This window comes from Nicotiana tabacum, chromosome 19, assembly GCF_000715075.1.
Source record: "Nicotiana tabacum cultivar K326 chromosome 19, ASM71507v2, whole genome shotgun sequence".
Lineage (NCBI taxonomy): Eukaryota > Viridiplantae > Streptophyta > Magnoliopsida > Solanales > Solanaceae > Nicotiana > Nicotiana tabacum.
In genome coordinates, this window is record NC_134098.1 from 128,533,296 (window position 1) to 128,604,808 (window position 71,513).

Below are 71,513 nucleotides of genomic sequence, written 5' to 3' on the forward strand. Positions count from 1 at the left end.
GGAATTTTCTAGCATTTAATACAAATAAAAATAAATAATAGATAATAGATAATACACTTCCATATAATACTTGAACTCCCTTCATATTCAATTTTTTTTTTTAAAAAACTTCATTGATTTTTAGTATAATATTTAAATATTACACTCAACTATTAGAATAAATAATTAAGTATTTTCCCTTCATCGATTTTATGTGTGATATTTTCAAATTACACTCCATAGTTAGAAAAAAATAACTAAGGAAATATTTACAAATTTAGAATTAGACAAAATTGAAGGATAATAATCTTGGGATAAAATATGGAATTATTCAATTTCATGTTTGGTTAATTTATTTTTTTTGGTATAAGAAATTTCTAGAATAGTCATACCACAATCTTAATTAGCTACTATTCTTATTCTACATTCAATGTGGGATAATATTTGAGAATTAGCTATCCCAGGTAAAATAATTAAATTACCAAAGTATTCTTCTCCAAAACGCTAATTCCAAAATCTTTTAAGAAGACCTAGGTTAAATTTAAAAATAAAATTTTATCCAAGTTTATATATGAAAAAATAAAACATATTTTTTATATTATACTCCATAATTTTGAATTCAATGAATCACATATTTATCAATTGAAAGTATATCCAATAAATATTTTTGCTACTATTTAATTGTCGTGTTATAATTTTCGCATTATCCCAATATAACTTTTTGCAAATTAAAAGACCCGTTAGGGTACATAAATTTATTTTTATAAAGGAGAAAATTGGCACTAAAAACAATTAGGCAATAGAAAAAATTTAGTTAAAGTATAATATTTAAAATCAAATTGGTAAAAATATGTACTTGAAACAATAAGGATAAGATAGCAGAAGATAATATTGTGTATTCTAAATGAATTTATCATTTATTTTTCTTCATTTTTTATTTATTCTAACAAATGACAACTTATCTATTGTAAAATATCAACTCAATATTAGTTATTTTTGGACTTTAAACTGTAGTTATCAATTTTCCTTGAGCTATAGAGACAACCTCTTCATTCCAAATTCCTTAAGAGATAAATCTTTTAATTCTCAATAGGTTTTATTTGACAAATCCTTACCAAATCTTGATAATAATATTTATGCATTACTTGCTTGTTTTTAGTATTAGGTCACAGAAATAACAATAAATTTCATAAGATATTCTCACAGAGATCTTTAGAAATAAGAGTAAAGCATTTACGAATTTTTATAAAGAAGGATTTTTTCTTTATTGAGTTAGCTAAATGGGATCAGCATTCATCATTTTCAAGAAATCTACTTTTTATTTTATAGCCCAAAGACAATTGAGAGATTTGATTCTACGATATTTGAATTACTTCAATAAGAAAATAAGATCACTGTTATCAATATAACTTTATTTAAAGTAGTTACAAGAAAAAAGAAAAAATAGCCCGCATGGACAAATTAATACCTTAAATTAGTGCAAGATAAATTTCAAATCCTACTAATCAATGATGTTAGGATCAAAGTTTGATTGTTTGGTTCAAATTAAAGTCTTATTCGCGTTCAAGTATTCAACGTTTGACGTCTATTCTCATGTGCACTTAAAATATATGCGCAGGAAATAACAATTAGTGCAATGTTAGTTGGAAGTTGGAACTCAGAAATACCATGTGAATTGAACGCCAAAGGCCATTTTGAAACTTCGCCCTACTGCTGCTTTTTGGTACAACTACTGGTCAAACTTGATAAAAGGCCAAAATGTTGATTAGTTCTGAACCTAAGTAGAAACTTCTCCATCCGATTTACGAATTTTTGACGAGGTCTCACCAACTTATTTCCTTTTCATTTTTTTCCGTATATCAAGCATGAAATGAGAATTTTTTTTATTATCTGACTGGTTTGAATCACAAACCACATTCAGAAGGAAACTGATGAGTGATACATTCGAAGCCTTTAGATCACATTGAATACCACGAAATAGAGAGTGATTAAAGAAGCATGCCAAGCCCCAAAACGAAGCGTCACAACTCACAAGCATGTTTACCCCTAAGAATTTGAACCAAATCAAAATTAATTCCATCCATCAAAAGAAACAGGAAAAAGAAAAAAGGAAGGCGGAGCAAAAATTAATTAGGGGTATAGTCGAATTTTTTTTAAAAAGGGTTATAAAATCAAGGAAGACGAGCACAAAATAATGTGAATGGCAAAATTTCACCAAATCAAAGAATAAGGAACAGACGGGACAAACAAATATACAACAAAACCGATCTAACACCTAAGATAACATTCCTATCAATGAACACGCAGCTTCGGGCTGCAGCATGCATAGTGCTTTAAAAGAATAGAAAGAGTAAAGAGATTCTATTCCACAATTATAAGAAATGTAATGCAAGGAACCGTACCGCTCATATGTAGAGAATCTGCATGAGGGGAGGTGAGAATACAAGAGCACGTCAAGAAAAATCAATCATCAAAAGTTCACCAGGAACACTTGGTTTCTTATTATCTAGTGCAGGAGGTTGACTCGTGGTTGAAGTCGATGGAACAATTTCACCTGTTGTGGTTGGTTCTACAACAGCTGACGTTGATAAGACCAAGGCCTGATTGTCTGAAGGTTTTTCATTCAATGCTGGTGCAGCAGGAACAACTGATTCAGCTGCAACAGAAGCATCTGAGTTTGATGCTCGGGTTGTACTTGATTCTGCAAAAGCGGCACCAGTTTCTGGAGCAGGTGCAGCACCAGTTTCTAGAGCAGGTGCAGCACCAGTTTCTGACGTAAGTGCCGCACCAGTTTCTGTCGCAGGTGCCGCACCAGTTTCTGTCGCAGGTGCAGCACCAGAGTCCGCCACAGGTGGATTACTTGATTCCGGTGTAGTTGAAGCCCCATTTTCTGATTTAGGAGGAACACCTGATTCTGATGTTGCAGTTGTATCACTTCCAGCAGGAACAGAAGCAATTGGTGCTGTCGTTTTAGATCCTTCTAAAAGTAGTGGTTTGCCAGGTTGTGGAAGGCCCTGTTTCCCCAAAAGAGGTTTGGCTTGACCGGGATTAGGACCATATAGAGATGCCATACCGGGTGGCAGTATTTCAATTGGTGGCTTCTTTGCAGCATCTGCCAAACTTGTGAGCTTAGGTCCCTCGAGAGAGGCCAGAAATGCAGCTGCTGCATCAGTTTTCGTTGATGGAGTGTGTTCCATCTCCTTCTGCAACGTTTTGTTCCATGCCTGGACCAAGGTTCTCAATGAAGGTCGCCCATGAGCCTGAAAATAATGAGACCATTAATAACAACTACTAAATCAATAGACTGAAATCCAACATTTAGAGAATGAAATTTTACATGTGCATGCAGTACAGCCTCAGCAAGCATCCCAGTTTCCTGCCATGCTTTCTCCATAAGTACATTGTCTCCCAAAAGTGAAGCTGCAAATGCAGCCTCCCGTCCCGCACCAACTGATATCAAATTGTTTACCAAGTTCTGCAAAAGATTTATCAGTTATTCTGAATCCTGACATGCAGCTGATTCGGCCGATCTCAAATTTCACAAAAAACCCATATCATGTTAGTAGAGTCGAGTAAAGGGGGATGACAAAATATACTAGAAGCAGAAAAAACTGAATGTATCCTTAGAGTTTGACTACTTCCTTTATTCCTTTAAACCCAGAGGCATGGGAAAATAATATAATGTAGAAATGTAAATCAATGGTTAATCCGAAGGTCAAATCAATTTAAATCTGATAACATAGATGGTCAATCCAGACTTGGGGAGGTTTATTATCAATGGCAAAGGTATAAAGGCAGCCAAGAGCCAGTTCGTAAAATTCTACGTATATGAGGATCTGAAACAAAAGCAGAAAAGAAGCAGGTGACATACTCCAAGTTGTGTCAACAAAACCAGTTGGAAACAAAAGCAGAAACAAAGCAAGTGACATACACTGAGTCGTGTTAACTCCCCATGATTTGCAAGCCGTAAAGCAACACCTCTTAATTCTTGACCTCGTAGAGCTCCCTTTATGGAACCAGCAGCTGCTAGTCTTTTAAGAGCTTCACGAGCAATATCAGCTTGTGCTGTAGCATCTGCAGCATCAATGAGATCCATAAACTCCTTGGCAAATTTAACGACTCCTTGAACAGCTTCAACAACATTTTCCTTCTTCTTTGTCATGTTCATAAGATCGTTCAGATCCAATCCAAGAGTTTCTTGCCCAATGTCTCTGCTGTTGCTCATTATTAGAAGGCACTGAAGTGCTCTTTTCAAATCATTGCTCTGCAGGGCCAGATCAAACTCCAACCTCTTGGATATTCCAGGTAAATGAAGTGCTTCAGTAGCATAACCCATCCCAAGCATAAATTGCGCTAGATCATCATGATGTTCTCGGCCAAGTCGACTGGCCCATTTTACTGCACTAACAGCATCTCCATAAGCTGCCAAACATCGGCAACGGATACCAGGATGGCTGAGGGATATTGCATGAGCGCACATATATCGATCAATTAGCCAAAGAACACCATCTCGAACACCTACAATTAGAAGAGGTCCAACTGGTCGTGTTTGCTCTGCGGGAAAACGAGTGACAGCAACTGCAACCCCACCACCACCAACTGCCACCTCATTAGTTTTACGAGCTTCCATCTCCTTGAGCACACTCGATGCATCACCATCAACTTTTGACTGTCTAGGCAATGACAGAAATGGAGGAATAGAGGGTGCATGCTGAAAAGAAGCCAACCGCACAACTTGTAACATTGGGGTTCTCAATGCTATCCTCTCTTGTGGATTTGTTTGTGGATTGTCGACTGCTATCAATGCTAATTCTCCATGTTCAGCAACAGCTCTTGCCTGTGCCTCTTTAAGTTTCATTTCCTCTTTTCTTCTTTTTGTTTCTATGTCAATAGGCGCAACCCCAGCATCCACAAAAACACACTCAACGGTAGTTGGTGTAGCAACAAATAACTGTCTTCGCTGCCAAACTGCCCCAGTCGCATAAGGAATTGCCACATCCCCCAAGTATCTAAACTGTGGACGCAAGGAACATATGACAATGTGCTGAGGATAAGCAAAAGCACAATACTCAACTGTTTGATCCCACGCGGTCCAATCTGGTTGAGGAAGAAGACCACCCACTGGTTGAAATGTTTCCCAGCTGTATAATTGGAAGTTCTGTGGTGCTGCTTCAGCTGCAGATTTTTGTGAACTGTCTTCCATAGTGCTAAATGAAGACACAGAACTACTTCCAAAGCCTGATAACGGCATAGATTGAATTGTTGAGATTGCTGTAGCAGCAGCAGGGCTAACCCTTCGAGAAGTTCGATAGGCCACACCAAGTAATGCCCCTCCATGCAAGCCAATAACTGGCTCACTTCGGCTTCCCACTGACTTCATTAATACATTTGATGTCCCGTCATCCAGCAATATACGAACTTGAACAGTAGCAGAAGAAGCAGCAGAAGCAGCAGCAGCTGCTGCCTGTGCTGCAGCTGCAGCAGCTTCCTTAGCTTTTCTAGATGAACCTTTTGGAATAATGGGAATTCTAGGAGGGAGTGCAGATTCCAACAAAGCAAACCTATCTCGACAAGTATCCCAAGCCAACAGCCTTGCGCTTCCAGAATCAACGACTGACCAATCGCTGACCTTGTAGATAGAGAAGTAAGGAATATCAGGCCATACGATTGCTAGATACCTGCAAAACATTACAGTTCACAAACTGTCCGGTACAACCGAAGAAAAGGCATAATAGAGATAATGGATGAGGCTTTTAACAATATGAGGCAATAAGACAAATCATGACAATGTTGAAGATACTAAATGCCGCCTGCTACACTAAGCCTGATATGGGGATTGAGTATCACTAGCGTCTGTGAATCACTTACTTCCCAGAACTGCTGACAGAAAGAACTGAGTATGAATCATGTGGAGCTGGAGTAGTAATATGCTTTTTGGTTTGTTTGACATGGAGTTGTTCAGGTATCTCTCCTCTAAACCTTCCTGTGTCACTCAAAGAGCCATTACTTCCGAGTGCTGGAGGAGTGGTGTTGGATAGCTGAAATTGCAACAGCTTCAATTCTCGTTCAACTACATAGACAGCAGTATGTTCGCGACTTCCTGTTGGTGTTGGCAGTGCTGCTACAGGAGGAAGAGACTTCTGATCAAATTCACACAGAATAATGCCAATATTGGTTCCAGTAGCTACAAGGTGTGGCTGTAAAGGGTGTGCAACCATAGAATAAACCTAAAAGACCAGAGAGAAAACATGAAAAAGATTAGTCAATTCATCTTCAAAAAGTCAAAAAAGTAGATGCCTCTCAATGTAGAATTTTAACCCTATACGATATGATAGAGTGCGTAAACAATCCTCAAAATTATCTAGCAGAAGAAACTAGTGGAAATTCTTCTTACAAAAAGGAAACTACTATAAAAATTACTTTCCCATTGCAATTGCCAGACTTGATACACGAAGGCTTTGCTTGTCTTAAAACACTAAACTCTTAAAGGTTATTCATTTTTCCAGCCATCATAATGTAGATTTAACATTTCAAATAATCAATCTTCCTAAACCTAAGAAGTTGCATAAGGAAAAATAGGTCGAATTTGAAAGACAAGATATACAGCAAGGAGAACATTAAAATAAACAACGTTATTTATCTAAAGTAGTTTCACCTTCAGCTTCTTGTGAGAAGCAAGTAATTGTGGAGGAACTAGTGCAGAAAGTTCACACAATGGCCTTGTAAGAGCAGAATAGGTAGGATGCTCGATTGCCCTGCAAAGTTGCAACAGAATATCACGTTCTGTCCGAAGAGGGAAAACTTTAAGCAGTGTTAATAATGTTCCAACCAAGGGAGGCATGTGAAGTAAGCCTACCATATATGGGAATCTTTGACACAGGTCAAGATATCGAGGTTGGGAGCCCGTGGATGGCACCACGACGCTACACTGTGACAAGCTAGTTTTGGAACAGGTTTTATTCGACGCAGTTCCTACAATTGGGTTGAAATTATTATTATCAGAATATATCCCCACGTAGTAAAGCTACAAATCAAAGAGATCTTGCACAATACCTTAAAGGAAACAGTGTCCCAGATTGCTAATGTTTTATCAGCACCAATAGTAATGAGCTGTGGTGCATTACCGATCACTCTAGAGAGCTCTATAGCAACAACCCCACCATCATGAGCCTATAAAATATAACATTGGAAGGTGAAGAAAAGCTTCAAGGATTTGATAGAAGCAGTTAAGGACTTGCAGTTCTATCAAATTTCATCTATCGGTGATTTTCCAGATGCATTCCATGGGCTTAATCGTTCTCATTTTTGCTTTTAGCAACGGCAAATGAAAATCTTACTAGTGTGAAATTAAGTTGTAATAGAAATTTAAAAGGAGATAAAACTGAAGGAATAAGAAGATACTTTTAAGCTGAGCTTAGGAACAAGCTCTCTCGAATCAAGAGCGTTGTCTGCACTCCAAAGTACAAGCAATCCATCACTACCACCAGAAACTAAAAGAGACTGCATACACATGATAGCAAAGAAAATGGCAATGAGATATCAAACAGAAAAAATATTAAAAGTATAACAGTTTCTGTCAGGTGAACCTAGTCAATTTTTTTAATGTAAATTATATAAGAACACAGAATTGTCACTTTCAGCAGTTCTGTTTAAAGTAAAAAATCTCCGAGTAAAATGTCCATGTTCTTCATTACAACAATTCATTTTCTTTTACGGAACTTCAATTTCTTTTTCTCAGTTTACATATTGAGAGGGAAAGACAAGGGACATTCAGATGGGGAATGGATGGACAACAAGCATATATACTTCTGTAATCCAGTTTCATTTAACAATGTATAAATACAAAGTGAACTAGGTACACAACCACGCAAGCGAAGAACCTCAGATAGATGTTTCCCTTTTTCCCCTTACTTCTCTCTAACAGAGAAACCGACATTGTCCTAACAAATTATATGCTTCATTTAAGATTTTTCTATCCAACAGTAAATGAATTGCTGAGGCAAGAAATACTTCAGAAGAACCTAAGTTCGCCTTCTATGGAATTGTGTGAACCACCACATCTAAAGTTTAAGTTGTTCCTTATCAAAAAAAAAGTTTAAACTGTTAGAGAGAGGACACCATTCTTTAAGTTGAAGTACAGCTACATTGTAGGTTGAAAATCCTCTTTAAGCTCTCTGTGTTTAATCATACAAACTGGAAAACATACTTTTCACAATCAAGATCTATTATTATTTTCTGAGGCTCTAACAAGCCTTCAAAATCTAAAAGAGAAGTGCTTCAAAATCTTTACTGGCTGATTCCTCTGCACACAGAAGATCAATTTCAAACAAATTGCAGGTTTAGCTTATACGAAAGCTGCAAAGATGCACCATATCTTGGCATAATATGGTACCATCTCTTTCTCGAAAAACACATCTCACCTTCTTCAAGAAGAGAGAAGAGGAAAATGTCAAGCACATCAAAAAAGGAAACCAGATTAACCCAAAATTTGCTGCTTCCAGGCAGCAGCACTAACCGCTTGGCCATAGATAATATTTCAAATATTTGAAGTAAGTTTTTTTTTTTTTAACAATCTGGTCCATTATTTCAACTTCAAACTTGAAATAGAGAATTTTAAGTTTGAAAAACACGTTCAACAGTATTTCAAGTTTCAACTCACAAACTTCAACTTTTTTTCAACTTCAAATTCAAATACTCTCTTTTTTCAAACTTTAACCAAGTCATGTTCATCGCCTTAGCCAAGCATAAATCAAGGAGAGATTTTTCAAACACAATCTATCTCTAGAATTATACATGGAGATACTAGGTTCTAGATCAAAATTTCAAGTCCACTACATAGTGTAAGGTGATAAAAGGGATCTAAGCATCCACTGGAAGCATAACAAGTACCTCGCCAGAAGCAGCCATGAAATTCATCAAACAAGAAATTGCTCCCTTATGACCTCCTGTGTATCTTCGTGCAAGCTGCAGAAGAAGTCTTATTCATCTACTCATTTTGACAATGAATGGAACAATATCAGAAAGACTTTCCATATATCCTAAAATGAGACCTTCCATGTTATCATTGAAAGAACTCTAATTACACCATCTGATCCTCCAAAAGCCACAAGAGGGCCATCAGCAGCAGTTGTTTTAGAGAGGAACACCATACTGCAAGTGATTCAAAAGAACAAGCAAATTAAGATAATCAGATATGATCTTTCAACTTTCCCTGACCCAGAAAACAACTTTTGTAAGCAAGAAGACCAAACACCAGTATGAAAAAGAAGTAAGTATCCATTTTAGCTCAAACCAAAAACCAATAAACTCTATCATTTATATAATTAGTCATCCTTTTTTAGCAATCTTGGCTCCTTAGCAATTCTAACATCTGGTCTGCCATTCAACTGGTGGGAATTCTACCATTTTCAACCAATTCAATGAACCCTTGACATCCAGCCACATATTATCAAATTTGAAGTCATTCTCGATTTATCCCACTCCGCATTTCAACAAAATTGGGCAATGATCTGAGATGGTTCTGGGAAGAACTCTCTGTTTCATGTACTTGAATGTTTCGTCCCAGTCATCGTTATTGACTCAATTCTTGAAGCTCTATTGCCAGAATTGTCTCTAAACCAAGTAAATTGGTCCCATGAAGAGGCAAATCAACTAAAGACAGGTCTGGTGTCATCTCCACAAACTCTTTTATGAATTTGGTAAATTTAACATTAAAAAATCTCTACCAATCACCTATGAACAATCCCAAAGCCCTCTTTACGTAGACGGCTCTTCCTATAGAATTTTCCGTCTTTCCTTGTACCAAGTCAATACACCCCATTAAAATCCAGTTTACATCATGTTCACCCCCCTCTGGTTGCACTGTGATTGTGTGATAAGTCATTGATATATGATTTAGTTATCTCCATTGTCATCTCGAAAGGTTCTTTCCAACTCACGATTTCGTAATCTCATTTAGCCTAAACAAAACGAAGTGTTGAAGACATATCTGCCTAATTCAACTTAGATCTTGTTAAACATAGTAATTTTTCTCACTTTCGGTTTCCCAACTGTTGTTGAGACTTTTCCTCACTTCAATATATAAAGTCTAGTGGAGAGGAACGAAAAGTGGCATCTCTAGCTGGTTGGCAATTTGGGGGTTTATTTAACTCTAGACAATTTAACAAAAAGAGGTATAGCAATCTGAAACAGGTGCTACTTATGCTTGACAAAGAATGAGAACATAGATCATCTGTTTTTGCATTGTCCTGTAACAAAGAACATGTGAGACACGTTTTTCTGCATTTTGGGAGTACACTGGTTACTACCAGTGAGGCTGAAGGAAGCATTTATTAGCTGGGGAAAATTGGGAAATCCATCAGAAATACATGGCAAGTGGTTCCATCTTGTTGCATTGGAGCATTTGGAAGGAAAGGAACCTGAGGTGTTTTGATGGAGTCTCAATTCCAATTCATGTATCGATGACAAGATGCTTATTGAATCCTTTTGTTTGGTGTAACCATTATAATGTAAATAATGCTCTAATGTTTTTGGATTTTGTAAGCTCACTTGAATTTTAGATAGGAGTGAAAGGAGTGTACAGGATCCCCCTGTTTTTGTATTGCTTTTGCATCGTCTGGATGCTGGTCCCAAAAATCTACTTTTTCCAGACTACAAAAGGAGTCTACTGGAGAGAAGGAATGAAGAGTGGTTGTTGTAATGAGTAAAAGCAGTCAGAAATAGCAAGCACACTTAGTGAAGTGTTGATTAAGTGGGACAAACATGAGATGCTCTAACTTGGGTGGTAGTTGGCAACGCTGATTCTATCAAATAGTGGCATAGAAAACTTAATTTCCTAGGGAAATGGTAGTCTTAAAAAATAGTGCAGCAAGATAGTTTAGCTTTTAGGTAGATTCAAAAAGATTTAATTCGTTAAGAACAAAAATAGTCCAAAAAATTAGAAAACACAAAAAAGATATTGACAGATTTAAGACTTGCCATAGAAGTGATTTGTTGTCAAGCTCCTGCTTTGGTACATCGCGGCCACGCATTGTCACCAAGTCTAAGAAGATAGCTTTGTTTTCACAACAAATAACAAGAAAATGGCGCCCTTTGGTTGATGCAGCAGGAGAAGTAAAAGTTGAAGTGACATGACCAGCAGCTGCTGGGGACTCAGCAGCAGAAGACTGATTACGCCAGAGTTGCCAAAAGCGTACATCATCATCGTAAAAGCTAACCTGCTTTACACTTGAGCCATGCACCAGAGTGGCATACTAAGATTCAACAAAGACACTAAAGAAACTGTAAAAATATGGAAGTCTAAGGTGAGGATCAATTACCTCCCACCTCGTATGGCTTCTGTAGGTTTCCCTCTAGGCTCTGCATACAACATTAACATCAATCTAAATTCCACCTAAATTTCAATTTAAGATGATACATATACCCGACTCCCAGTAGTCTGCGACTGAGGCATAGTAATAGATGTTGCTAATGTTACTGAAATGCCAATTTAACAATAATTAACATAAATTAATAAGCACGCAGACCTACCTGATTCACCCTCGGCAAGCTTCTCCAGTTTAGCACCAACCAAACGCCGCTCATCAACACCACCAGGTTTCAGTTCATAAATAATCTAGCAACACAATTTGCTATTATTTGTTAATCCAACAAACAGAAAGCATAATACCGAAATTTTTTGACGAAAAGACAAACCTGGCGGTGCTCCCAATTCCAAACGGAGACGTGATCGGATGCATCAGCGGTGACGAGCCAAGGATGCGTCGGATGCATATGAATCTTCACGATCTTGTCATTAGTCGGACGAAATGCCCTTAGGCGCAGCATTTTTATCAATACTTTATGAAAATGCAAGCAGCTAAGAAATGGATCCGATTATAAATACATGTATTTTTTGCTTTTTGGTGCTGCAAGGAACTAAATCGCGCTTTCTCTCTAAGTGTCTGTCTTCCCAATTTCAGATGGGATCTTTTCCGGCGGGTTCTGGTGGTTGCTGGAGTGTTTGGCCGGTTCAGTGAAAATGGTTAACTATGGGTTTAGAAAGGGCGGATTAAAAGGCGCCTTGGACCGGCGAGCGAGAAAGGAGATGAAGATGGACAGCGAGTGTTATTTTTGAAAAAGAAAAATCAACCGTTTAACTGTGCTCTCCGTAAAAAATTTGCATAAATAAATAAATAATAATCGGATTATTTAGTAGATGTATTCTTGGATAGATAGATTCATTAAATTTATAAAAAAAAAAGGATACACTGATTATAATAAAATATATATATTTGAATTTATAATAAACAAGTTTGGATAGTTTATAAGACCTCAAACGGGATAGAGAGGGATTGGTGGAACTCGAGTTCGTCTCAAAATAGAAAGAAGTGCAGAAATCCTAATATAGGTGTTCCAAAATAAACTTAAAAGAAAATAATAGAACCCGAAAAAGTCCCGCTCTCTTATAGAAGAGCTACAAAAGTGGAACTTCTATTTTCAATTTTAATTATGGTATTCTTAAAGAACTTTGAATTAAGAGAGATGTTGGGGTCATTATTTCACATGAATGTGATATAAAAATAATAGTGAAGTTATGATTGGTTCTAGGCTTATATTGACGCAAAATCCAACCAAGAGATTAGTAATTTCATATTTTATCAAAAGATTGTTATCACGGCTTTATAGGCAATTGCTCTTGTTGGCCCGATTATTATACGTTTTCTTGCATCTGATAATGTCTATATAGTGCTGATACTTATGATGTTATGCGCTCGCGTCCATCTCCCATATATATAGACACTAAAATAATATTTTCTAAGAATTCTTTTCTATGAAATTATTTCCCTTCGTATCAATCACATCGTAAATATTATTTGAATGTTCAGAACGTTTGAATAGTAGCTAACTTTTTAAGTTAATTATTTTACTTTTCTTCTAGTTGTTTGTAAATTTTGTTAGTATTACTCGATAAGTTTACCTTTTTGACTTATATTTCTATTGTTTTTGTAGTAGATCCTTTGCTTTGTTTTGAATATTTTTAGGAGCTTGGGTTAGCAAATCTCCTCGAATTTCCCTGGTTGCAGTCCTTTGATAAGGAAGTATTCCTTTAATTAACTGGGCTGTTGTAGGACATATAAAATATGTGTTATTTGCACATCATATCCTTTTACAATTTATAATTTAAGAAAATGATATTTTTACATCTCTTATGTATGAAATACAGATTTCTTATGTGTAAAAGTAAATCTCTCATGTGTAAAAAAAAAATAGGGTCATAAAACTAAAAACATATTTGTAACCCAATGATACGAACTCTTTGATTATGCTACCTTGTTTGAGGGTGTGAAGATGTAACGTTTAAAACATATGCATGTTTCTTTGGATTCTTTTTACAAACTATTTCACTATGTATACATATATATGTGAAAATAAATTGCCCAAATCTATTTACCCCTTCATTTTCACCCTTTGACTTCCCCTTCGTCTCTCATAAACGTTCCTAAAGGATAGCTTAGGCTAGACCATGATTAGTAAGTCTTGAAGCAAATGCTATCACTCACACATAGTACGAAATTAATGTTTCAGAGAATTTAAAAATAACATAGATCCTAAGATTTCTGAATAGGGTAATCTTTCGAACTGTTGCTGCTCCATAGGCAGGCAAGAGAAAACAAGGCGAACTGAAAGATCTTAGTAGCCAGAGAAAAAGAAAGCAAATGCCATTCTTATAGTAGCAGGAGGCGAAATGGGAGCTGCCTAAATCGTGAAAACGAGGTTGTGGGAGAGCAATAGAAGCGTCGTGCAGCTAGGTGAAGCGGTCCGAATGCTACACCTCAGATGGCGAAAGTCCAGTAGCAGAAAGCATCACTAACTTAGGTGGTCACTCTGGCCGCGTTCCTGTTGAAGAATGATCCGGCGACTCATACGCAGTGACTTGGTCAAGGAACCGTAGCGAAAGCAATTGTCTTCACATACAATTATTTGTCACTGCTCTATAAAGGTGTGCGAGTCTAAAGGGAACCCATCGACAAGAATTTTGTGTGATGCCAAATCTTGAGAATGTTTCAATCCAAAGATGTCAGTCTTTCTAAAATCTACCTTTACAAGATATAGCATCCCAAAGCTCCAAAAATGAGATGACGGGAGTAGTACCTTAAGCCTTTTGTTTTAAGCAAAACAAAGGTGTCATTTGGACAATATAATGTACTTTTGAAGTAATACGGCTAGTGGAAGTTATTTTTTGAGAGTATCCCAAAAATATCTAAATAACAAAAACATATTTCTGATGAGACTTTTCTCTTTAAATTTTCAAAGAAACTTAATTAATTAATCAAATACCAAGTCTTTTTTAATTGGAAAACTCTCACAAGCACAGTGATAGCGCTATGTAAACATTTGTTCTTTGCTTGCGCACCCTTACATACTTTTCCCTCTCTCACACTTATGCTTTGCCTTAGCTTCAGACATGGCAGCTGTTTCTCTACTTTTTCCTTTTATATATATACAATGAATGGTTCTGGAATTTGCAGATCAAGTGGGCATGCGTGTATTAATTAAGCTTTAGTAATTAATAAAAATGGCGGAAGAAGAGTCACGGTCGCTGGAGTATACACCGACATGGGTGATCGCCGTCGTCTGTTTCGTCATTGTTCTTATTTCCCTTATTGCCGAACGTGGCCTTCATCGTCTTGGAAAGGTATTGCTTTATTAATATATTTTTGGAAAGGTTTCGTCTTGTATTATTGTTTTAATGATATCATGTTGCATAACACAGTTCTTCCGGGACAAGAAACAAGATGCATTATTTGAGGCCCTGCAGAAATTAAAAGAAGGTTTGACACTTGCATTTTCGTTACAATATTTTGAGGAAATCCAGACTATCAATTCATAATTCCTCTTCTTTTTTTTGGTAAATTTTTGGCTGTTGAATTTTCCAGAATTGATGCTTTTGGGATTTATTTCCTTACTATTGACGGTGTTCCAAGGGCTAGTAAGCCAACTATGCATTCCTGAAAATATATCCATAATAATGCTTCCATGTACGCTGAAAGAATCTGGTACTTCTAATCATCTCACTGCAACAACTGGGCGACACCTTTTAGCCGGAGGTAACGGTGTAGACCATTGTAGCCGTCATAAGGTATATGTTGTTGCATTGCTAAAATAATTTCTTAGATAGTACTTTGCGCGATTCAAATTAAGTCAATTTGTATACATATATATAGAGTGCGATCCACATTAATTATTTTAAGTATCTTATTGATCTTTAATTTTGGTGTAGGGACAAGTTCCACTTTTATCGTTGGAGGCATTGCATCAACTGCACATTTTCATATTTGTGTTGGCACTCACACATGTGGTCTTTTGTGCCACGACCATGGCTCTTGGAGTTGCTAAGGTAGGTGTCCTTTAAATCTTTTTGAAAGAAAATTAGAACCTTCTTTAATTTCTTCTCAAATAATTTCTGGAAGGGAACATTTTGAGCAAATATCACATTGAAAGTAGAAAAAGGATATATTATGCAGCATAATAATTAATATTATTCAAAAGCTTATAAATTAGCTTATATTGTCTCATTAATATCATGACTTTACGTTAGTGTTGACCTTTTATTTACTTGTAATTTGTAACATTTTTCTTGCGTAATGTAAAATTTACCACTTAACACCTCCTTCTTTAAATAAAATAGATACAACGTCAATGGGGACATTGGGAGCACTCAATTCAAAGGGAACCAAGGCCACACCATGGTAAACTTTATGTTGGTTATTATTTGGTATTTGTTTATATTCCTTTTTCCAAATTTCGACAAGTCTACGATTTTTCTGAAGTCAATATAGGAATTTTAATAAATTATATTACCATGATATCTCCTCTATGTGTAGTGCATATTCTCCATCTTAAATCATTCATGGATAGAGCTGGTAGACGTTGGAGGAAATACACTGTCGTGAGTTGGACGGTAAGTTAATCGACCTGGCGTATTTGGAATGACTGAAAACATCTTTCAGAAATTGTTTTTCTTTGTTTTGAAAAATGATCAGTATTTGGTTGGTTGGAGAGTGAAGAATATTATATAGAAAATAAGCTATTAAATATTGATAATAATAATAATAATAATAATGTCAGAAACTGTTTTTCAGGAAAAAATGATTTATTATCTAAAAAATATTCCTTGAAACAGATATTCTTAAGAGAAAAATGTGGAACAGTAAGATATAAAACTTTTCTTTTATTTTTTTCTTGGTACGAGAATTAACATTTTTCATGTGTATATAAATAGGTGGCATTTTTCAAACAATTTTATGGTTCAGTAACCAAGTCAGACTATATTGTCTTGCGGTCTGCATTTATCAGAGTAAGCAGTAATTCTTTCCATTATCTTTCATTTATTATTCCTTTGTGTCAATTCTATGTTTTTATTGGAACTACAGTTTTTTAACTACAATACATTCGTTTATGTATATAGGAACATTGTCCAACCAACCTTAAATTTGATTTTCACAAATATATGATGCGGACACTAGAGCATGATTTCAAAAAGATTGTCGGAATCAGGTAAATTAGCATACATATACTAATTATAGCTAGGATAATAACTTGATTATTTAGATTCAATTATGTATAATCACGCTAAATGTTGGAAAATGATCTTGAACAGTTGGTACTTGTGGCTTTTTGTCGTTCTCTTTTTGTTAATGAACATTGCAGGTATTTTTCTATCCTAGTTTATGAATCTTAATTGTACTAATCTTGCTTTTTTATTTTCTTCCCATTTCTGGATTTATGTATTTCACTTTGAACAATGAAAGTCTCCTATTAATGTATGGTTCAAATTTGCAGGATGGCACACCTACTTTTGGCTATCATTTTTACCCCTGGTTGTAAGTGACTAATCTTTTCTTCCCCACCCCCTTTTTAATGCCAAGAACTCAAAAAGAAAAGAAAAGAATAAAAGAAGCCATTTTGGGTAAAACTTAAATCATATTCAATTTCAAACTTAGACTTTAAAGAAATATGCCACTGAATTACAAGTCCATTGAAATCTGACTTCTTTTGTTTTAAATGTGAAAAGCTGAGTGCTAATTAAAGTTTACTTCAAGTTATACAATTAACGATAAGATAATTATGATAAACAAGAGTATTGAGAGACTCCAAAAAGAGACACATGTCATATAATTATGGTTCAATCTCGAGCAAGTTGGGATGGATCCTCATTGTCAAGTTACTTTATTTAACAATACATATTATGACACGTGAAAAAATTTGTGCAGCTATTACTACTAGTGGGAACAAAATTGGAACACATAATAACAGAATTGGCTCAAGAAGTTGCAGAGAGGTCGTCAGTAGTGGATGAAACCACACCAGTTAGACCTTCTGATGAATTGTTTTGGTTTCACAGTCCAACTCTTGTCCTTTACCTCATTCACTTCATTTTGTTCCAAAACTCCTTTGAAATTGCATTCTTCGTCTGGATTTGGGTAAGTTCACTTCTTTTTCTAAGTTTAACTTCAATCACTTTTTTTCTTTTCTCACCCTAGTTGAGTGCTCTAATATGAAACCATGTTATTGACAATTCTCCAGTGCACTTATGGATTCAAATCATGTATCATGGAAGAGTTGGGTTTCATCATTCCAAGACTTGTTATTGGGTAAACCCCTCAGATCCCATAGTCTTTTTTTCATTTTCAAGAAACACTAGTTAGCTTTTGGCTAAAAAGTAACCATGTACATTTTGTTGTGTGTCAGGGTGATTGTTCAAGTTCTTTGCAGTTACAGTACTTTGCCCTTATATGCTCTTGTCACACAGGTAAAGAGTTCTACACCATGTCTCTAAGGATATATATATATAATTTACAATGATGACGAGGGTCTTCCGAAAACAGTCTCTCTATCTTTTTAAGATAGGGGTAAGGTCTGCATACACTCTACCCTCCTCAGACCCCACTAGTGGGATTACACTGGGTTTGTTGTTGTTACTGTTGATTCCTGAATAAGAATTGTGTGTGATTTATGCAAATTTGACATGCACACAGATGGGAAGCAGATTTAAGAAAGGAATATTTGATCAGCAAACAGAAGGGCTTCTCAGGGTCTGGGCAACAGGTGGTAGAGCTGGTTCATCAACCCAAAATAAAATGGCCATGGAAACATTAGAAAGCATCTGTGTTTCTAAGAGACCTGCAATTGAAGGCATCTCATCAACTGTTGAGCTTTCTTATCTAAACAATCATCACACAACTCCTTAATTATACAGTTATTAGCATTTCTGATTAACATAATAAGAATGAACAATTAATTATTCTTTTAAGAGTAAACGTGGTTGTCTTTGCGCTGAGAGAGAGGGAGAGATGTTCATGCTCCACAATCAAGTGTTGTCTTCATTTTCCAGGATCAATTAGTCAGGCATCAGCTCTAGTTACATAACACTTTTTTTTCTCAATAAGCATCTTTCGATTTCTAGATACAAATATGGAGGGATATATAAAACATGCCGCTCCAACTCAAATTATTTACACTAGTTCCCCAGACAGTTGAGGGTTAACATTCCTTACTACAAAGTTGAGCAAAAACTAGGATGCTTGGAGTTTTCAGTCGGGAGAGGTTCCATTTCTAACCTCCCAAGGTTAGAGGCAGAGCCTTCATTGTTTTCTTCTTCACTTTCAAGTTGACTCAGTGTCCTCTTGGCGTAGACTGTGAATGCCACTATAATGATAACTGCTATAATGAATGAAATAACATTATAGACAATCTCAACTCTAGTCAGGTGATGGTTCCCATATTGCACATCCGCAAATGTCCGCATTAGCCGACCACTGAATACAAATTGCAGGAAGACAACATAAGCAAATAAACATAGAAAAGAAGGGAGGGGTGCAGTGTGGGGTATTTACCTGTAGATATAAATGAAGGATTCGGGAATCATTCCTGCTATAGATCCACAAAAATAAGGCCAGAACCTCATCCTTGTCACTACCACTGCATAATTGAAGATTGTGTACGGAAATGGTGAAATCCTAAATACTGCAACCACACGGAATTGATGAAACCAACTCCCTTCTCCCACCAGTCTAATCATGGCTGCCTTCTGAGGCCATCTCTTTAACCATTGCTGCAGATGCAATCAACTAAACAGCATGAAGCACAATACAGGAAATTACTATTACCAGTCCACAAGACCAATGAACTAATAAACTAGACAAGACATGAAGGTATCTCACATGAATTCTATCTCGGAAAAGCAAACCAACGAAATATGGCAGGGTCATCCCAACTGTTGTTCCAGCCATTATAATAACAAATCCAAGACCATATCCAAAGATCATTCCAGCGAGCCACATTGATGGTCCAGAAGGAATTAGGAATACCGGAAACAGTGCCAAAGAAGCTACAAGTACGAGAGCAAGCACTGGACGGCCAAATGCAGTGGCTTCCCATTGTAGGATTGGAATTAGAATCTGTAAATTTAAGAATGCAATGATTAACAAGGAAACCTTATACATCTTCTACACTAAGAAACAGAAGAAGAAAAACAAAATATCTATTGCAAGAGTAATGCACTTATAAGCTACAGATAGAGTCCCGTGTCTAAGAATCTTGAGCTAAATCACACTATTTTCTACTTTGACAAATAACGAGAAAGGTGTTAGCTTTCTCCACCTCCATATTCATTATCAATATTTTTGGTGCAGCTCACAAAACGAATCAAATTAATAGGCAGATACCCGATTTAAAGGACTAAATAGCACATATTCATTAGTGCCTAGAAATACTATATGCACTGCAATGTAACATCTGTTAACATAACATGATCTAATCTCCCAGAATTTCAAGCCATCCATTGAATTTTAATCAACATAGGAAGACACACATATGCTTACAAGTCAAGCAAAAACCATGGCATTGTCTGACTGGACAAAAATTTAAGAAAGAAAGAGAGACTTTGAAGCATAAGCTACACATGCATGAAATACCAAAAATACCCTTGTACCAAACAATTTGTTTTACACTCAGTGAGCCTACAAGTCATGTCCATATCAAGTGGAATGTTAAAGTACCGAGTTTCTAAAGATGGAAATGCGTCAATCTTTTTGGATGGGAAAAAAATGAAAGAGCACCGACCAAACAGGAACATAGGGAGTATATAGATAATATGAGCTAAACAAAAATTAGGAGTACCTTCTGAAAAAGGAAGGGCGCTCCCCATTTTATGAAAACTAGTAGTATTATCACAGTGAAAATACAACCAACAATGGCCTTGATCCACCATACAATAGACTCTCTTCTGGACAGTGATTGGCATTGTGAAGTTTCAACTTCAGCTGTTCCTTCATTTCTTATAACAAGCCTCGCATACTCGCTGTCTTCCTTTACTTGACCCTCGCGGTTAGTGTGGGCTTTGTCTGAATCATCAGTTGACTCTGGCATCATTGTTCGACACCAGAAAGCTGTCAGATGAAAAGACAGATGAACAAATTCAAATATCTACTCATAGACACTGAAGATATTCTCATACTTATTCAGAATTCCGCGGGCCATATTGCATCGTAATGAAAGATAAAAAGGATGAAGAGGAAAAAAAGTTCCATTACTTATCAAGATAATCATATGAAATGGTAACTATTATTTAAAACCGCAATATGAGCATATTTGTTACTGAACTTGGTTCAGATTAGCCCAACTATACCAAACCTAGTCTGCTTTTTGCAATAAACCCCCAAAAAATGAACCACTAGCCAATAGCTGAAAATATAAACAACTCCATTCCACCAACAATCATGCATACATCTATACCTGACAAAAGAGACAGACACGTATCTCGACACAGAAAACAAAGGGAGTAGTATTCTTCTCCATAAAATCCATTAATGGAAATTATCCAGAAAAAGAATCCCCTAACAGAATTCACAGTAGCACCAAGATAGGAGCCATGTCCTAACAGCCTCAACCCCACTTTTGGGATAAGTTGTGCTCCTATTTCCTTAGAAGGCCAAGAATAAGTAGCAGCACCACGGACCAGACATTAAAAGTAGTTGAGGCAAAAATTTTGGTTTGACATTTCCCTTTCAAGCACCTTCAAGTTATGGTGTTACAGTTACACAGACCTGCTAAAATTTACTCAAGAAAGAACCTAGAGCGTACAGTTTCATCATTGGTCTTGCATAAGGTAAGCAATGAAACTGTGGAGTGTGGAGACCAAGTAATTTATAACACTGATTCCTCTTAACATAATGAGATTCAACTTTTGAGCCATCCACCCCCACTATCCTACCCCAATACATGCCAAAATAATGGAAAGAAGGAAATTGATAACACCAAACTTAGCTTATATCAAGTATCATTATAATTCAGACTTCTCAACAAATTAAAATGATGGATTCAAATGACTTGCTGAGTTGTAAAATTCCTTACCCAGAGTCTCTGTCCTGAAAAGGATCAATCTAGACAAAGCTAAAAATTCGGGACTCCAAATTCTGTATGCCTATAACCTAATAAAGGTACTAAAGAAGCATGATAAAGGTGATAACAATTTTCCTAGGAGGAAGAATATACACAACAGCCTATTTAAAAGCTATGACAGGTCAACAATTAAAAACTCTAAACCTCTCAGAATTTAGAGTCAATGGCTCCAAGATCCTGAAATTCCTCTGAGCAAAGGACCGAAGATATATTTTTAACAGATACACTGGACTACTAGTAGCTTCCAACTGGACATATCAACTTATTTCTCACATGCCAATTCTTAGGTAGCTCAATAACGTTCAAGTTAAAGCTTGCAGCTCAGATATTAGGAGCAAGACGTCATTTTGAACTGTCAGATTATGTTACACCATCTAGTAGAAAGTTCTCTTTGCAGCAAATCTTCGGGTAACAACAGCTTGCAACAGTCAAACTGTCTAAGTAATGTGTCTATAGTTTAAACAACTGATCCAACAAAGAATTTTACAGGCAGAAAATTAAAGTTAAAATTGCGACGGAACTCATTTTCAGTTTGACACGAGGTAATAAGCTAGTCAGCCAATGAGCTAGGGAATTTTCCATTGATATAATTGAATACTATGCTGTTAATGTCCAGCTACATGCTTCACTTACACCAAGTGAAGGAATTCCGTCAAGGGGGATTAGGGTATAGTTTACTTGATGAGTTTACGCACCTTTTACCATGTCGGTGAAGGTTCATATTGCCGTATTTTATTCTCCACCTCCCTCCTCCCTAACCCCCAATATGATAATAATTTAAAAAAATCAAAAAACAAAAGGAATTTCTTTTAGATATTAGTAGTTTTTGCATATGTAGTTCCAACAAAAACTAGTACCATTCTTGGTCCTGAGTACATAAAGAAGTAATACCACCAAAGGCATGCATGTAAGCGGAAAGATCGATCAACAAAGAAAAATTGGAAACAGAAGGCAAAACACAACAACATTTCTCCCATTTGAACAAGCTCAATGCTCATCAAATTGAACTCTAGAACTGAAACTACAAACAAATGATACTTCAAATTGCTGAACACTTAAACCAGGTGGGGTTTAAACTAAGGCTTAACACTTGAACAATATATAATTCCTGAGCTCCACTGTACTCATCAAAGTTCAAACAAAACATACCAAGAAAAAGAAATTTTCCAAAATAAAGCAATTTTTTTTTTTGTTGATAAATCTACAATAAGGAAAGTATATGAAACCCCACTTTCTATCTAAAGAATACATTGTAACCATAACCCACAAACAAAAAAATCATGCTTTTATAAGCTGCTGTTGTAGGTTTTATCATTGTTTTCTTATAATTTATAGTTCTAATTTTCACCATGTAAATGAGCAGAAACCAAAAGATCAAAGCTTTAGCAGTAGTCAGAAGATGATCAAAGTGAACCCATAACCACATAAAAACAGTAAAAGGGTTTTCAAGAAAAATTACCGGTGACCGGAAAAGAAGAAGTTTCCCGGCGAGTACCACTAATTAGAGAATATTCAGTGTAGTTGGTAATGTGTAAGGTGTAGTGCTTTCCCAGGCGCTTTCTTGGTTTTCTAATTTTGCTTTTTTCTTCTGCTGCTTTTCCTTTTTCGTCAATAAATTGGTTTCCTTTTATTTTATTTTTTTGAATATTGTCGTTCCGTGAAGAATTTCCCTAACTTGCCTTCGACTATTTTTCTTCCTTTTTTTCCTTCCTTTTATGGTTTTGTCAAGATTTTAAAATCTGAAATATTTTTCAAATAAAGGATGACGACTTATTCCTTGCTAATGAAGGTATTGATTTTATCTCTTAAAGTAAGTAGTGTAATTATAAGGATAATAAATAGTAGTAAAAAATTGAATTACATTTCGTGTTTTAAATATTTTGACAATTATGGATGGAAAGTGTGAGAATAATAGCCTATTTGGCCAAGCTTCTCCCCACACCAAAAGTATTTTTATCCTCAAAAAGCACTTTTTCTCAACTTGAGGTGTTTGGCCAAGTTTTTTTGGGAAAAAAAGTATTTTTGGGAAGAAATAGAAACAGTTTTAGAGAAGCAGAAAAAAGTAGCTTCTCCCCAGAAGCAGAAGTAGTTTTGACTATTCTTCTTACCAAAAATACTCTTAGCAAAATATGGTATATGTCAAAATAATCTTACTTATTTTAAACCTAATACTAATTAGAATTAGAGATTATATTATTGAACTTTCCTAATGTATAAATATTTCTTTTTATTTTTAGGATAGATTTCTAATATATGGTGACTTTTGAGATGAATGTTTTTATATTTGTTAAATAATTTTTTGATATAATTAAATTATCTTGAAAGAATTAAAGTACTTTTTAAATTTATTTTCATGTTTACTTAAATTAAAAAAAACTTAATTATTATCTTTAATAATAAATATTTGAAATTATTTATTTATTCATATAATATTAACTATTAAGTAAATCTAATCATGTCCTTATTCGTAATTTGATACTTAAAAGCAATTTTTGAAAAGCTTGGCAAAACACAAATTATTGTTCAAAAGTGTTTTTCAGATTGATTAGCCAAACACAAACGGCTTCTCTCCCAAAGTACTTTTTCGAAAAGCATTTTTTGAAAAAAGCACTTATCAAAATAAGCAGATTTTTTCAGCTTGGCTAAATAGGCTATAAGTATAGGGACAATGAAAAAAATAATGCAAGAAGTTCGATCTTCAAATAGCTTGGTACACAAGATAGTTTAGAATTAATTAATAGCTTAGAAACACGATCTAATTCAATCAAAATACATAAGAGTTTTAAAGGAATAGTAATAAGTAGTTTCTTTATGCTTGGGAACTGAGTTTGGAAGGAAAATGAGAACATAAAAGTGAATTAGAGAAGTTTCTTTTGGTTAACCAAACTTGATCATGTTGTGAATGCGACTTCCAAATTGATTGCTTGGTATTTTATTTTTGGGATAGTGCTTCTTTTTTGAATGGCATATAAATGGGCATATGCTATAGACAAATCAACTCAATTTTGCATCATTAGTGGCCTACACTTTTTTTTTGTCAATATAGGTTTGTTTATCCAAGAGTGTGGTCCAGTGGTCAATGAAATGGTTTGAGAACCTGAAATTTCTTCTTTGTTCAAGCCTTGATAGACAGGGATGGGCATAGTTTGAGCAAACCCGAAATCCAAACAAAAATTCGAATTTTTTGAATTTTTAGTTTGGATTTTCGGATTTCGGATTGGATTTTGAATTTAATTTTTAAAATTTTTGGATTTCGGATGGGATATTGGATTTGGTTCTTCGAATTTTTGGATATCCGAAAATTCGAAATTCTTATACTTTATATTTAGTCCATTATCCATATGTCAATAGTAATAAGTTCAATACCCTACCCATTAGATATTATCTCATATATTCAATATTAATTACTAAGTTACTATGAGAATACTTTCTATTTGGATATGGTTTTACTATTTCTACTTCTTATCGGTCGTATTAATGTCTCTATTATATTTTTTTGATAATAATTTCATTACTTTAATACGTTTTTTGGATGATTGCGGTGAGAATGAGGAACTTTTCAGACAATTTAATATGACTACTTCATTTGAATATTCATTTTTATAAAAAGAAGAAACATCTCAACTTATAAGCTCAAAATCGAAAATTCAAAATATCCAAACTGATTAATCTGAAACCGAACTTAAAAAATCTGATCCAATCCGAACTTATTTGGATTGGATTTGGATTGTCATTTCTTCAATCCGAAAACTGAAAATCTAAACCGAAATTTTTAAATGAAATCCGAACTGCACGAACGCCCACCCCTATTGATAGATAGGGAGCAAATAATCCGTGAAATTAGTTAAAATATGTGCAAGTTGACCTGGACACCACGGTTATAACAGAAATAGGTTAGTTCATGGATGGAGAAGTGACTCATAATTGAATTTGCCCAATTTCAGATAATTTTATATGGTAATTGCTATACCAAATTATATAGTAATAATAGATTTATGGCGTTGATCAAATAAAATAATCTTATTAGTAAAAATGCGACCAACTAGAATTAGTGTGTGCGTTCATATTAGTCTGGCATTTTAACTTTTAAGATTTGGCATCCATAGGAGCTAAGAGATTAAATATTTTTTCCCAAACTTATTTCATTTGGTCACTTTTTCCCAACCTTTTATAATACCTCATGTTTATCTTGACAGGGATTCTTACTTAATAAACCGTAATAAGTTAATTACTCCGCGGGGCAGAAAGTTTTGATAGATATTTAAATATGGTGTAAAAAGCTGCGAAGGGATTAAAGATTTCGTTCATTGACTTTGCATTGAATATACTTCTAGAAGTTGAATTATGCCACCATTAATGGACTTTTCCACAACTCACAAACATTCAAGCATAGTAAAATATTTGATCTTATACAAAATACAGGATAATGAAAGAGCTGTTGGGACTTGCACTTGAATTTTTTTCATTATTTTCAACAATCTGAAAACTCTAATGCTTAAAAGCAGGGCTGTTTGTGGTTCGGTTTGGATCGATTTTTAAACCAAATCAAGTAAGTCGATTTTTCAAATATTGAAATCAAACCAAATCAATTAAGTCGATTTTTTATCGATTCGGTTTATGTCAGATTTTAGATTTTTTCGGTTATTTATCAATTTTTTCTTAAATATACGAGACATACATTACCAAACACATATTCCGACGGCTACATTTTTAATGTAACACTGTCAAACCATAAAATTTTAGAAACTTTGTATAAAAATATAACATGTAGACTAAAAGTGCAAACGATTAATATGTACCATAAAATTTTAGAAACTTTGTATAAAAATATACATATAGTTAGGTGAAATAATAAATTATAAATAGCTACTTCTATAGTCAGTTTGATTCGATTTTTTTTCTGGTTACTTTTTGATTAAAACCAAAACCAAACCAAATTTGATCGGTTTTTAAAATTCAAAACCAAAACCAAACCAAACCAAAAAAGTATCAATTTTTTTGGTCGATTTGGTTTGGTTTTCGGTTTACTCCTACTTAAAAGATGCAAAACCGATTGAATGTTGTTTAACAAACGCAATTTGATCGCATATCTTTACTGTACCAAAGGAGACAACACAATGTTCCGGAGGACAGAATTTAAACCGCATAAATTTTGCTAGCTGGTGGAGCTAAGTAAACTAGGAAATAAATCATTATATAAAAAAGAAACTCAAGCACTTGAACAATACATTAGATCTTTCCAAGTTAAATCTACAAAATTACACCTGATACATTCATTGACTTGGCTATAAGTGGCCGATCAGCTGCCCCAAATTGGAATTTACATACCTACCCATGTTAGAGTTACAACAAGAAAAACATCCCCCATAACTCATTATCAACTAGGGGATATTCCAGATAAGAGTGCATACGCATTTTTTTCCTGTTATCCCATGGTTTAGGGGAGGGTTGGAAAGTGTTCTAGAGGTGGTGCCTTGTATTTCAAAACACACCTTCCAATGTGAACAGTACATTTCTGCAGATGGAGGAGCCGGGAGAGGTCAGTAGTACTTGGAAAACAAACTACTGTCTTCGATTTCTTAAAAAGTTTGTGTGCCACCCAAATCCAAAACTATAGACACCATCATCCTGCTTTTTTTGGGATAGCGATGGCTCCTTAATCCTGCCTAGTCTATGGAAGCCAACAGATTGGAGAACTGGCAGTAACGACTAGACTGCAGAAGACATCACATCATCTGAATCCACTTTAAGCTGAGGATAAGAAACAAAAGGGAAATTAATCGAAGCAGTGAAAGGAGATTCAATCTCAAAAAGCTAGTTTTAAGAGTAAAGCATACTTGATGTAGATGGTTCACTAGAGCACCCTGTAACAACTTTTTCAGCTTTTCACTTTGATCAACCATGTGGCCTAATTTGATAGATTGTTGAAGTTGACACCATAAACGCTCAATCAAAGAATATGGGAACCAAACTGCAAATGGCCTTTTACGACGAATAATATCAGCTGGTCTCTGCAGGTAATGGCAACAGATAGTGCTGTTAAGAAATGTGCACATAGCCAAGAATAAAATTGGTTGATCTTGCAATCAGTAAATAATGCATCAAACACTTGTGTTATACTTGTATCTGATTAAAAGGCTAATAGAGATGTCAAGAAATAAAACAGAAAACCAAAAACGGGCACCAAAAAACTGGACTACTTTGAAAAACATTGAATAGCTACTAAAGACCTGTAGGAATGAAGCATGATAGCAGAATAAATAATAAAATGATGTAAAGCACAAAAGAGTGCCATGACAAAGTTGTCGATACAGGCCACAAGTACACAAACATGATATCAGCTGGACAATAAGATTCAAAATGTCCTCCATATGGTACCAATAGGGTTTTTTCATTTTCATTTGGAGGTGAGGGATGGAGGTTTGTGATAAGTGTCCAAGACTTTTGTGATGATATAAGATTCATTGGCATCACACACCACAACTTATAGCCTGTTTGGCCAAGCTTTTTCAAAACCAAAAGCATCTTATTTTCAAAAAAAGTGCTTTTGTTTTTCAAAGTTGAAGTGTTTGGCCAAGCTTTTTCAAAACCAAAAGCATCTTATTTTCAAAAAAAGTGCTTTTGTTTTTCAAAGTTGAAGTGTTTGGCCAAGCTTTTCCAAAACCAAAAGCATCTTATTTTCAAAAAAAGTGCTTTTGTTTTTCAAAGTTGAAGTGTTTGGCCAAGCTTTTAAAAGAAAAGAAAAATGCTTTTGAGTAGAAGCAGAAGGAATTTTGGAGAAGCAGAAAAAAATAGCTTCTCTCCAAAAGCACTTTTTTGAAAAGCACTTTTGAGAAAAATACACTTAGAAGCAGTTTTTAAAAGCTTGGCCAAACACTAATTGCTGCTCAGAAGTGCTTTTCAAATTAATTAGCCAAATTTTGAGAAAAAGCACTTCTCAAATAAGCTGATTTTTGCAGCTTGGCCAAACAGGCTATTAGGCAATGGCCAGAGCAAATATGAAGTATCAGTATCCTTCTATTTCCATGCTAGCCTGCCACAGATGAAGATTTGTAGCAGCAAAAAAGTAAACAAGTATTAATTGAAGATGGGAAAAGTCTAGCACAAGCATGAACCTAACAGACAGGATAGCAGAGTAAGTTATGATGGGAGATAAGTTGGAAATTGCATAATGTAAATGGAACTGGCAGATTTCTTAGAGATCCTGGTTTACTTCATAGATCAAACAGAATGCAGATAATGTGAGAAGATAAGTACTATTAGGGAGTTGTATGATGGTCGAGATTGACTCGATATCATGAGATCGAGTCAATCTCGACCATCATACAACTCCCTAGTAAGTACTTATTTTCTAATATTATCTGCATTCGGTTTGATCTATGAAGTAAACCAGAATCTCCAAGAAATCAACCATATGAATCATTTCCCCAACACTTATCTATCGTGTTCTCGTTGTACTCGGACAAAACTTTGGATGTTGTCATTTACTCAGCAGCTTTTTCCTCCTACCTCAATTCACCATTTCTTCCTCCTGAAGTATGATAAAGGGAAGGGCATTCACAAGACTGCTTTGATTCTCATCATGATACATTCTTGTAGTAAGCGGGTGGTTGAGAAACAGGTATTATGCTCTCCTTCAAATATCCCATAAATAAAGGTAGGTCGGAATTGGTGAAAATTGGAAGGACTTTAGACTTTCGGAATAAGGGCAATTAAATAGAAATGGATTACTTGCTTCTCCAAAGGCCCCACGCGGTTAAGAAGCTTAAAGAGAAGCTACTGGGACTGTAAAGTTGCATCCTCAACTTTTGGACGCGATCGAAATCGCTGAGGTCAGTGAGGACTGCAGAGTCTACCCAAAGGTTCAAGCCCCCCTAAAGTTAGAAAGCTGGTTAGACTGCGACCATTCTCAAGAACCAAAAAGACTGAGCTTTTCACCTTTCCGCCAAACCAGAACGAGAGCCAATCGGGTCGATCAGAATGTCCTTCATCCCAGATAAAATCTGGTGTGGAGCCGGACAGAACAATCGATGTGAGGCCTAGGTCAAGGCAGGAAGTCTAACTTCAGAAATAGAATAAGCCCACTTAACTTAACATAAATGTAGCCACTGGAGCCATTCTAAAAAGGGAGAAATTACAACTACTTGGTGAAATAGGTTCTTTTAGAATCAATTTCAAACCATCTGCTAGAGGTTGTAACAATCCAAACGATCCCACTACATCATGACCCTTTGAAGATTGAGGAACGTAGTGTCGGACAATTATGCCATTCGGAAGAAAGCAAAAGAGACAGAGTCCAAACGCTTTCCATAATAGGTACACGACAAATGTCTGGATTATTTTTATAGTTGAAATGTCATAAAGTGCGACCCAAGATCCATGACACGAGAAGTATCAACATTAGGAGATCTACAGATCTGTACATGTTAAAACTTCAGTTAAATTTATCCACTAACTGCATTTGATAATTTGGATATTATGTACACAAGAATGCGGATAGACAATATACAGAATGGGTGGTTGAATAAAGCCCTAAGATGGGAACCCTATCTTATCCTCTGGACTGTACTACCGTATAAATAACAGAAACCATTAGGACAGAGAAGTCCTCTCAGAGAGATGATACCAGCACAATGTTCTTCACCGTCATCACTAAGTACAACAAATGTCCAAAAGTGCTACAGTTTTATATCGAACCTAAGCAGATGGCTTGACTGAAACAGTAGACAAATTTCCCAGAAGACAGAATAAAAACCCCTAACAGCAGCCATTGACATTCAAATGCTTTGGAATAAGGATGAGAACTTACCAGTGATGCAAAGGATTCAATGTACTCGAGAAGCAGATTAGTCGCTTCAGTATAACGACCATAATCAATATATAGTCGAAGCAAAGAAGCAGGATTTGACTCACTTCCCGCCATTCCCCAACCACTTTTTGCTGGCACACCCTATGTCAAACATAGAATGATAAAAAAAATATCACAACCTCGACTTGACATTGAAGAAATCTAGAAGATAACAACACATATTACATCAAATTACTGAGCAAATTAAAGCCAATTCCAAATCCTGCTGCTAAGAATGCATCAAAAGCAATAGTAACTGCAAAATTTTCTGCTACACAAAACTAACAACAGCGAGTCTTCTCCTTCTTAGTTTGCTGCCAACATAGCAAACTTAGGCATCGGAAAACAAGATGCCTTATTAAGTGCCTTCTTCCTTTTACTAAGTAATTGTAATAGGATATAACTGAATAAATTTTAGAAGAGCCTTTCTGTATTAACAGCTTCCCCAACTGCTTGGATCCATTAAGCCATAAGTGATACTTCCACCTCCTCATACTCCCAATCTTGAAAGTGTTGAAAGTGCTTTCTGAATGGAACATGTCAAGAAATTTCATGTTCTTTTACTCATATTCCCACTCGCGAAATTGTTTTCTGAATGACACATTCAATGAAATTTGATCTCTCTTTTAAGTACTTCATGCGCTGCTATATTTTTTCATTAAAATAGAAAACAGATGAGGAAAGTCATCTTTCAAGGTGGCCTCCCCACATTAAAAGCGCACACTTCTCGCTTAAAGCGCAGAAGCGAGGCGAGGCGACTGACCTGCGCTTTTTTGCCCTAAAGCGCGACTCACATGAATAAGCGTACGCTTTACCCTAAAAAGCGAGAAGCAAGGCGATAAAAAAAGCGCAGAAAAGCTCGCTTAAGCGAGGTCCAGCCATCTGCTAGGGTTTTTTTTTTAAAAACTTGCAAATACACTTACGCACAATACTTCCAGACATCTGCTTCTCTGCTGCAAGCGACGACTACACTGTTCGAGTAAGTTTCTCTTCTTCTCTTCTTCTTCAGTTCTTTCTTCTCTTCTCTTCCTTTTCTGATTTTCTCTGCTTGTTCACTGTTCGACTCCTTTTTCTCTTCTTCTTTCTATTTTTTTCAGTTTTTATTGCTCTGTTCTGCCCTAATTTATGCTCTGTTTTTCTGTGTACTCTGTTTTTTTTTTTTTCTGTTCTTCACTGTTCACTGGTTCGACTCCTCTACTCTGTTCTCTTCTTCTTTTTTATTTTTTTCAGAACTCATTTCTCTGTTCAGCCCTGTTTTCTAATTTATGCTTGTGCTCTGTTTTTTCCAAATTTCTGCTGTTATTCTCTGTTCATTGTTTAACTGTTCTGTTTTTTTTTTTGTTTTTTTTTTTTTTTGGTTGTTGATTGTAGTAAATTCAATCTTATTATTCAATGGCATCAAGCCAAAAAAGAGATCCAGCTTGTGATTTTGTTTTGTTTTGCATTTGCTTAATATGTTATGACTTTTTGAGGATTATTGACTATCTAGTTTTAGTATCTATTATTTATTTCTTGATTTAAGAATTGAAACATTTGCTTAATATGTTATTTTTATTGAGTTCTTGGTCATTTATCTATGCCTATTTAATTTTTTTTATTTATGTGTTAAATTGCGCTTCACATGAAAAAAGCGCGCGCTTCGCTTCGCGCTTCTCGCTTCGGTGAAGCGAGGCCTCCTCGCTTTTTTCCGCTTCTCGCTCTCCAAAACACTGACATCAAGCCAAAACTGTACAAGTTTTAACGTTCCTTATTGAGAAGCCAATGAACCTTGAGGAGTTAAACTTGATTCTTGATGATCCCTTTTTACAAAATCATCCCATACATAGCATCCATACAAAATCTTCCTTAATGAGTTTTCCTCCCACGCAAACCCTGATACCTCCTTTTGGAAAAGCTCAATTATAGGTACAAACCTTTGTATAACCAACTGTCTAGTTTGACCGGAGCAGTGATCTTTCTCAACTAATCAGATATTCTTTTTTTCCTCTATCCATCCCATCCCAAAGAAATCTCTCATTAATTTCTCTAGCTTATTAATGAAAATAATAGCAATAGTGGTAGGTCATTTTCTTGCTTTTGTGCCAGCTCATGATCTAAAAGATCGTGCATACACCCTAGTACATGTTCCTCGACGCTAAGGGCACCCCGAAGAGCGGAGGATTTCGTGATATTTCTGATTGGTTGTCTTGTATTTCTTTTTGAGAATGATAACATTTTATAAATATAAAACAACACAAAGTTTGTGCTGCTAAAAGTGACAGAATACATCCCCAAAAAAGTAAAATAATCCCCCCACTACAAAAAGCTTACAAGGATTCTATGATATCAAGTATGGAGTCACAATCATTTACAGGGCATTCTTTACACCAAAAAAGAAAGAGTACTAAACAGTTCATTTTGATTTTCTGAATGGAGTTGCTAACATTCTCAAAACATCTGGAGTTCCTCTCGTTCCAGACTGACCACCAAATGCAGGCTGGGATCTTCTGCCACCATTTCTTCTGTCTGACTCCACTTGTCACACCAGCCCAGCATCTCAAGAGGTCGGATGTATCTTTTGGCATGACCTAGTTCATTCTGACAATACTTAGAAACATGTGCCACAGTTGAGAGGTAACAACACAGTGAAGAAACAGGTGGGAGTTGTCTTCTGCTTCCCTTCCACAGAGATAGCATCTGGAGGTCAGTTGATATCCCCTTCTCTTAAGTTTTTCATCAGTCAAGCAAACTTTTCTGGCCACCAACCATACAAAGCACAGCACCTTTGTGGATGCATTTACCTTCCAAATTTGTTTCCAAGGCCAACTCCTATCAGAATGAGCGTTGCCCATTAGGCTTTTGTAAGCAGAGCTCACCGAGAAATATCTGGTTCTTGACCCCTTCCATACCAAAGAGTCCTCGCAATCTGAGAGGCCTTGCAGTTGGTCAATTTGGTTTATCAATGTAGCAACTCTATCCACTTCCCAATCATTCAGCAGTCTTCGAAAGTTTAAATTACAGCCCTGTTGTCCCCTTATTTCTTCCACCTTGGCATGAGGATTTGAAGCTAACAAATATAGATCAGGATATTGGTCTTTTAGAGGACCATGTCCTATCCAGTTGTCATCCCAAAAAGCAGCCTTCCTACCGTTTCCTAGCTTGACTTCAGTGTTCTAGAAGAAACTAGGCCACAGATTCCTAATTGCCTTCCAGTTACTAACCCCATAGGAGGAAGTAACTCTCTTAGTGCACCATTGGGAGTCTTGACCATATTTGGCTTCTATTACTTTTCTCCACAAAGCCTGTTGCTCATGGTTGTATCTCCAGAGCCACTTAAATAGTAAGCTTCTATTATGTAGTCTCAGATTTCTGATGCCCAAGCCATCATTAACTTTGCTTGAGATGACATTCTTCCACTTCACTAGGTGAAAAGCTTTTGTTTCCTTGTTACCTTGCCAGATAAAATTTCTTCTGATAGTATTCATTCTCTTTTCCACCTTAGCTGGTAAAGGGAACAGAGACATCACATATGTTGGTATAGAGTCTAACACACTGTTTACTAGCACCACTCTGCCACCAAGCGAAAGATATTGAGTTTTCCACTTGGCCAATCTCTTTTCACTTCTTTCAATTACCCTATCCCATATCTCCAATGCTTTATTTTTAGCCCCCAAAGTCATACCCAGGTAGGTAGTTGGCAGGCTGCCAATTTCACAAGCCAGAGTTCCGGCTAATATGTGCATATGAGGCACCACATTAATGGGGAAAAGCTGAATTTTCGTCCAATTGACATGGAGCCCAGAAATTGCTTCAAACACAATTAAGATCAGTCTGATGTGCCTCAGTTGATCAACCTTAGCGTCACACAAAATCAAAGCGTCATCTGCGTATAGCAAATGGGAAATATCCATCGCACAGTCAGGTTTGTTGGATACCTTGAATCCCTTAATCCAACCATTTGTCTTTGCCCTTTTTATCATACAATTTAGACCTTCCATGACTAAGATAAACAAAAAGGGGGAGAGAGGATCACCTTGCCTAAGGCCTCTCTTTAAGGGAAAGAAATCTTCAGGTGAGCCATTAATCAAAATAGAGAACCTGACAGAGCTAATGCAGAACAATATCCATTTCAGCCATTTGCTCCCAAATCCCATGTCCTTCGTTATTTTGATCAGAAAGTTCCAATTAACATGATCAAAAGCCTTCTCTAAATCAAGTTTAGATAGGATTCCAGGTTTTTGCCCCTTCTGTCTAGAATCCACACATTCATTTGCTATTAGAGCTGCATCTACAATTTGTCTTCCCTTGATAAATATCATTTGTTGTTCATCCACTAGCTTGATCATTACAGACTTGAGCCTTTCTGTTAACATCTTAGAAATAATTTTGTACACACTCCCAATTAGGCTGATAGGTTTGAAGTCCCTCAGTTCCTTGGCTCCTTTCTTCTTTGGAATTAGTGCAATGTAAGTTGCATTAATGCTTTTTTCAAAGAATTCCTTTGAATGAAAATTCTCAATAGTTTTCATGATGTCTTCCTTCACTACTGCCCAGCATTTCTGAAAGAATCCCATAGAGTAGCCATAAGGGCCTGGTGCCTTGTCAGAGGCACAAATTCTAAAAGCAGCCAGAACTTCCTCTTCCTCAAAAGGTCTTTGTAAACATATAGCCTCCGCAACAGTCAATTTTGGGCTTTCAAGATAGTTGAAATCTGGTCTCCATGTCTCAGTTTCAGTGTAGAGGCTGGTGTAATACTGCAGAATTTCATCTTTGATGACCTCAGGGTCAGAAACCTGCTCGCCATTAATCTCAAGTTTGTCCAAGTTGTTGGCTCTCTTATGTGAATTTGCCATTCTGTGGAAGAATCTTGTGTTCCTATCTCCCTCTTTTAGCCATAGTATTCTGGACCTTCGCCTCCAAGCAATCTCCTCAAACTTTGACATCTCCTCAAATTCCATCTCTAAGCTTGTCTTGAGAACAAGTTCATCTTCAATCAAGTTCCTCTGCTCCTATAACCTGTCTAGGTTTTGAACTTCATTCAAATTTTCTGTTTTCCGGTTCTCCAAACTACCATAGTTGTTAAGATTCCACTCTTTTAGTTTCCCTTTCAATATTTTTAGCTTAACTGCTAAAATGTAGTCTGGTGCACCTGTGACATCAAAAGAGCTTCACCACCCATTAATCATCTCAGAGAAACCTTGTACTTCCGGCAACCAGTTTTCGAATTTGAAGTAAGATTTTTTCTTCTCCCATTCTCCACATTGCAGCAGGACAGGTAGATGATCAGAGTCTAGCCTAGGCAATAAGGACCGCTTGATGTTGCTAAATTCTTCATCCCATTCAGTCGTTATCAAGAATCTATCTATTCTTGACGCTGCAATATGATTATTTCCTTTATACCATGTATAAATACCTCCTGCCAGTGGAAGATCAATCAGTTACATAAGTTGCCACCTGACCTATGGCCCAAATTCCCCTTACACACTTTTTGCGAACAAAAATTACTTTACACACGCAATATTTCTAAAGTGTCTAGTACACACCATTTTTTTCTTGACCAGCTTTTCAAAATATATGTAAGGTCACGCGCCAATAAGGTCGTGACACGTGTCCTAACTCAAGAAAAAAAAAATTACTAAATTTACACCAATTGATAATATTTAAAAGAAAACAAACAAAAAAGAAACAAAGCCCCCCCCTCACGTTTCTCATCTTCTTCTGACCCCCCATACCCGTCGACCTCCTCCTCTAAACTCCAACAGCCATGGCAAATTCCCACCAGAACAAAATATTAACATGAATCAAGCATCTTCATATCCATACTATTGAAGCACCCAAACTTATCAAATTTTGAAATTTCTATTTACCAAAATCAAAATCAAAATCTGCAACTTTAGATTCTATTTCAAGTTTAAAATGCACAAAAATGCTAGCTCTTTGCCGGAGGAAAAGAAAAAGTAAAAGATGATAGTACCTCCAATATAGTCAAACTTATTTGGCCCTTTATTCCGGTCACCCGCTCCTCTCATTATAAAGGGAAAAGAAAAAAGAAAAAGAAAAAACTTAGAAAACTTGATTGAACAGTACCTTGAGAAAAGAAAATGAAGGCTAGAGAGACATTTTTTGGTAAAAAGAAAAAGGATAAAAAGAAAAGAATTATGTAGGCCATCAGATCAACTTTATTAAATCTGAGCCGTTCGAATAAAGTTGCAGATGGCCATGTTGACAAAACACGTATAGATCTGACGCGCTCACTTTTATTTGTTAAACATGCGCGCCCCATCTGACAAAAGTAGTGTGTCTTAGACACTTTAGAAAGGTTGCGTATGTAAAGTAATTTTTGTTCGCAAAAAGTGTGTATAGGGGAATTTGGGCCATAGGTCAGGTGGCAACTTATGTATTTTGCCAAGATCAATCAGTTCCAGTTCCCCTATCAAGTCTGAGAACTCATGCATAGCACTATTGTATCTCCCCCTACTTCTCCTTTCTTGTGTGTATCTGGTGGTGTTAAAATCGCCACAAACCATCCATGGACCCTTGCAAATCCCCCTGAAAGCTACTAATTCCCACCAAAGATCTTGCCTTTCTTTTCTGCTATTTGATCCGTACACCCCTGTGATAAACCATGTAAAGTCTTGAAAAACAGAGGATAGTTCCAGTTCCCCTATCAAGTCTGAGAACTCATGCATAGCACTATTGTATCACCCCCTACTTCTCATTTCTTGTGTGTATCTGGTGGTGTTAAAATCACCACAAACCACCCATGGACCCTCGCAAATCCCCCTGAAAGCTGCTAATTCCCACCAAAGATCTTGCCTTTCTTTTCTGCTATTTGATCTGTACACCCCTGTGATAAACCATGTAAAGTCTTGAAAAACAGAGGATAGTTTGCAAGATATGCTCTGTGTCCCGTAACCTTCTACATAACCTTCCCAAACCCTTTTGTCCCTCAGTAGTAAAATCCCCCCACTTCTCCCGTTAGACTCTAGACAAGCCCAATCGATCCATCTTCTCCCCCATAATTGTTTAACTTCCCTCGTCGTGTCCCCTTCCAGCTTTGTCTCTTGTAAGCAATAGACATCAGCATTCCATTTATGAACAAGTGCTTTCACAACCCTTCTTTTTCTCCTCTTATTCAATCCCCTAACATTCCACGATATAATTTTGACCTTCATTGGATAACAGTGATGTTGTTTTCCCCCTGCTACTCGATCCACTCTCCTTGAACTTCATCCCAATTTCTACGTTCTTAACTTCTCTATTGATTTTTGGCTTTGGTGTATCACAGATTGTAAGTGCCTCCTCTCCTCTGTTCTGCAGTCTTCTTTTGTCAGTTTTCATAAATAGAGAGAGAGCCTCCCATTCGCAGCCTTGGAAATCAACCCCATATTGTTTGCTCATCTTGATAACATTCTTATGTACCCATAAGGATGTGTCTTCTTCTACCATCTGATTTTGTATGTCTAGAGGTATGACCTCTTCTCCCTCCCAACATTGTGTGCCATCATACAGTAGAGGCTGTTATTGATTTTGTACTTATACCAGTTGATTCTCCAAACATAATTCCTCTTCCTGGTTAGTAACATAATCATCGTGTTGTGTCTCATGCATAGAGCTCTGAATTTGGACAGGTGTTGATGAGTTTTCCCCCTTGGATACGTATTCAGCAGGCGTTACCTTTGAAGCCTTTGAAGTCATCGAACAGATTGATAAAGGCGATGAGTTCGCTTCAATTTCAAGACCCACTGGATCGTGTCTTAGTCCAGCTGGAGATGGGCCTTCGTCAGATGCATATAAAATGTTATCAAAACATTTTGGGTCTTCCACAGAAGCAAGTGAAATAATATCAAGACCTACTAGGCTATCAACTTCTTTTAAAATTTGGGCCCCTTGAGGGAGGCCCAATAGTTTGCTCTCCTTTTCCTTATTTCCTCCAAGCCCAGAAGTTTGCCCCACTTCAACAGATGGTGTGATACAGTTGTCCCTTTTTTGAATTATAGGAGACTTTTTGGCCTCCATGTGCTCTGCCCTGTCAGTCCCAGCTACAGCAGACCTAGGCTGGCCTTTTATGGTCTTTGTTCCATCAATATCATTCATCGATATCCGCTGGGTTTTAACTGCCACCGGATGTTCACTCCATAGTAGCAATTGGAAGATTAAGCCGTCGTTCTCCACCTCCACTTCCTTCTGATTAATTGTCGGTGGCCCTTTGACTTTGATACGAGCCCAACGGAGGTGGTTTTTTAGTTTTGTTTCCTGTTCTGTCTCAATCCAACCTCCGCATTTGTCACCAATGGCTTTCATGGTGTCAGCAGACCAGAGATGTAGAGGAAGGCCGAGTATTCTGACCCAAACCCAAGCAGGCTTAATTTCTGCTGGAACACAAGCCGTCGTTGGAGTCCACCATTTCAGATTCAATTTTGCTTTCCCCCATCTCCACGTGCCTTCTAATACTTGTTCCGCCATTCATCTGGTTGGAAACTCGAACAGGAACTGACATCCATTCAATTCGTATACCCCAATAGCATTGCTCCACTTGTTGCTGATCCATTTTCGGACTTCGTTTCTAGTGGGAATTTCATCAAGTTCCTTGGAGAATCTACCAACCACACCTGCTCAAGAGTTTATCATCCGAGATTTTTGTCCCCTGTATTTTAATAATGCCCTCCTCAGTTTGATTGATCATCTGGGCCCCATTCATTTTGGACCATTTGCATTCACGAGTTGTATGAGCATAGGTGTTATGTAATAAAGGCAACGGTGGATCTGTAATAACTGCTCTTCTATTCATGAAATTCTTTATTTTAATAGCTAGCTCTCCCCGTCCCACATTAAAGGCCTTTTCTAGGATAATAATGACTGATCGGTTAGTTCCATGCACTGCTATAAGGCTGATAAATCTGCCATATACGTTGTATTTTTGTGTGCAATAAAAGGTGGTGGTATTGTCTCTGATATTCCATCTGTTGTACGTGTTTCCCCTTCTCCTTGACGCTTTCTGCGGCACTTCACTAACCCATGAAAGTGCCTTCCCACTTAAGGTCATTCTTCTAAGCAGATGGTTTCTTCTCTCCACCCATTCAAACCAAGTTTCTTATGCTGTTTCATTCTCTGTGATGTCGTATGATGCTGTCTTGTATTTCTAATAAGTTGTTTATCAGTTGGCATGTTGAATCGTAAACATAATATGATGAGGGGTGGTCTACGGGCAGCTGCTCAATCAATTAGTTATGAAATACCATTAGCTTTATGTGTGTTATCAATATCTCTATGTGTGATTCGGTGAGACCTAAGATTTCTCCAAATTCTTTTCTTTCTAGAAACTAAGGTAAAAAGATTTGATTGGCCCGAACCAAGGAATCCAGAGATATGCAAAACGGCTTTTGTTCTCTCCTTGATCAGAGATTTCTAGGCAGAGATTTTTTTTTTTTTTTTGGGGGGGGGGGGGGGGGGGGTATAAATATGGTCATAAAGTAAGCGCGAATGCTCAACAGTGGTGGCCTTAACCAGAACCACTCTCCTCGAACTTTTAGTAGATCAGCTCTCAAACTTCTTATATTCTACTTTGTAAATATGGTGCCCAGCTTTTCCTTAATGCTGATAAATATACTGTTACCATTCTCAAAAAAAATCTTCTAATTCCTTGAATTTACCACAAAGAGAAAATCCAAAATATTTTGCAAGGTCAATAATTTTACATCCTCCAGATGATAGGGCTGAAGTAGACATCAACAAAGAAAAGAACGGAATAAGCATTTCACACTCTATGCAGAGACTAGACGGTATGAGCAACTCTTGTCTGACATATTTTTTGTTTTATCTTGATAAATAATTTTTGTGTAATTCTTTTCCATGACACTTATACAACCTTGAATATTTGGGCTTAGGCCCTCAATTAATTAAATGATGGTGTAGTTACCTTGAACATTTGAACCAACCAAAGAGGCAACTCAATTTGAGGATCAGCAGCAAGAAGAGTATCAGCAACAACAACAGGCAATTTAGCATGAAACTTTTTGTATTTTTCCTGCATTGACGTTATGGAGATAAAAATTGAAAGAACGGTATATTTGCTTTAAACAGTTAAAATTAGTTATGAAAGAAGGAAGATACGGACAAGATAGAGCTCAAGTGTCTCCCACTGGCTACTGCCTTTAGATTCATGTGCAGCTGGACCAACATTAGGCGATTCATGGACAACAATCTCATCCTGCGATGAAGTCAAAAGAAGACTGTGCATCCTCTGACCATTCCTGAGTAATAGGTATCACAAATTTAATGGTAGAAACATGCTAAGAAAAACAGCTTGCATCGAGGGGAATGAGAAATGATGCATATAAAAAGCAGAATCAAGAATATCTTACCCAACTGATGGGGCTTGCAGTCCTTTTGGGCAGCATTTCAATGACATAGCTGCAAAAACTCTTTCAAGTTCCCTGAGAGACAGCACAAGAATTGCAAGTCAAGAAACCTAGGAATCACGGAGGCTTACTAATTTCCCTTGGAGCTACCCAAAACAACATACCTCTTCAAAGCTGACCCTTTCCAAAATTTAAGAATTAATGTAAAAGCCATATCATACAAGTTTGATTCAACCAAAAGGTCAATTACATCCGTTGGGGGTGCCTCAATTCCTGAAAGAAGAAAAGCATTTGTTAAAGGAAAGTAGAAGGAGCAAAGGGAAACTTAATTTTTGAATCTCATTGAGTTGAGACCTTCCATTTCACATAAGCTGAAGAGTGACACAATCTTCTTTGTTCGAAGCACAATTCTAAGGAAAGTTTTCAATTCGATATATGTTATCCAAAATGACATAATAGCCAGTAGCAAACAAATGAAAATACCAAGGTGTAAACCAGAGAGTATCTCAAAACCCAGAATTTCAAATTTGAAAATATTGAGTTAAGCACAAACACAGCTAATTTAGAACTTAGAAACAAGGGAAAGGCATGTTAACTTAGCATCAAACTTACTCGCAAAAGTCCACTTGACATTTGCCAATGATAGCAAATACTCAGCTGACGTTAGAATGAACTCATTCTCAAGTTTTTCAACATCTAAGTATGACCTTTGCCTTTGAGACTGAGCACCAGTACCAGGAGCTGGAAAAGGAGAAAATGGATGTGACATAACCAAACAAAAGAATGTAGTGATAGTTTAAAAAAGAAAATGATTTTGAAAAAATCAAATAAATCTTGAAGTATAATTTACACTGTTCTTCCACGGTTATCCTAGCCTTTTTACTTGGATACATATTAGAACAAGTTTCCTCAAGTGGAGCATCAATCCAAGCATATGCAGGATGAACCAGCTGCAGAGCATTGATAGCAGCAGAAAGCCCATTTAGCCTCTCCTGCAGAATAAAAGATCGCCGTTGGGGATCTCTCAATGCACCGTGGATTCTTAATTGTGCTGAATACAAGTAAATATAGCTCGCTGCTCTCCGCCAACTATGTCTCTGCATTGCAAATGCGTAGAGCAACTTGAATGGGTTTGGCTTGGCTGAAACATCTGAACGCTCAGCCTACAATTTTTCAGATTTAACGTGAGCCTTGTGAAGCTGCAAACCGTGTACTGTATTAAATCATTTATAGTTCATGAAATGATTACAAACCTTCCAAGCAAGTTCTCGCTCCACCTTCTCAGACAAGCCAATAAATGGTAGCTGGCCATCGCAAAGAATCTGGATGAAAGGAAAAGTGAAGACAGCAAGCATAAGTTATCCAGTAACTATTTACAGGGTAAATGGAAAGAATGTAGTGAAAACACATATAGAAAGTAGGGAAGACAACAGGTAAAACAGAATGGTCATATAAGGCTGCAACAGGAAAGAAAAAAGACCAAGGATACAGAACCTTCACAGCTCCTCGTTCATATAGAACAATTATAAAACGCCTCAGACAAATGGTTTTGCTTTCTTCGTCTGGATTTGAAATGATTGCGCAATATGCATCATAGTAATAGTTGAGATCTAACGTGAACTTGAAGACATTAGCCCAAAGTCTTCCCTTGACAGCAGTCGCTGATTCATCAAGAATACCAGATCCAAGAGCTTCGTCAACTTGCTCAAGTGCAGCAAGAGCAAACTGGCAGGCAGCCTCCCTCATGTTATGTTGTTCAAATATTTGCATTGCCCATTGATAGTAATGAAGCTTCCAAGCAGCAGGTGAGACATGTTGAGCTAGGATACATAACAGTATGAAGTAAGATGACGTCCTTTTAGTTAAAGAATCAAAGATACTGAGGAAAATGAGTGAGAGCTTTCTTCTAGAATTACAAGAAGCTTCAGCGGAAAAACATACAGAAACCAAGGTGTATCCATCCTGCTTCATTTGGCAAGCTTTGCAAAGCGTTGGCAGCTCCTCCTACAGACGCAGCTCTGCAAGCATAAGCATAACCAGTATGTTCACAAAAGAACCACTTCAACAAAAAATATTATAAGTACCATTTCAAGAATATTTACAACACAGGAAGTCAAGAACATGAGACTTTATACAGAAGTCATGGCAATCCAAATTGAAATAAGGCTCTAATTTTACTGTGTGACTGTGTGTCATTTCTTTTATTTTTTGCTTCTTCAACTTTTGGAACAAGATAAGGAACAACAAAGATGAAGAATTATTACCAAGAACCGTGAATCCAGCCACAATAAAGGAAGATGTCCGAGTGAAAAGTATATGGTTAACTATATCATTTCACAACCAGTACCTATGCTGCTACCATCGAGACGTGGACTTGAAGTTCCTTTTATTCAAACCTACAGAAGCTAGTAGACATAAAAAATATGTCCAATAAAAAGAGGAACCTAGTTAAGACTTCTTTTTATCCTTTTTGTCTGACAAGACCTGTGGAGGCTACTATAACGAATAAAAGTCTAGACTCTCGCTGTTAGACCATACTATCTATTTCCTATCTGTTCTTTTCTCAATCAAAATGCTCTCCAACAGTTTTTACAGTGATGCATCAAAGCAACTTTAATGTCTCTAACAATCTCAAATCTGTTGGGACATATTTTACCAAGCAGCAACAAGCCTCAATACAGTTACTGTCAGTATCAAAGTTACCATTTGAGATGCTGCAATCTCCTTCTGATTTTATCTCACTCTCATGCCTCAACCTTCGGTCTTCTATTTTCATTTCAATTTGCTATGTGCCCACAAATTTCTCCTATTTCAGTCACAAAAGATCACTTTTTGATCCTCGATATACCAGTTCTTTCCAGACTAAACACTAAATCTGACCTGCAGCTGTAAATATCTTCTTGGAGATATCCAGTTCATAGCTGTGACTGTAAAAGTAACAAGATACTTCGCATTAAAGCCTACACATACCGAAAAAAACACCGAACTGCTTCAGAAATTTTTCTTTCTTTCATTGTTCCATGCAAGCCACGTTGGCTTTGTGCAATAAAGCAACAACCAAGAAGATGCAACAGAGTGGACCACTCCCCACCATCGCTCTGAAGACTTTGGAAGATCTTCTCCTTGCGCGAATACGTATCCACCAAACCGAGTACATACTGGATGAAAGAACAAATTGTTTCAGTAAGATCTTAAGAATTATTTTGGGGAGCATAAAATGAAAATGACAGCAACCTACCTCAACAGCATCATATTGCCCATGTCTAAGTAACACTAGAGCAAGGCCAACCGAATGACTGAAGAAAACAGACGGTTCTGCTCCTGTTCTCCCCCATATTATCCAGCTAGCAAATTCTTGTACTGAACTACTTAGACTGCTGGGATCAGGAAGATGTCTGAAAGATGGACTGCTATGACCTCCAAGTAACAGAATGAAGGCCAATGTGAATTCAGATTTACCAAGTTTCTCATTCCATGATCTCCGATCAACATTGCCATCTGACAACATAGATAAACATACAAAACCATAGCAATCAATCTAGAAGTGTCAAAAAAGTTACCTCTAATCCACAATTACAGAAAGGGAATCTGAAAAACACAAAGAAAAAAGAAGAAAAAGCAAAACTCGAAACCTCCATCACTTGCATCCCTAGTTTTCGACTTACAATAATTATACATATTGCAAAAGAATAAGCAGCACCAGTCACAAATATTACTCGAAAAAATAGAAATTAATGACACGCTTTATTTATATTGTAACACTGACTAGATTTCTTTCCGTTCTACCCATTCGATTCCAAGATAAGAAGCTAATACTAAAATAATAAGTGAAGCAATCCCAATTTAGTTGCAACAACCTTCCCACTGAAGGCCTCTGATACAACTAGGGAGAACCACACCCCCAAAAGCTAGCTATTAAGATGGGAGATCCCAAGGCTATATAAACCCCACCTCAGCACTTTGTAGTACCGATGTGGGACTCAAATCTCATTCCTTGCAATAGACCATAACAAACCACCACGCTCCACATCCGTCGTCCTTGACGGTTGTGCGCTAGACATTTCTCGCCCTGGGCGAACACTGCATACCGGCGTCACAATCCAAGGCATGGTGGGCACGGAGGGTGGCTCTGATACCATTGATACAACATAGGGAGAACCACACCCCAACAGCTAGTTATTAAGGTGGGAGAGCCCAAGGCTATATAAACCCCACATCAACACTTTGTAGTACCGATGTGGGACTCAAGTCCTATTCCTTGCAATAGACCATAACAAACCACCACGCTTCTGCTGCGCATAGCCGTCGAGGACGACGAATGCGGAGCGTGGTGGTTTGTTATGGTCTATTGCAAGGAATGGGACTAGAGTCCCACATCGGTACTACAAAGTGCTGATGTGGGGTTTATATAGCCTTTCACTCTCCCACCTTAATAACTAGCTTTTGGGGTGTGGTTCTCCCCTAGGTTGTATCAGTCTCCCTCTAGTTTTTGCAATGCTCCTCAAGATGTTACACCCTTACTGTAAAGCTCTTTTTTGCAATTTTAGACAGTGTCCACTAGTGATTAATACCCGCACCGCTTTTCAGTCAGAAGATGGTCCTTCAAATTTCCGTTATGACTACCAGAGCCACAGAAGAGATCATAAAAGTTTAATTGAGTCTGCTTAGATACATCAACTGACATGCAATAAGCAGCCGACCTAGGATAGTCCATAATAGCTCTTCATCACAATAGAGTGGTACATACCAAGCTGTAAAGATGAAAGTTGACTGCTGAAGTCTTCAAGAAGAGGAGATTCAGATGGTGTGGTACTGAAGAAATGGATGATATGCCACTCAGTAAGAACCTCTTGGATCATTGGAACTAACTCAATTTTAACTCTTGAAACCTCATCCTCTGACATGCCAATCTGCAAGAAGAGAACATTTGAGATCCTGATAGTCAAAGACAAATTGCACCAAAATCCTATTTGATACTAAAAGCTTCCAACAGCTTTCATAAACTTAGTTTTTGGCTAAATACATAAGCAGCCCCTTAAACTTGTCCGTTTTTTTCCATTTAGACACTTGAACTAAGCTTTGTTCCTATTGAACACCTAAACTCAAGTCTAAATGTTCCTATCAGACACGTTTGGCACAATCTCATGGCACAATCTCAAAAACAGCTTAGGAGCATGCTGTCAAACTCCTCCTACATGGCAAAATAGAAGAATAAGAATGTGACACGTGAAAAAAAAATTCCGGATCTCCCATCCTCCCCCTTTTCTCTCCTTCTTACCCCCGGTCCCCTGCTCTTCTTCTTGTGATCCTTATCAGTGATCACTTTTACCATATTGAATTAGGTAATGAAAATTTTGTGGAGATGACCCCAAATTACAGTGATAAGATATTGGGTAATGGAAATTTTTTGGAGATTTCTCCGACACATTGTTTCTTGTTTTCATTACTTCTCTCTCCTATCCCTTACTTCTATTTTTCTTTGTCTTCCATTTCCATACCGAAAGTTACTTTCTAAGTTTTGATTTTGATCAGATAACAAAAATAGAGCAAAAAGAAAGAAAATTGGTTCATATCAGTTCTTCAAGAATTATGTGAACTAGGTACGGTATTTATCCACAAGCTTTCATCTTTGTTGAGTTCCCAACTCTAAGAATAAGAATGCGGTGTGACAACCGAGTCTAATGAATTTGTTGAATGTTGGATTTTCTGTATTGCCAGAGATAAGGAATCTGAGCTTTCAGTTGACGGTATCACCAACCGCCAACATCGAGAATTGTGATGGAGGTATCACAGTTGGTGTTGGGAATTGCTCCGATGGTGAATGTGAACTTGGGAAAGAAATCACTGGACGGTGACAATTGTTCAGAAGTTGCAATTAAGATAAATGATGGATGTTCCAGCGTGAACATAAAAATTCTAAGCTTAATTGTTAAGGATTTGACACCAAAACAATAGAAAAACTCAGAGAAGGAAATGATGAATGAAAGAGTGTTTTATATTTTGTTTTTGTGGCTCTACAGTCGTTCCTTTTTCTCCCTACTAGATGGGAGAGCAAGGGTGGCGGAAGATGGTGAGAGGGAACGAGAGTGAGGAAGAAGGAGAGCAAAATATTTTGTTAAAAGATATTGGCTTGACGCGCTCAAAATGATTGTTGCACACATACTTTGCCATGTCAGCAAGATATGTCTAATTGGCACACTTTGACTCGAGTTCAGGGGTTCAATAGGAACAAAGCTTAGTTTAAGTGTCTAAATAAAAAAATCCGGACAAATTTAAGGGGCCACTTATGTATTTGGCCTTTTTTTTTCAACTTCTCATTAAAGAAAACAAGAATTTCAGTATAAACACAAAAATGATGTTGTTGAATTGTTATCTTCTTTGCGGAAATAGTGTAATCTGGCAGATTATTATCTAACATAGAAAATAATTCATCCAGTTCATTATTTTTTAAGCTAAAAACACAGATATATGGAGCTTCAAAGACCACAATTAATTCCGTCTAATTATTACTTAAGACTCCTAAAGGTATTTTTAAATCATTACTTTATGTAGTGACTTTCATATGCGGATTGCAACGGTTTCCGCAAACATTAATTGTTCCATGATTATAGTGATCAGTAGTATCTAGTGTTATAAGAAGAAATATACATTATGCTTGCACAAAAAGGCAATAAAGCAAACATCACAGTATACTTGTACATATGAGCATCCCATATTTACTACTGTATGAGCTAAGAATTGAGAAATCCAGTGCATTTTCAGTACTTCTATCAGATTGAAATCATACCAAGTCTCATGAGGGATCTTTATCCACACAAAAAAAAAACTATACATCACCACTTCTTTTATAAGCCCATTAACTTCCTAAAGGTTGCCTTGTTCCTTCTAACTTCTTTTCTTTGTTTTGCTTTTCCTCACTTAACTGAATCAGACTTTAAGAGATGAAAAAAATGAGAGGAAAAAATGAGAAAGATAAAGCCTTATGCTACTTTGGTACAAAGATTCCTCTGAGGGCACACTTCAGACTTCTTCGTTTTCTTCTTTTTTAAAATCTGTTTCGGGACAAATCTTCTTCCACTACTTCTGTCTCTCTACTTCTCTAGATATTGTTTTTCCTGTTTCTTTTCCTCAAGGTAACTCCTCCTTGGTAGTAGCCAACCTCTTTTGTTGCTACTTCTGCCTTTGGACTTCTCTTTTACACTATCTTGCGTTAAATGATACTCCATCCGTTTCAATTTAAGTGATGTAGGTTGACTCGGAACGGAGTTTTAAAAAAAAAGACTTTTGAAACTTATGGTCACTTAGCTTAAAGGGTAAAAGCTTTGCGGGATCATAACATGCGTGTGGCTATAAAATCTTCTCATTAAGGGTAAAATGGGAACTTTAATGTTTAATTATTCCCAAATATAGAAATGTGTCATTCTTTTTGGAATGGACTAATAAGGAATGTCACATAAGTTGAAACAGAGGGAGTACTTTTTTCCTTTCCTTCTACACCCTCAACTATGTTTTTAGTTTCGATTTTTATCTACAGACCGATTGTTCGTACAAAAAAGAATGACTATTGGAATTGAAGCTTATTATCAGTAGCAAAATTGCTAAAGCAATTGAATATGAGATTGAATAATGCAATTAATTCTTTAAAGAGCTGATTAATTGATATTATCATAATAATATAAGGGTTAAAAAGGGAAATCTCTATCTTAAAAGGGTTTGAGGGCTCTAGATCACTTGCTCCAAACATTTAAGTCATATTCACTGATATGACCTTTTATTCAACGGGAGCAAAGACAACAACAACAACAACCCAGTATAATCCCACTAGTGGGGTCTGGGGAGGGTAGTGTGTACGCAGACCTTACCCCTACCTTGGGGTAGAGAAGCTGTTTCCGATAGACCCTCGGCTCTCTCCCTCCAAGAATTCCCCACCTTGCTCTTGGGGTGACTCGAACTCACAACCTCTTGGTTGGAAGTGGAGGGTGCTCACCACTAGAGCAACCCACTCTTGTCAATTTTAAGACAAAGAACTATTCTAAAATTTACTTCATAAGGATATCTGCAACTTGTCCACTACACAGAATAGCAATAGCCAAAGTTAAAATAGACAGGTAGTCAACAACACCATGCACGCCCCAACTATCGGAAAGATACGTTAGCATTCAAGAAAATGGTATTGAAACAGTAGTTTTTGATATTTCAATATTTAATGTACTGCAAAACCAAGACAATAGAAAATGGAGCATAGAACAAGAAGTAACAACAATTCTAGGATATTATTAACTTGTACCACACAGCCAATTCTGGATATTGATGATCTCTGATAACAAAAGTAACACACACCTGACTGCTACTGTTAACCATGTAGCTTAGAAGCAAATGCACGTCCAATGCAGATTCAAACATCACTTTAGCAACCTGAGAAGTCGCCTGCACTGTAAGGGCAGTGCTGACTGTGAATAGTCCATCAGAATCCAAGTTATGTTCATATTTTCGAGGCACGAGAAATTTCAAGTAGCTCTCAATAACATGCAAAACTCTCCCCCATTTGGTAGCTCTACTGCACAAGTTGTGTAGGGATAAAAGCATATCTACTGAGAATTTTCTGAGTCTTTTGTGGTAGGAAATTTCCTTATCCAGTGCTACATCAGTTCCGAGTTCGGATACATGGAGAGCTGCCATTGATGAGCTATAACCACTTTCTAAATTTTTAAGCAACCGTGAAATGACCTCTTCAGATGATAAATTTGGTGTTCTAAGAAGCGATTCATAAAATATGGTAGGAGCAGCTTTGCTCAACTGTTGACTGAGATTACGAACACACTGCAGTATCTCTGAAAGAATTTCCCGTTCAAGATCATTATTAGAGGAGTCCAACCCAGAGCTTATTACATTTCCATGTTCATCAGAAGATCCTGAGAGCATAAATTAAAGAGCAATTGAATAAGGAAAATTGCAACGACCGTACAAGAGAAAGACAAATCAAGTAAGAAAATAAGATCTCAAAAAAAAATGTTTGACGTACTAGAAACAAGAAGCTCTATGTCCTCGAGACTACGACAAATGGAGACTGAGTTTTTTCTAATAACACCCACAGCTTGTGTGGCTGAATCAATAAGCAAACCACACGCTACATTGGTTCTGCACCAATTATTGAAATAGCAGGTACAAAAGGTTTTCCAGCTCTGAAGTATTGAAATTGGACTATCAGCTCCCACCTTGAAAAAGGAGAAAAAAGTACTGAATTACCCTGAAATTTATGGAATAGAAACCTGGAAATATCAATAGAAGCACTATACAAATCCACATGCAACTGAAAATACCTCATGTTGAATGACTGACAGAATTTCATTTTTCAGTCCATCCACAGTCAAAGAATCAAATTCGGAATCAGTGAAGTGCTTGCTAAAATCTCGTAATGTTGCCCGAAGAACATTTCTATGATAAACACCCGGAAGGAGCAACCTACGTAAGAAAACAGAAGATACAAATGGAGAAATCTGATCCTGCAGTAATTACAGAAAGAGGCGATTAACTCCTTTGGTAATATTTAGAGAAGAATATATTTCACCAAAAGTTTGATGTGAATATGCAATTAAATACACGGTTTTGCCTGTCTGACAAGAGAACCGAAAAAGAATGATTTTAAGCAAAGTATATTTCAACTACTTCAGCAATGATTCACACAACGTAATAACATGGCCTATGCCGTCTAAGCTAGAAGTTTTAGAAATTTGAGACTTTCATATTAGGGCTACACAATAATTTTCCATCTCATGAGAAGTCAATTTCACTCCACTTAGTTAGCATCTTCAAACTCCTCAGGTGGTTTATTTAATAATCCTGTACACAAAAGGAAGAAAAAAAAAGTAGTAACAATTTTATGCCCAAGGTTTCCATTTTGGAACCTAAATCGGAAAGGGCAATATCCAATAACATGCACTATTGGAATATCTAAGGAGTATGCTGCAGTACCAACTATACTACATCTTCTTACAGATAGTATAACCTCAACTTTGAACCAATGACATGATTAAGAGTTCATGGAATTTAGAATGTGGCAAGCAAATTCTTCCCAATTCACTGATAACTTCTTCACCTAGGGTAAATAGTGTTATGGTACCATCTGCTGCAACATAAATGACAGACTTTTGCGAGAACTAGAGTTAAGTATATTTTTTGTAGGCAAATGTTTTGATAGTCTCAAGATGCAAGAGTCTATATATCACAAATTAGTCTGTCATTGTCTAGACTCGTCCAATGAGCTAATTATTCTAAAACTCATCCACTGAGTTATCCGTCGAAGTCAAAAGCAAGAATACTTCTTGATCAAGAAAGAAGATGCCTAGATTGTTTTTCAAGTCAGTTGCACTTCAAGAATTTACTAATCCGGAGCAAAAGTAGCCCAAGCTAAAAAGTACTTGAGTGGCAAAACTAGAATGACAGGTTTTCAACAAGCTTTAGTTTAGCACTTAATTTGTTTTTTTTAATTGGGTTAGTTTTGCTAGCTTATTCGAATAGATCATGAGATCACTCATTTGTATATGCTTAACTTAGGAATCAAAATATGTTCTCAACTTAGCAAAAAAAATTAAGGGGAGCAATTTCAGTGAAATATCATTTATGATCAAATCTCTTACTGAATCAATTACGCAAGAGCATGCAGAGGTCAGCATGAAAGCAGTTCTATAGCACCTCAAGAGAATCTTCAGGTTATACCAATATTAAAGTGAGCAGCTTACTCACTTGACTCATAAAAAGTAGTATTCCATTCACGCAAAAGTAAGCCTAATTGACTCATTAATACTCAAACAATACCACCAAGCCGGTTAGCAGCTGCAGAGCTGTCAACCGGTTTCACAAGATCCCTCTCCCCCCCTGCCCCAGGATAGCAGAAAAACTAAACAAAATAACAATCAAAAACTCAGAGATAAAAAGAGGGGTATAGGTTCTCTTCTTTTTAGTATATGGCTTGTACGCGGGGTTTCTCCCATTTATTAATAAATTATTTACCTTATCAAAAAAAAAAAAAAAGGGGGGGGGGGGGAGGAAAATAGCTCACTAGCCATAATATTCATGCTTAATCTGACAGATCAATAACATTAATTGATGACATCAAGATACTGCCTTTAAAATTGAGCCGCAATGTTTATACAGGAAAAAAAAAATCCAAAAGAAGTTTTACCAAATTGGGGAGGAAAAGGCAAATGACTATGTAAACAAATGGAACATATCAACAAGGAGAAACAACAATAAATAGAAAAGATACTAAAACAGCATGTATAGAGTACCTTTGAAGATGACAAAACTGTGTGACAAAGCCAAAGTAGATCATCTGAAGAATTTTCAGAGCCTTGAAACAGCTGCTCAGCAACAAATGTATCCTGTAAAGAATAGCAATAAGCTAATTCCCTGACAAAAAAATTCAGACTATTAGTTGCCCTCGAGACAAGATACAGAGTATATAAATCCAAACAAAGAATAAATACAAAACTTAAGTTAACCTTTGCAGCTAAATCACCAATACAGTCTAAATTGCCAAAAACATTGAAAGCAGCAGAAAATGAAAAGGAACCAGCATGTGTCTTTATTAACGCCAAAGAAACTATGAATGCATAAAAGATGATAATCCTAAGAGAAAAAGTAGAAACTATAATCGCTTCAGCAACTGATCCTTCTCCTCCCAACAGCCCCATCCCAAAAAACTCGGCTCTTTTAAGCAAAACTAATAAGCACTCTTCGCACATAAAATCTAATGAAATGGTGAGAGACACAAAATCAACACAAGGCTGAACACTATTTCTTCCTAAGGAATCCATAAAACTGCTCAACTGATGACAATCTCCTCAACTACTGAAGACACCCAATCATCTACCAGTCAAAACATAATCCGCTACAAAAGACACCCAATCATCTACCCGTCAAGATGTATAGTGATACCATGCTAAGAAAGTTATAAAATACTATTTCACACCAGGCATCATAAAACTTACTCTTTCCTACTTTGACAAAACAACTCCTTCATGACCAATCCATTTTCGCTGAGTATCCACAGCTTATTTGGAGTAAGTTTTACATCAATGACTTCACCCTGAGGCTAGCCAAAAAACAGTAATCAAACATAACTTGCAATAACGATTCCCAAAATAATGAATACTTAGATTAATCAAGATATCTAAAGCAAGCTGCTCTTTGTCAAAAAAAGAACCTACAAAAAACTGTTACCTCTACCAATGAGATGCTTTTTGTGGAAGGATCCAGTAACAAGTTAATTCTATCCCCAGGACTGAAATAAAGGCTATACAAAGAGATCATCGCTGTGCCAACTTCCTTAAGTAACCCAAAGAAATAAGTCAAAGTTAAAGCTAAAGTAATAGGCATACAAAGGGCAAAAAGTGAAAATCCAACAATTGAGCACATAGCAAATCAATCAAAATCCTTATCAAAAAATAAAAACAAGTCAATCAAAACCACTGTGACCATACTGAACAATCTGCATTCGAAACATCCAATTTTGAGAAGCTAAAAAGAGGGGAAAACACTAAAGAAAACTTACAAGAAACAAGAATCAGGCCTAGTCATGATGAGCAAGTACAAACCTAATAAGTCATTGGGCTGGTTGATGACGTTATGAAAGGTGAGAATGCCAAAGAAATCAGCTCGAACGTATCGGAACAAATTCCATTTATAGGTGGTGGGAGCCACCTCTAAGCCATATGGTCCATCTAAATCCTCTATCACCCAGTGATCATCTAGCCAAGACCATTTAATTTCCTTTAAAAACCATCACACAACTAATGAGAAACAGGTGTAGCATTTCTAACACCCTTCGCGTGTAATCCATTTCTAAGGTTTACATGTGGACTGGTTTTTCTTTTTATGCTGCCTTTTACTATTACTATTTTTTTATTATTATAACTACTATTATTATTTCTGCAAGTAGAGAGAGGGGGGGCTCAACAGGAATAGGCCTCGAGTAGGAGGAGAGAGATAAAGCTCAACAAGCTAATGAGTAGGCCTGGAGCAATATTAGTGGCTCGATGGGTTGAATTGAGAAAGAGAGAGAAGTCCAGAGCAGCTCTATGGATTGAGTTGAGAGAGAAAAACATAGAGCAACAGCACATGAATATTGGAAAGCACTGTGCAAACGGCCTCACCAAAGATTGGCTTTGATACCATTTAAAAGAATCTGAGAATTCAACCCAAAACCTTAAGACAATGGGTGGAGTAGCCAAAGACCATTTAAACTCCTTTGGAAACCCACAACCAATGAGGGACAGATGTAGCAATCTCCAACAACTACCATCTAATTTCAAGCTACTTGTTACTTGGCAGTAAAACTAAGCAAATATAGAGCTCATGACGACTACCAAATAATTTCACATTGACAAAAGGTTACATCAGGTATTAACTGCAAGAAAACTAGGTAATATTTTATTAACTACCATTGGAAATGATGGAACTCCTCTAAATTCATCTACATCTGTTAAAAGCTCAAGGAAACAAGATACATGTTTTGGTATTATGCTAGAAGACACCTAAATACTTTTTCGCATATGATATTGCAATTTACAAAAGGAGCTGCTATTTTTGGCTAAATGAAAATATGTGTGGTGCATGAGCAATCTCATCACTGTAACCAAGCATGAGTTCCTGAGAGTCGGACGGTTTACAGAGATCAAGATCAGGCATCCAGTCCAAAAGGCATGTCATGTTCATTGAAGTCCGTATGTACTTCCAGATAAGTCCTTTCCGTTCCCCGAAAGGGACGCCTTTTGTTTGAATTCATTCTCTATTCCATTGCTTGTTTTTCTTTAAATCCCTTTCGGTCTAACTTTGTTCCAAAATAAGGCAAAGAAAAGACGGCAAGACCGATTTACAAGGTCCTCGTTTGAAGCGAGCTGATATATATATATTCAAAAGGCACTCAGCCTCGGCAAAGGAATCGAGTCGATCCCGACTGGCCATGATGGCCGATGCTTTGAAATCAAAAACTTTGGAAGAAGGAAATCAAATGGAAGTGTCTACAAGGGCAAAATTAAGTTGAAAGGGTTAAGTCCAACGCGACTAACCGTCATGGCAAAATGTGAAAAGTTAAAGGTTCCCCGATGCTCTGAAATTGAAAACTTTGGAAGAAATAAGTCAAAAGTGAAATGCCTACAAAGGCAAAATAAAGTTGAAAAAGGTTAAGTCCCACGCGACCAACCAACATGGCAAAGTTTGAAAAAGCCAAAGGTTCTCCGGGGTCAGAAATGCAGTTGGTATTCAGGAAACAATCAGTTGCAGTTGAAATCAACAAGAAAATGGGCCGCGATCAAGAGACTGAAACACTCAAGACCACAAAACCAACCACTGTTTTAAACTGACAATTGTTCTTTGTTGAAAAAGAGGAAGCGCACAATGCAGGAAAAACAACCTCGCAAAAAGCAGGTGCCACTGAAAGGAAATCGCGTGGAGATGACAATATAGCTACAAGAAACTAACTTAAAAAATGAATGAACATTGTGTGGCCAAAAGGGTGACTATGCACCAAATCAGAGCAAAGATGCTGAAAAGAATTGAAGGCAGGCCCCCCTACAACCCAAGAAGTAAATATGAACAATTTCGGTTTCCACGAGAAAAAGAAAAATAACATCAAGTGCACAAATCACAATATCGTCTTCTTGTTTAGTTACCAAGCACATATCTGATGTAAGTTGGAGGTTATTGCAGAATTATACGTGCTATGAGATTCGCCAAATAAGGAAATGACAAGCACAAAGCAATAAGGCAAATATAAGACAGGAAAAATGAGTGTACTCTTTGCAACATATTTTTCCCGACATATCTACACTACTACGCAGAATGTACCCAACTGATACAAAAGAAAGTACAAAGAAAAATGAAAATCTACAGAAAGACATGAATAAACTAGGAATGGACTTACCGAATCATCTTTTCGTAGTACTGCCAGAGGAATTGCATCAGGATTGTTGTGGTCGTTTCCCACCCATATCCTTACAAAACTGGAGCCTACATGCAAAATGAAGTAAAGAAAACCTTACATAAATCTGAAAGCATTGCCAGGAACCCTTTGTAATAATGAAAATAATGGAGTGACTGTTCCAAATAAATATGAAATAGCATCATGTTCGCAATTTGGAATGAAAGGACCTTATCCTTTAAACAGCTTCCTGTTCCTCTCCCTCCAAATTCTCCACGTTATAGCACATAAACAGGTTGAAAATATTTCTTGGAAAATTTGCTGACAATGTAAAGAAAAGGACCAAATTTTTCTTGTATGTGCTTTTTGGAAGGAAAGGAAGGTCTAAAATAAGAAAAAATTGACCTCCCTTCAAGAACCCTGAAAGTTGTGCAAGGCTTAGTTGGGAGTGAAGTCTGCTAGTGGGAAGGTTTTGGCACTTCTCACATAGCTTGCTTACTTATCAAACACACAAAAAGGAGCAAAGTTAAGTTTCCTACACCTCATTTTGCTTTCTTTACAATCAAATATACCTAAAGGAGTATTCACACATAAATGGATACCGGCAGATCGTCAGTACATTTATTCTTAAACCTCACAGTAATGACCACAAATTAACATATTCTTTGATAAGTCATCCAAAATAAAACCCTGCTCCGTTGAGTATGTACAGTAATGTTTTCTTACTAAATGTAGTCTATAACATGTCTTCCCATAGATTGCAATGAAGGATAAAAATAAAAATATATATGCAATTCAAGGGAAAAAAACAAATTCATTCCTAATGTTTTCCTCAACAACTACTACACTTATTTGCCGATTATATTTGTTGTCTAGTACCGTTGGTTTCAAGATAGAACCCATGGGCAATGAGACGCACGCCTTAGTGCCTTGCCTACACTGAAGCGCAGTTAAAGCAAGGCGAAGCGCCCTCCCTGAGTTTTTCTGAGCTTCAGGGCTTAAGCGCGCGTTGAATGAACCTTTGAAAACATTGCCCTTAACCACAACAACTTAGTAGAAGAGACCAAAGAATCCCCAAAAATCCATGCTTAAGAATAACTAAATCTAATTGATATGGCATAACAAGTGTTTTATTATTGCTAATAGTAGAAAGGTCCCACACACGTAAGCTCCCATCAGAGTGAAGCACAAATAAAAGCTTTTTCTGGTGGAACTCTGATACTACTAGATCCTGCACTGCTGCAATCGACCTGCCCCTGGAAATAGAGACAAGGTAAAAGGGGGGGAAACAAGAGTGCATAAGACAACTGATAAACGGTAAGAAATAGCAAATCATAGTCAAAATATGTTGTGTAGATTGTAGAAAAATATAGTCATTAGCTGGATTTCTCTTGGGGTTTTTTTTTGGGTGGGGGTTGGGGTGGGTTCCACATGCTTCATATGAATGGGCATCAAATGCTGTTTTTCAAGTAAAGCCATTAGTTTTGGTATGTGAAGTTCTAGAAATCATCAAAAGCCAAAGCATTGATTTACAGCATCTCTTGCTACCCACCTGGAGATATTTTAGTTCCTCTCTAACTTTGTCTCACCTATTGCTCCAACACACTTTTTGCCCAATATATGAGAGGGAGGACTGATAACTTTAAGGAATAGAGTTATGTTATCGAATCAATTAAACTATGTTGTCTTACTTCGCTAATTGAATACTAAGCCCTATAGTTTGAGTGAAAATAGTAGTAGGGCCCATGTTACTTACTTGCTTATGATTTAATTGTACAAGTAGTTTTTATAATTGATTTTTTGCTAATTTTAGAGTTATTTAGGTTAAATATTGATTGGAATTCCAAGAAATTTATGTTTTTACAGTTTGTTTGTAGTTGCAAGCCATAATTGAAAACTTCAGTTGAAGCTGAAGCATTCAAAGAGCTCAAGAGTTGCAATTTCCAGCAAGTAGCTGCAGCCTAAGCCCTTGAAGCTGCAGTACAAGACGAGAAGGCCATGTCTAACTACATTTCCTGATATGAAATAGTAAATACCTTGACAAAACGCCCCACAAACGACCAAGACCACCATCATCACGCAGCTCCTGCACAAAGCCTATCAACTTACAAAGTGTCAGCACGGACAGGAGAAAAGAGATGAGATCAAAGCGTAAGTGCAACAAGATTGTAAAAAGTAAAACATCTAGCTGCCACTCCTATGTTAAAGTAACCGTAGTGACAAGATAAAAGGACAAGAGAATCCATATTTCAAAACATAAAGTACAACCAAAATGCAAAAGTTCCAGAGCCAAAAACACATTCAAAAAACATAAAATGAAAATTGAAGGGAAAATGTACAAGGATAACCTGGAGCTCGGTGGTCAAGGATGCCAAGCTGGAAGCATCCAACAGATCCATCACTTCTTCCAACTACCATCAATTCTGCTATTCCTGCCACTGCTGTTGTTGCTCCTTGATGAGGATGGGTCAGAGTGTTGAACTCAACAAAGTCGTCGGATTGCAAACGGGAGCTAGATACATAATTGGAGATGTTTTCAAGTCTAATAAGATAAGCAACCCCAGATACTGTCATGGCATGAAGCAGATACGGTCTGACAGAAGAAAACGTCATCTGCAAGAACCAAGAGAGCATCAACAATTGTTAAAGATCCATGAAAATCTTTGCCAACCATTAAAACAAACAAGACTATTATCAGCACAAAGCCAGCAAAAAATGGCATACTTCATTTTTGCAGATCAGCGCAAATGGAAAAAGTTCTTCTGGGAATACAATTTGCAATCCAGTTTTGGGGAACTCCTTATAACCACAGAACTCCATTATTTCCAGCACATTTGGCTGACTTCTGCAAATTTTCCTGTAGCAGCAAAATTCAGCAGTTATAGTTAGTCTGTGCAAGAAGAATACCAGGGTCATCAAACCAATATGCTACAGCGAACACATCAAGGAAGAAAACAAGTAAAATAACAACCAGACAAGACGGATATGTGAGAAGAATAAAATGAGATGTTCTTAACTCCTACTACAAAAGCAGGCAAAGCTCAAGCACAATTGGGGGCTGATCAGATAGAAGCTCCATCACTATTTATTTTTCTTATAACACTATTTAATAATTCAATTTTTTTATCTTCTTAACACAAGGATGAAGGAACTAACTAACATCCCTCACCCAGGAAAATGAAAAGAAAACTCCACATACAACAATTTTGCAGAGGAGTCATACTCATCCATGCTAATGTATCTCTGGAAAATTAATAACTGAATTTTTCAATCATCAAGTTTATCTGAGGTCTAAGGTCTATCCCCCGGTTGACATAGCTCATGTCACACAAGACAGGTCCTCTAGCGTTTTTTAATATGTTAGATCCTCAAAGACTGCGTATGATAGACCCTTGTGGTCCGGCCCTTCCCCGGACCCCGCGCATAGCTGGAGCTTATTGCATCGGGCTGCCCTTTAGGTCCTCAAACGCAAACAAAACTTTTATCCCTCCTCTCTATCCATGTTGGAAACCCACTGTGCATCAGGCTAGGCTCAAAATACACCAATTGGATCACACAAATATGAGTTCCAATTACAAGTATGAAAGAAATTTCTTCGAATAAGCTAAAACAAGATTGACTGTTTCACCATTCAAGAAATACAATCACTGGTCTTTTTAACATCACACACACACACCACCTCAATAGACACTCAAAACTGCACAATTGCATGCACATGACATGCATAAATTAATTTATATTTTAACAACATACGGGCTCCAATATTTCAATCCACACACAAAAGGGCGCACCTGCATACATATGAATTGCATAAATCACTTGACACACTTAATATTTTAAACCCACTCCGGAAGGTACACTTATGTGCAAAATAAATAAACTACATTAGGAAAGAATGCACACATTCAATTATTCCAACCCACACTCAAAAGGGTAAACTTGTAATCATATTAGTAAGGTAAGATGAAGAGCAAAAGGAGTGTACCAAGTGAAATAAGCGGGAGGATTCCCAATGATGGAGCAAGAACCGACATCTCTTGTGAAAGGAGTTGGAGCAGAAGCGGAAGTAGAAGTAGAAGAAGCGAGGGAGAGTTGAACGAACTTGACCGAATCGCTGCCAATAATGGGAACTTCCATACCTGCTAAACGCGACCTACTTCCCATTGTTGCTGTGAAGCATACGAAATTGATAAATGGGGTTTTGGGATATTGATATAACCGTATCAATTCTTGGGTTGAAGAGAATAGGGCGGTGAGAACTGAAAAGTGCCACAGGAGACTGACGGGGGGGTTTTGGTACTGGGTTTTAGTGGAACGCCGGAGGAGGGAAATTTTAGGGGAAGTTTACTTTAATAGGAAATCATTTGCAATCCTTCGGTTCATAGGAAAAGAAAAATAATCCCGCATACGATGTGATTTTTTTTTATTTTGAAATATCATCATCACTGTCTACAATGTGAATTATTTAATTTCGTGTTTGGATAAAATTTTATTTCCGGTATGAGTAATTTTGGATTAGTTATACTATAATTTTGATATTAATTTAATATCATAATTAATGGAGTATGAAATGATAATATTGAAATTAATTATTTTGGTAAAAAAATAATAATCAAATGACATAAACCGATCTTCATAACTCTTCACTCAAAGTCTTTTAAGAAGACCAAGGTTATAAATTGAAATAAAAAATTTCTTCAAGTTCATCGGATTGAAAATAGGATATATAAAATAAGAAAATTTATATATCCTATTTTCAATCCGATGAACCAAATATCTTTATTAAAATAATTTTATTATTATATATGTTTGCAATAAATTCTTTGGTGATACAACAATAAATTGCAACAACAATATAAATATGAAGAAACATAATTTTATTGATAAAACAATGTGAGTACAAATCTGTTTGTCCCTTTATTCTTCCCTCTGATTTGTTATTCGTAATTCGAGGGCCTTAGCGACGTATTTCTCGAATGTAAGATGATATGCATTTTCTTGATGTATTTAATGATCAAGAAGTATGTAGCAGCACTCCATTTGAATCTTGAATGTTGCAAGAACTTTGAGCAAAACATATTTGACGTATTTTTTATCTCTTAATGAATATTCCAAGAGTTTATGAAATTTCGGAGATCGTATATTTGATCTCTTTGATTAAGAGGGAGAACAAGAAGAGAGCGGTGTTTGGTCAACCTAAGATCAAGTGGGGAGCCTCGACAGAGGACAAAGCTAAGGCTCTAGTGAGAAGTTGTTGGATATGGCTCTGAGCACGCAATTTTTGCCCTGCATAAAGGCGCTCCTTAAGTCCCAAAATAGTTTTCTAATTATTTATTTTTAAGATTTATAGAATTGTTAAAGATTTTTCTTTATTTTGTTGTTTGCATGTTTATGGCATTTACTTGCATTTTTAGAGGCATTTTAAATCATGAAAAAAGTCAAAAATAATTTATCTTTCATCTTTTATATTTTTCGACTTTAATTGAATTTTTAGCATCTAGTTGCATATTTATTGCATTGCTAAAATAAAAAATACCAAAAATACTTTAGACATTTCTTGCATGATGTTTTGAAATGTTAATTAAGGATTAGGTAAATTAAATTGAATAGGTTAAAATTGGATTTAATTAGAGTTTGAGTTTGAAGTGGTTAATTTTGCAAAAGAGCCTAATAAAGAAGAAAAAGGGATTATATTGGCTTGCATTTTGTTGGATTGGGCCAAACAAGTTGTGGCAGACCAATACCCATGCAAGGTTCAAATTTGCCCAGCCCAGACCCATATGAATCCGGTCCAGTCCCACCCCAAGACCAAACGACGTCGTTTCAGACCTAACCAATCGCAACCCTTCATTTCCTATGATCCAACGGTTGTGAACTCACTTCCTTGCCCATTAAAATTGTCCTAACCCGACCCCCAAACCCTAGAGACCCCTCATTCTCTCATCTCTCTCAAAACTCTCTAACCCTAGACGCCTACTATCCCCAAATCCATCTTTGACCGGCGGCCAAGCTCCAAACAACCTCAAATTTTACCCTACAATCCTCATCTTCCCCTCAACTCTGATCTACCATCATTTTCCCCTAAGTCCGTCTCAAGCTGCTCGATTAGTAAATCTAAGATTTGAACCCTAAATTCTTTTCTTACTTTTTCTATTTCTAATCTGACTTGAGTCCAATGGACATCATATTGTATCAGTCAATTGGTCTTTTATGAAACCTTTTGAGTGATGTTGGTTGCATGACATTTCACGAAGGTCGGACTCAGGTCGATTACCCAGTACCCACCAGAACTCCAACCCTTTCTTCATCATCTTGCGTTCAGTTTTATGACCGTCCGTGGTTAATATCGATATACGTAGCACTGGTTTCACTTTTTAAAGCGTAAACCAGTGTTCGTGTGATGATATCGACCACTGCCCGGATTGTTTGAAACCGGCAGTGATGTCTCCAATAGGTAATCCCTTTCTAATTTCCTTCATTTCTTTGTTCATTTGCTTTTCTTGACTGTCAGTTAATCTCAGTTCATTATTAATTTTGTTTACATGCTTGAATTAGTCAATAAACCATTTCATGTCTAGATTAAGTCCATGTTTAGTTAACACTTGAGTTGCATCTTTGGTTTGTTTGTTAATTATGATTGAGGTCTGTTTGGATTTGGGCTTTTAGCTTGGGAGTCTGTTGATTCAATTTCTTATTGGGTTTGTTCTGCTCAAGAGGCAGGCCCGCTGGTTTGAATTTGGGGTTGGAAGGATTGAAGTTCTAGAAAGCGGCATGTTAAGTACAAAACAGAAGTATGGAGGGGTGGTTTAGGATTTTAGGCTCAGAGAATCTCTTTCTGTTAATGATTTAGAAAGTTCTAGAGTATGAAAGAGACATAATAGCAATAAATAGATAAAGAAAAGGTGAGATCGTGTAATTTGGGGTTAAAAGGGGAATACACAAGAGTAAAAGGGCTTGAAAATAAGGAGGAATAATTTGAAAGGAACAACTGTACAAAATCTGTTGAAAAAGATGCATTTTCCCACCTCTACAGCTGACAAATTTTCCTACACATTCTCTGATTTTTCTGCAGATAGGCACACACTCATACTCCATAAACACACCTCACATCCCTTCACTAGGCACACACTGATTCTCTGCAAATTTTCTCATCCTCACTCATTTTTCTCATAGAAAACACTCTGAAAGTTAAAATCAGATCCAAAACAAAAGAAAAAGAATTGTCGAATTCATCAACATTGTTTTATTATTTCTGGGTTCTTTGTGGATTTTTGGGAGCGGGGTTTAAAGATGTTCTGTATTATTTTCTGCTACCGCGTTTGCTCTTGTTGTTGCTCCTTTCTAACTTCAAAGATTTTTTTTCTTTTTGTCTATTCTGTTGTAAGCCAGGTACCATCCCCGATCAAATAATATAAATTCAGTTTATTTGAAACAGAGAGTTGTTGACTGCTTTGTTGTATTTCATTGTTGATAATTTGTTTGATATTACTCAAGTTGTGTCTGCTTGACTATTGTTTGGAATCTAGTTTTGAGTTATAAGTTGAATATATTGTATATATTCCGTTATTCTCCTACTTATTATATGCCTAAAACATGCCATACGACATGTTGAAATTGCAGTAGTAAGCCTGCTTCTAATATTAAATGCCCCTTTATGATTAATTATTAATCGATTGTCTGTCGCATAAGAAATGTTTAGATCGGGCAGATTTGGTTTATTAATAGGTTACTTTGCTCATTTAAAATTAATACTTCACAAGTATTTCAAGCATGGAATAATTAAGTTTGAATATGGCGAAGTCAGATTGGGAGTGTAAAAGCTATAGTATTAATTCTATTAGAATGAACAATGTTGTAACAATTCATTTTCACAACAGTTTTAGTATTTCCTCTTTGCTCTAATGTTATTTGGTTTTATTGTTATAATGTTGTAAATTAATTGTAAAAATTTGTTGATTGCACACGTATGACATTTGGGACCTGACTGGCATAGTCCAATTTAATCGTACCAGGGCCATGCGTTGAGGCTGTCATTGAGCTTTAGATGAGCCATTTAGTAGATAGAGGGGTAACCCTCATTGTGGGCTGATATTGGCTCATAGACGAGTCAGCTTTGTTACTCTGGAATTAAATATAGAATACCCAAACGTTGTCCCTGTTATTATGCCCAAATAAACAATTATTCTAGTGATTTTAGTTTAAATAATGAACTTTACTATATAATAGCAAAACTAGAACTGAACTTCGGCCATAAATTGATCCCAAAAAATAAAACTATTATGAGCCAATAAGTCACGATGTTTCCACACGGCATATAGCTAGTTCTAATGCTACATTAATAAAATTAAAAATTATGCATCTCTTGCACCATAATCCTCTTTATCCGTAATCCATGGTTTTTGCGGACTACTTCGAAGAACTGTTAGAAAATTAAACGATTTCAAATATTCGTAGTTGCTTTAGGCACGCTTATAACCTATTATCGTGATCATGTATACGTTCGCATGACATAATTATGATTCCAAACATGAATCAAGGTACGCGTTCACACGACTTTGGCCAAACCATCTTAGTAATAATAAAGTATTATTAATTATGTACATGTACACGCGACATGATTTTTAGCGCGCTAAATAAAAACAGAATTACGCACATGTGATCCGTTTCAAAGGTTAAATCCATAGCGCCATAATTAAAAGCGGTAAGAGGTAAAATACACATAGGTTCTAAAATATGTAATTAAATAATTAATTAAGCCATGTATGATTAAAGAGATCGTGTTAAAATCACAGAATCTGGGAATGCCTAACATCATCTCCCGGGTTAACAGAATTTCTTACCCGGTCTTCTAGTATTCGCAGGCTTAAACAGAGTCAATTTTCTCGATTTGGGATTTTAAAACAAACCGGTGACTTGGGACACCATAATAAATATTTCAAATGGCGACTCTAATTAATTAAATAATCTCATTTCGAATAATGTCACTTTAATTAGAAAATTTTCATATTCCTCAAAAAAAAAGATGTGTGACAGCTCTTGCGACTCTGTTGGGGACAAGAACCCAGAATCTTTGGTTCAGGGTTCAGAATTCGAGCTTGTAATGTGATCTATATTTGGCTTTATTGAGTGTATGATAGTATTATATTTGTGGGCCTAACGTGCTAATTACCGCTCATTTATCGCTTTGATATTATCTGAATTGTATAAACTGTCTTCTTACGCCCCCTTCCCAGTCTTATGAATTTATGGTGCACACGTGCGCGTGGCCCACTTTTCTGTTATAGGTCATACCAAATAGAACAAGACTGGATCAGTAACTAGGTCGGGTAGACTTTTGTTCTCCCGGTACGTTGCCCCCACCTCGGCTCGAGTTGTCTGCTTGGGTAAGTCAGGTCTTAAACACTCCCCTCTGGATTTAAACCTAGAATAACATAGCCCCATGTCGGATCCCTAGTAGGAACGTTTGTTTGCATCGCGTGCATTTGACTTTGGGGACTCAACATAGGGGTGGGTCTGTCTAGGACAGGTGTACCAAAAATAAAAGACCATCCTGATGCATCCTACGTGATATTTGTGCATTTGTTTGTTTCGGCTTGTATATTGACTGGCTTCTAGAATAGGGAAAGAAAATCAAGAAAAAAACAAGAGTGATGTAGGAAAGAGAAGATTCACCTGGTTCTGAAAAACATAGGTATTTGAAAAATTCTGAAACTTTGTCGAAATTTTGAAGAAAAAAGAAAGAAAAATCATTTCAAAATGAGCCAAATTTTTTCAAGTATCATTCTGTCAAAATTGACCGAACTACGCAGGTTTGATTCTCACCGGATGTGAGATACGTAGGCAACCTCCATAGGGTTCGGCCTCATTTTTGCAAAAATAACCAAAAATAATAAAATGTGTCCAGTGTTTTGGTCAGATGAGTAAGCCGACCCAGCTTCGGTTGCATCACGAGCCATTTTTGTCGGAATAGCCTTAGAACATCTCCAAAATTGTCGAAGGGCTATTCTCGCAAGAACATGCATGTCTGTCAATTTGGCATCACTTTGCCATAAGTGTCTTTCCCCGGCCTTAAAACTTTCCTTGAAAGTGTGAAGGGGTCCTTATTGCAAAAAATATCCATCCTTGCTTTGGGCTAATATTGCATAAATTAGCGAACCTCCATTTGGTTTTTCCTTAGAAAATTAAAGGTTGATTTGCAAAAAGAGTCCATTGGTTTGTCTTTTGGAACTAGTGTCAACCCTAACCATCCAAGGGTACAAAATGAGCATTGTCCAAAACCCATCATTAATGGTTGTAAATCACGCTCCACTACAGCTTCAAATGTGGTGGTACAACTTAGGGAAAGATGGTCAGGATGGGGTAACTAAGCACTTGGGCGCCCTTACAGATATTATGAAAGTTAAACCACATGACGATTTGATTGAGGCACTAGTGACCTTCTGGGATCCCGTTCACAACGTCTTCCGCTTCTCGAATTTTAAGCTTACTCCCACTTTAGAAGAAATAGTTGGATATTCACGTTTCGACTGGGATTTGAGAAACCAGTAACTCATATTCCCAAGGACTCTATCCGTGCATCGATTCTTTGATCTTTTGAATATAAGTAAGCAAATCAGAAAAAATAATGTAGACAGAGGATAGTGTTCCTTGTGCTTCCTGTACTCGAGGTTTGGGTACTCAAATGGTTTTGAAGTGCATGAAAAGGGCCTAAACAACAAGCAGAACAAGGACACATGGCAAATTCATCGTTGCGTTGCTTTCATAGTGGCATTTTTGGGAATTATGGTCTTCCCAAATGAAGAGCGGACAATTGATATCCGCATTTTCATAATTGCGCAGGTCCTCATTAGCAAAGAGAATCACACGCTTGCTCCGATTATACTATCAGACATTTATCGGGCATTGACATTATGTAAATCCAAGGCAAAGTTCTTCGAAGGATGCAATTTTTTATTGCAGATGTGGTTGATCGAGCATCTCCGTCATCACCCCAAATTCATGAGTTATGGCCCGAGCAAGAATAACTTCATCGAGAGTTATGAGGAAAGAGTAAAAGATTACAATTCTCCGGAAGGGGGTGGAGGCATGGATATCCCATCTAAGATCTTTAAACGCGAGTCAGATTGAGTAGACTTTGAGATGGCTCCCGGTAAGGGAAGTGATACACATGTCGGCTTTGAAAAGCTATATGTTGTTGTTGGGTTTGAGAAGTATCCAACCGTATGCACCACAGAGAGTTCTAAGACAACTGGAAAGGTACCAAGTGGTGCCCGAGGATGAAGATTTAAGTGTCCAAGTCATTGAGCTACACCCAGAAGCTCCACTCCCCCAGACTTTAATCCAACAAATTTGGAATGGCCGCTGGTACTTGAAAGATGATACCCAGGTTCCAAATCCCGCAAGAGGAGAGGTAGACCCAGGTTATGCTATATGGTTCGAGAAAAGGTCTCAAGTGGATGATGAGCCAAGGCCCGAGTCCGAAAGGCCCGCCAAAAGGCCTCATGTTCAGGCTTTTGATGATAAAATCCGAGAACGGCTGGCCTGGGGAGAAAAGGAAAAGGGATACCAAGAAACCATTCACGCCTTAGAAGAAAAGCTGAGAAACCTCAAATTTAAGAATGACTTACAAGCGCAATAGGCTGGAGGTAAAAAGAAAAGTTTGACCGGTGAGAACGAGGTGCTCCGAGCCCAGCTCCGGGAAATGAGAATAACCGCTGAAAGCCCTGTGAGGAGTGAACGGGACGAAAAGATCATGAGAAACTTGAGGCAAAAAGTGCATGACTATGCGACCGACTTGACAAAGCCGAGAAAGATTTGGCAAAAGCCCAGGCAGGGATTGTCCAGCTGGGGAAATATGCAGAAGAAGAGACAAGGTTAGCCCGCCAGGTGAAGCAAAGTTATGACAGAGAAGTCGCGATCTTAAGGAAAGAGTTGGCCGTTGTTGAAAACGAAATGGGTCAACAAGTGAAGGACTTCAGGATGGAAATGGGGCATTGCTATGACATAATCAACAAATTGGAAGAGAGCGTGCTAATTTTGCAAAATCAAAATAACGAGCCCATGCAAATAGTGGAAATTCTGAAATAACAGATTGGACGTATGCTCCAAGAGAAGGGAAGCATCAAGCTTAGAATCAAAGAAATAACTCACTACACTGCAATAAAATTCAATGAGTGTGAAAATATGACTCGAGCTATGTTCTTTTCTTCAGTGTTGTCTTTTGCTCATCAGGTCATGGCCAACCTCGAGTTCCTTCAGGAATAGCTTACAAGTAGGCCCGCACCAAGACCAGCTGAAGCCACTCGGGCCCTTGGAATAACATTTGAGGCTCATTTGTGTTCTTGATTGTTCAGTCTTTGAGTCTGTAATTTACTTTTTCCTCGCATCAAGTCTGTTTGTCCTTTCGTCCATTTCATCCATTTCGAGTCTGTTGTTATTTTGCTTCGAGTTTGTATGTTTTTCTTTAAGTCAGTCATCAATGTCTTCGAGTCTTTGTAATGAAAAAACTAAAAAGATACTATTAATGAAATATTGAAAAACCCTAAAATTTTCTTTGCTTTCATTCTGCATTTATTCCCCTAAACTACATGATGATCTGATTCATGTGGCGTCATGATACGTAGGCAATCCCCATCGAATACGATCAAAGCCATAAGCAAACCGAATGGAAAAATAAACAAAAAAAGAGAGAAAAAAATAGGAAAAAATGAGAAGAAGACGAAGAAGAAGAAGAAGAAGAAGAAGAAGAAGAAAGGAAATAAAGAGTAACAAAAATAGGATGAGAAAATCAAGAGAAAGAGAGCGGTAAAACCAACAAAGAACACAAAATGGAAGAAAAGAGTTGCAGAGTGGCAAGGGATAATGAAAGCCGTGATGAAACACGCGACCGATCAATCACATGGTAGAAGTGTTTAACTGTTTAGGTGCATTGCATCCCAACGTGCGATTTCCTATCTGTTAAATGTCTCAAACTAACAAGGTTGTTGTGTATGCCATTAGCAAGGTTCTATTCAGGTGGTTGGTTTTGTTGGTAATCCGCCTTCCCATCCATACTTCACAAGATCTAAAGGCAAGGTTCCTATGACCTCCAAAAGTCACCTATCAATTATCGATCCTGAGGATTGCCCGACATTGGCTATTCCACAACGAATCAGAAACTGTTGAAGAGAATAGGATGTTGTGTCTCCACATGATGGAAATGTGGGACGCCTGGTCTAATGGTAGGGAACTGCTGAATGCAATCCCTGGGTTCCCTGGGTTGATCCCAAGATCAGGCGGGGCTACCAACGTGCCAGTGTCCAACATGTTCATCATGTACGGGTACCCTCCAATGCCATTTAACGGTCCTGGCATGCCTTGTGTGATTCGCCCCCAGGCGCCGGGTTTAAAGGCACGACCAGCAATGTTCTCTATAGCACCGGTTTGCACCACAGCATAACCGACTATACCACAGCCGTATGTTGAGCCTCCAACGTTCACCTTTTAAGGTCCACAGTTTCAACCAGAAATAACATATGTGATCCCATACTCATTTACTCAACCTCCGCAATGTGACTTCTCTGTTGAGCAAGAAAATGTTGTCAAGAATCCCGATCAAGAGGAAATGGCTCGGAAGATGAAAAGCTTGGAGCAGAGCTTAAAGAGTATGTAGGGCCTGAGAGGCCAAAAGAGTGTCTCCTACTCTGACTTATGCATATTTCCACATGTTCACTTGCCAACTGGCTTCAAGATGCCAAAATTTGAAAAGGACGATGGGCACGGAGACCCGATCGTTCACCTGAAAAGATACTGTAACTAGTTGAGGGGCGCTGGTGGAAAAGAGGAGTTGTTAATGGCCTATTTTGGAGAAAGTCTCACCGGAATTGCATCAGAGTGGTACATGGATCAAGAAATTACCCATTGGCCTGTGTGGGACGATTTGGCCCGAGATTTTGTCTGCCAGTTCCAGTATAATGTGGACATCGCTCCCGACAGAAACTCTTTGTCCAATTTGAAAAAGAAAACCGCAAAAAGTTTTCGTGAATATGCCGTCAAATGGCGCGAGCAAGCCGCCAGGGTAAAGCCTCCAATGGACGAAGCAGAAATGGTTACGGTCTTCCTACAGGCCCAAGAGGCAGACTACTTCCAGAACATGATGTCCGCTCTGGGTGAGCGGTTCGCTGAGGCTATCAAAATTAGGGAGATGGTTGATAATGGTTTAAAAATGGGCCGAATCTTGAGTCATGGTGCCTTTAAGGCCACATCACAAGCCATTCAGAATGGTTCAGAGGGTTTGATAAACAGAAACATGAGAGAAAAGGGAGCCATGATAGCTTCAAGCTCAAGGGGGTCTGCAGGTCATTCAACCAATCATATGTGCCGCCAAGAACCCCACAATATTATTACCATCATCATGATGCTGCATACGGCGTGGCAATGCCTCACTATGCGGTGATGAAGATGCAACCTTACCCACAGCATTATCCATAAAACTGAGCTCCACCTCCCAGAAATGCCCGTCCTTACCAAGCTCCATATAATCCCCAACCAAATGTTCCCCAATACAATCCTCACCCTAGAGAGCCCCTCAAAAGGAATCAGTTCACCCCTATTGGTGAGTCATATTCAAGTTTATTTCAAAATCTAATCAGGCTAGGTCTGCTGCATCCAGTGGCCCCGAACCGGTCGAACCCCGGGTCCCCATGTGAATACCACTCTGGAGCAGTGGGACCGATACTAATGATTGTTGGACTCTCAAAAGAGCAGTGGGGGACCTTATTGAGGTCAAGTCAATAGTTCTTAAGGAAGAAGAGGCCTCTAGTATGACGAACAATCTGTTGCCTACTCACAATATTGGGCCAGTCGTTGGAATGATCTGTGATGATAGAGAATTTGATCTAGCACTGAAAGCCATAGTAGTTATTGTTGTTGTAGAAGATAAACCTAAAACAATCGCCAAACCATGAAAAGTTCTCTGTCAGATGGGAGTTTCGGTAGCCGGTCTTGTTATCCTTTTTGCGTCCGGATTATTTCAGGGTGTAATTCAGATGTTTTACTTTATTGTCTTTACTTTCTGATGTAAACCCTTCTATCGTTTAAAAAAAAATCAAAGAAATGAAATTAATATTTCATCGTCCGTGAATACCTCTTCTCTTAATCTTGTCAATTTTCTTATTCTCTTTTTATTCGCTTAAATGCAGATTTTAATAATATGACATACTTGCGGATTTCATGCCTAGATCCTAAAACGCCGTCAGACTTCGAAATAATGAATCAGGAAGCATAATACAATGAAGATACGGTTAAGGAAATAAAACAGAGAATCAGAATAGTATGAGAATGAGCCTAAGACAAGTCCTAATGAAACCTGCAGAAGTTGAAATTCCCTCTCTTTGGATCATTGTCGAAGCCAAGATTGAGGATGAAGAATGGATCAAGACCCGGTTGGAACAATTAACTTTGATTGATGAAAAATGATTGGCCGCAGTTTGTCAGTGACAGTTGTACCAACAAAGAATGGTCAATGCCTTCAACAAGAAAGTGTGGCCCAGAAATTTGAAGCGGGACAACTCATTCTAAGACGTATTCTCCCACTTCATGAAGAAGCTAGAGGGAAATTGGCTCCAAATTGGAAAGGTCCATACATTGTAACGAGAGTACTGCCAAAAGAGAGCATTGTACCTCGGAAGTATCAAAGAAAATATCCATGAAATAATTGTCAATACGGATATAGTCAAAAGGTACTATGTTTGACCCTCTGTGCAACATTAATGTTCTCCGATTGGGATGACGGAGGCTTTCATTCTTGCTACTCAAATATCATTAACCCTTTTTGCCAACCCTTTGAGCTAGTTACCTTTCTTTGATTACCCTCTTTGGAACGTGGAAAGTATGTTTTAAAAAAATAAGAAGAAAAAAATCAAAAAACAAAATTCATTGAACTACGTTCGACTTGATTTCGAAAGGATACATAGGCAACCTCTCTTTGGGGTTCAGTCACACC

General features: G+C 37.2%; 4 protein-coding genes across 7 annotated transcripts; 1 reads left to right on the forward strand and 3 right to left on the reverse strand.

Moving 5' to 3' along the window:
* Positions 1-2,171: 2,171 nt before the first annotated feature.
* Positions 2,172-12,120, reverse strand: LOC107792904 (uncharacterized). Its single transcript, XM_016615165.2, has 14 exons — positions 11,674-12,120; positions 11,509-11,593; positions 11,298-11,337; positions 10,957-11,205; positions 9,030-9,129; positions 8,869-8,943; positions 7,381-7,479; positions 7,033-7,149; positions 6,836-6,951; positions 6,635-6,734; positions 5,848-6,206; positions 3,911-5,657; positions 3,317-3,454; positions 2,172-3,239 (listed from the first exon to the last, which is right to left on the reverse strand). Exons 1-14 carry the CDS (start codon positions 11,803-11,805, stop codon positions 2,433-2,435), a joined length of 4,164 nt encoding a protein of 1,387 aa, XP_016470651.2. The 5' UTR covers positions 11,806-12,120; the 3' UTR covers positions 2,172-2,432.
* A 2,358-nt stretch (positions 12,121-14,478) lies between these two features.
* Positions 14,479-18,281, forward strand: LOC107792902 (MLO-like protein 13). The gene is made up of 14 exons (XM_016615163.2): positions 14,479-14,656; positions 14,735-14,792; positions 14,898-15,100; positions 15,242-15,358; positions 15,650-15,710; positions 15,846-15,922; positions 16,244-16,318; positions 16,430-16,518; positions 16,622-16,671; positions 16,804-16,844; positions 17,235-17,444; positions 17,548-17,615; positions 17,713-17,773; positions 18,000-18,281. Exons 1-14 carry the CDS (start codon positions 14,537-14,539, stop codon positions 18,210-18,212), a joined length of 1,443 nt encoding a protein of 480 aa, XP_016470649.1. The 5' UTR covers positions 14,479-14,536; the 3' UTR covers positions 18,213-18,281.
* A 36-nt stretch (positions 18,282-18,317) lies between these two features.
* LOC107792903 (uncharacterized) lies at positions 18,318-23,024 on the reverse strand. Its single transcript, XM_016615164.2, has 5 exons — positions 22,883-23,024; positions 20,143-20,411; positions 19,185-19,421; positions 18,858-19,075; positions 18,318-18,779 (listed from the first exon to the last, which is right to left on the reverse strand). The coding sequence occupies exons 2-5, from the start codon at positions 20,392-20,394 to the stop codon at positions 18,518-18,520; spliced, it is 969 nt and encodes a 322-aa protein (XP_016470650.1). The 5' UTR covers positions 20,395-20,411; positions 22,883-23,024; the 3' UTR covers positions 18,318-18,517.
* A 3,572-nt stretch (positions 23,025-26,596) lies between these two features.
* Positions 26,597-59,943, reverse strand: LOC107792899 (nuclear pore complex protein NUP160). 4 transcript variants are annotated; one of them, XM_075238616.1, is made up of 27 exons: positions 59,517-59,943; positions 58,256-58,388; positions 57,880-58,144; positions 57,568-57,628; positions 56,672-56,787; positions 55,535-55,647; positions 52,834-52,938; positions 52,602-52,699; positions 51,900-52,020; positions 49,932-50,114; positions 49,634-49,826; positions 48,952-49,523; positions 45,359-45,521; positions 43,850-44,109; positions 43,582-43,769; positions 42,553-42,629; positions 42,106-42,431; positions 41,865-41,933; positions 41,462-41,774; positions 41,224-41,352; positions 40,776-40,884; positions 40,615-40,686; positions 40,368-40,503; positions 40,170-40,277; positions 30,233-30,373; positions 27,261-27,434; positions 26,597-27,174 (listed from the first exon to the last, which is right to left on the reverse strand). In XM_075238616.1, exons 1-27 carry the CDS (start codon positions 59,693-59,695, stop codon positions 27,133-27,135), a joined length of 4,446 nt encoding a protein of 1,481 aa, XP_075094717.1. In that variant the 5' UTR covers positions 59,696-59,943; the 3' UTR covers positions 26,597-27,132. The 4 variants fall into 4 exon arrangements, with proteins under 4 accessions (XP_075094717.1, XP_075094716.1, XP_075094719.1 ...); XM_075238615.1 differs by having other exon boundaries at positions 52,602-52,705; XM_075238618.1 differs by lacking the exons at positions 56,672-56,787; positions 57,568-57,628; positions 57,880-58,144; positions 58,256-58,388; positions 59,517-59,943 and having other exon boundaries at positions 52,834-52,934; positions 55,535-55,637.
* Positions 59,944-71,513: the final 11,570 nt, after the last annotated feature.

Bases quoted from the DNA above. Each gene is read 5' to 3' on its own strand.
- LOC107792904 (XM_016615165.2), bottom strand. From the start codon at position 11,805: ATGCTGCGCCTAAGGGCATTTCGTCCGACTAATGACAAGATCGTGAAG. The intron at 6,207-6,634 runs GTGAAACTACTT...CTGGTCTTTTAG, and splicing joins CTTCTCACAAGAAGCTGAAG to GTTTATTCTATGGTTGCACA. The intron at 3,240-3,316 runs GTAAAATTTCAT...CATTATTTTCAG, and splicing joins AGGCTGTACTGCATGCACAT to GCTCATGGGCGACCTTCATT.
- LOC107792902 (XM_016615163.2), top strand. From the start codon at position 14,537: ATGGCGGAAGAAGAGTCACGGTCGCTGGAGTATACACCGACATGGGTG. The intron at 16,319-16,429 runs GTAAGCAGTAAT...TTATGTATATAG, and splicing joins TGCGGTCTGCATTTATCAGA to GAACATTGTCCAACCAACCT. The intron at 17,616-17,712 runs GTAAACCCCTCA...GTTGTGTGTCAG, and splicing joins ATTCCAAGACTTGTTATTGG to GGTGATTGTTCAAGTTCTTT.
- LOC107792903 (XM_016615164.2), bottom strand. From the start codon at position 20,394: ATGATGCCAGAGTCAACTGATGATTCAGACAAAGCCCACACTAACCGC. The intron at 19,076-19,184 runs GTGAGATACCTT...TTGCATCTGCAG, and splicing joins TTTTCCGAGATAGAATTCAT to CAATGGTTAAAGAGATGGCC. The intron at 18,780-18,857 runs GTAAATACCCCA...ATTTGTATTCAG, and splicing joins TCCTTCATTTATATCTACAG to TGGTCGGCTAATGCGGACAT.
- LOC107792899 (XM_075238615.1), bottom strand. From the start codon at position 59,695: ATGGGAAGTAGGTCGCGTTTAGCAGGTATGGAAGTTCCCATTATTGGC. The intron at 40,687-40,775 runs GTATGTTGTTTT...GCTGTCTCTCAG, and splicing joins AAAGGGTCAGCTTTGAAGAG to GGAACTTGAAAGAGTTTTTG. The intron at 40,278-40,367 runs GTCCGTATCTTC...ACGTCAATGCAG, and splicing joins AGACACTTGAGCTCTATCTT to GAAAAATACAAAAAGTTTCA.